This window comes from Homalodisca vitripennis, chromosome 2 (assembly GCF_021130785.1).
Source record: "Homalodisca vitripennis isolate AUS2020 chromosome 2, UT_GWSS_2.1, whole genome shotgun sequence".
NCBI lineage: Eukaryota > Metazoa > Arthropoda > Insecta > Hemiptera > Cicadellidae > Homalodisca > Homalodisca vitripennis.
The window spans coordinates 122,301,406-122,373,494 of record NC_060208.1 but is presented as its reverse complement, the minus strand read 5'-3'; positions in this window follow the sequence as shown (position 1 = coordinate 122,373,494).

Genomic DNA, 72,089 nt, shown 5'->3' with positions numbered 1-72,089 from the left:
TGGAAGTAGTAGCAGCATATGATTCAGATTGGTATTTAATAATGTTTAATGTAAGTGAGATGTATGTAATATTTTACATTAAAATCTTTATGCTTAATGTATGATGCATCAAAAATTGTAGTTTGTTGTAGAATTAAATATTTTAGATAAAACTATGCAAAAAAACTTTGTGGTAGAAATATGCAGTTTGGTAACAGCGTCGTTAACGTTTTTTATACATTATAGGCTTTAAAAGTGTTATACTAGCATATTATATAATAATTAATAATACAAGATTATTAATTATATAAATAATTACTCCAGACCGCCTAAAATATAATATAAATTTAACATTTCATAGTATAAACATTTCAATAAAGTACACATTAATATAAATTGTCTTAATAAATTTACGTGTATTTTAAAGATTGACATATATGTCATATTGTCATTATCATTTTCATTGTCAAACATCATTGTCATTATCGTTGACATATCCTCACCATCCAACAGTGAGGATAGTCGTTCTGAGTACCAGCTGTGACAATGTTCTTGGTATTTTTTTTATTTCCAATTTGGTGCAAGGTAAATTCTGTTGTCTAAATTCTATCTTAGTGGGATATCGAGAAGACTTATAAAACAAAAATATGGCACTAATAAGTCTTGCGATTCCATATTTATCTCTATGGATGTCTAAACTTTATGAAACTGCTTTAGTTTGTTCTATGTATGTCATAATGCAAATATGTACTAAATTTAAGTTCTGTAAGTTATCGGTAAGTTTGAGAACTGGTGATGAGTGAAAGAGTGAAAGATTTCCTTTTATGTGTAAATATTAAACATGTTATACCTGTAACGACAGATAAATATTGGACTTGTTTTTCAGGTAAGATGGAGGTTTCTTAGTTTAAACTGTTGGGAATGTAAGTATATATGTATCTTGTTTTCATTCATTGTTCATGTTGGTACATTGGTAGTTTGTTAATGTTTCATAGTTTTAGAGGGTTTAAATTAGGACAAAAAACTGCATGAATTTTAACCTCAATAAAATTACATCAATATTCGTTCTTACAAATCTATAACTGTCTATATCATCTTGTATAGTAATGTTTAAAAAACTGACTAAACTTAAATTTACATAAGATATGTTTTAAAGGATATTCTTTAGTAGAGTAATATTGAATGCAATATAGCTCCAAGTAAAGTTAAGGTTATGTAAAATGTGTCTATTTATTTTGAACAGTTTTAGAACTGACTCTTTTTTAATGATTCACAAACAATATGGCAATAAAATAATAACAAGATATGTGGTATATTCTACCGTTACATGATAAAAATAAACTTACGGCACTACTTTACGAAAGGATTGGATTTCATCCTCTTCCTTTTATATAAATCTATCTTGAAAAAAACTAAAATTTTTTATGCAATTGACATATAAATTATGTTGATTATCTGAAATCCGTAAGAGAGGAAAATTACCAAACTTTGAATCTCGATTTTTATTACATAAATTAAATAAATAAAATCAATAGCTATAATTTAAAACATGCGGCAACGCAAAACTATAATTGCCAAAATTGGGTTTTTAAGCAGAACTATCCATTACAACTTACATTGCCCAATAACTGCTGTAGTTTTATTTGCTATAAGCATATGTTTAAAAAGTATTAATTCACCGGGCGTTAGCAAACCTATGACTCAGAGGAGAGAAAAACGCCACCTTTTTATGTCTATCCGCCCAAGAGGCATCTGAAAAACAAACTAACCTACAGATGTGACATTTCTCAATACGCTTTATCTCTATATACACACCACAGAGTTCGATGACTGTGCATGTTACTCTGCTGGATTTAGTTTGAGCAATAGTGAAAATAATTACATTGGTGTTACAGGTAACAATTATGCCAGCATTAACCGAAGAAAAAACTCATTTCTAAACAAACTCCAGTTTAATAAATCACTACGTGACATTTTAACAGTAACTAATAATTCTGAAACGTCCAGTCGTATTAGTTTCTTTGTGTAGAAATAAGACAGATTTTCATATACTTGCATGTCTATGGGTTCTGCCTGCACTTCGCACACTTGTAACGTATGACGAAAATTTACTATTATAATTGAGCTATGAATAATAAATTATCTATATTTTTAGCATAATCACGTTCTGGAAAATATATCAATTACCTCTTGGACTGTATACATGTGTGTGTTTTTTTCAGCTGGAAACTTCAAGAAAGAATTTAGTTATGGGCTTTGCGCATGTCATTTGAGTGAATCCTGTTACGTCATATATGTATTTATTAAAATTATGTTATTTAAATCACTTAAGGAACCGCTGTCCAAAGTCATTTATTGGTAAAATAGGTTAGTTAAGGAGGGATTTAAATTCTCGCGAAGATAAGATAAAAATGGTATGACAAGTCCTAACTTAAAGTCTGATACAAGAACGGGCTGAGCAGGGAATCACTCAGCAGAACGTGAACTGCAGGTCAACTGACTGTCAATGGCTCTCTAGGACTCGCCCTGAATATCTGATCACTGCCGTCAATACTCGTCAATTTGAATGTTATTTCCAGAGATAATCATTCTAGAATTCTAAATACAAGTTTCAAAAATCGTTTGAATTTACATATATAAAGTTAAATACTGTTCTAATAATACTCAAATACATATTTGTATTGTTATGTAAATATCCTTGACACGAAATATAAATTTGGGGGATTGATCTAAATAAGTATCTCACGATACCCTGTCCGCATCATAGGCCAACTACAGACACAGATTCTCTGTCGATTCTCCCGTTTTCGATGTTGCAGATTCTTTAGACTGTTGACGATAAATAAAACTTTTATTATTGAGTGACGCTGTTATCAACATGGAAGGGGATTACTGTTTAAGTAATTAGTTTCTGACTATTTTCAAATCAGATAAAGACACAAGAACCCAAAAGTGTATAGTTACTAGTAGTTTGAATAAACATAACCTTACAATTAATTTTCAATAATACTCTTTGAAATTAAAAGAGCTATGCATAAAGAAGATGAATATTTATAAAACTTGATGCTATAGTAATGCTATAGTTAGCGTGAGTTTGAGAGAGTCAAAATTAGGTTTGTAGATTACCAAAAAAATTATGTTATTTAAAAAAAAAAATTTTTGGATTCATGTAGTTTGTATTGTTTTCCACACATTCTTAAAGCTAATCCTTTGATATAATGGTAAGTAATTTTTACAAGATTTATGGTAATTTAAAACTCAATATCAGTTTATTTACTTACATAAAACGTGTATTCTTTTCTTATCCCATCCTAAATAATTCGTACATAACAATTTTATATAGTCAGCATGTTTATATAATAAGTTATATAACCTTAATTACTGTAAAAGTGTGTATTACGAGTATGTCCAACTTTCATTTTTAATCATTGTCAATCGTATTGAGTTTTACACATATGACAAACTAAAAATATGTATTTGTTAAACTAATAATTTAACTTGTAAAAATAATACGGAGTAAAATATTACTAAAAGATGTAGATAAAAGAAACGGATTTATTATTTTAGTAAAAATAAAACAAGTTGTTACAATTAATTGAATATACTGGGGTGTAAAACTTAGTAACAATCTAATTTATATCTTAAATTTTATTATTGTGATCTACAAATAAAAGGTTTGGTCAAGGAAAACTATTATTAACCCGTTCTAAATAATCACGTGGTACTTTCCTTTTTTGCAAGGTTATATTGGTTTTTAGGATTTATATTTTAGATTAAATGCCAAACTAAAAATGTTGCGTCATACTACGTTACCAATGATTTAATTTAATAATCCTTGTGGATCGGTAACTAATATAATGAAAACGGAATGGTTCCATAAAAATACATACAAGTAAAGTATTTAAGTTTTTCTTCTTTATCTGCAGTTGCATACGCCCTCACATGGTTATTGGTTGTAATATCCACATTATTATTAACACTATTCAACTATTATAGTTATGTTGGAAGTACATTAATTTCATTTATATAACATTTGTAACATTTATATATGATCGTGCCGCAATATTAATACTTTATTATATTTTGAATTACTTAAACAACGGATCTTAAAAATGTCAAAGCGTATCATTTGAAAAACTTTATCACAGGGAAGCTTCTAAACAGTTAGATTAAACAGAACATTTCCAGAAATCAAACATTTTGAAACTTTGTTTTATATCTAGTACTCTAAGAAATATAATGTGTTCTATTAACGTAAGTCAACGTATTGAGTAATTAATTCTATATTATTATTTTCAATAATCACTATTATAATGGCCCCCATTTAGACCTTTCCGAAGATTTTGTCGTTTAGGGATTGCAATGTGGTACAGTTAAATTGTTACATGTGAGAGGAAGTGTTTTAGGTTAAGATCTGGCTGTACTGACAGCCTTTTATTTTAGTTCTCAAACTATATTGTTGAACTACAAACACTGTTATGAAGTCTTACAATTATGTGAGGGTTGTCATTTTAAAGTTATGATTAATGATATGCAATCAATATATTTCTCCATATTTTTATAATTAATTTTTTTATTTGATAATTTTTTGTGATCTTTTACATCTTTGCAACATATGCAATTTTTAAGAAAAGTGAAAAATAATAGTGATTAGTATTAATCATACCTAAAAGTGCATTTATCTTTCATAATCCTAAGATCAAAACTGATAGGGAACAAGTGTTTAAATATTAACCTACTTCCTTTAGGATAAAACCTAAGGTAGTTTTTTTCACAACTGAAATTTAAGTTACACATGCAGCATGTAAAAACCAGCCAGTTAATTCACTACAACCAAAGATGAAAAATAAGGTTGTAAGTTAAAATCATAAACATATAACCCAAGTCAGGAGAACCAAATATAACAATAAAAACATTTCCCAAATGTACTGCTAAAACATATGTAGTAAATACTACGTGGAAAGATGACTATTTGACTTTGCCTCTTTTAAAACTGATTTTATCTTCTAATGTTATCATTTTTGATTTAACACTTGGGAAAGAGAGCAGTCAAAAGTTCCCAAAATGATTTATTACTGTTATTGTTGCACGTACAGTTGGGCAATGTCTGTAGTCGATATAAAATGTTTGAATTAAATCTATTATCTTTTAATTCGTTATTATTTCCCATAAGTGTTCCAACATAATAAAATATTTGTTTAATATTAAAATGATTTAAAGTTCATTATATATATATCAGTTATTGTCAACGTTTGATAGTATTTTTGAAAAGACTGAAGTTACAGCAATTTGTTTTTTAACTTGTCAGTGATAAATATAGCGATAATGCATTCCAGTAACTAACAAGTTTGTAGAAGATCCTTTCAGGACTCTACCCAATTTGTAATTAAGAAACTCGGTGATGATATATTATTTCTTACTCGACACGCAAACTTGGCGTGATATGAGGCTATTTACAACGGATGAGAATCTTCGTTTAACGTCTTGTATCACAACATGTTATAGAATTGAATAAATACTTTTGGGACAAGTGCAAGAAGTTTACTGCATTTCCAAATTAAATAGTACGTAAATATTTAAAATATTTTACATGTATATTAAAATATATTTTCTTAAAGTGTTGGTAAAAATTAACGTCACATACATTAATTTTTATCGACACAACTAGAACCGACAAACTAGAACATAAAATTCATCTAAATACCGTAGATACAGTATACGTTTCATATCATCAACCCATATATTTACTAACTTTAATCAAAATGCATTAAATATGTGATAAAGTCTATTCTGACAATAAAAATATACAAAATACAACTATAATGTTAAGAAAGGTAAAAAAAAACACTTTTTCAGCTGTGTTACAAAATAAATTACATTATAAAACAAACAATCATTTTATACTTTACTCTAGACAGAAAATACTGTCTCTGAATCCAAGGAAGAATACAACTTCATGCAAGAGAAAAAGCTTTTTGGCTTGGCCTTTTTACACCAGCCATAGTCCAATAGCATACAATTGTAAAACCGAACTGATTTTGTAATTGTTTGCTGGATTATAATCAAAATAATATCTAAAGAACTGTTACAGCTATTGACCAGAATTATTTCATCAAAACTAGTTTTTCTTTGTAGATAAAATCATAGTCAACAATGGTGGATGTTTGCACGGGTACACGTTAGCGAATCAAACCACTCACAGGGCTGACAAAGTTTGTTTTGCGTGTGATTTGTCTTACAGACTTTTCACAGGATATCTCAAAATTAGGTTCAGCTATATAGACTATAATATAGTCTATATTATAGGAACAGAATATATTATATTCTGTGGAATTTAATTTTTTGACGTTCAAGATAGAATCCGATAATATGAGTGATTCTATCTTTAGCAAAGCCTGATATTCGATACATGATTCTGCAAGAAAGGACCTAATAGTCCTACCTTTAACGGTAAAAATAAAAAGGTTATCATTCACACATGGTCCGGTGGTATGCATATAGCATATAGCATAAAAGCATATAGCAGTATTTATAATTATAAAAATTCTTAAAAATACATAATACACTAATAGTTTCATTAATGAAACTAATGTCTTAGCTCTAAAATACATTATTTGCATATAGTGCAAAAATAAAATTTACTAATAAAACGATTACATAATCAAATTAAATTTTCAAGCTTAGAATGATAAGATGGTTAATGCCCAATCAGCTAACAGACTTACACAAACGTATTACTTTGATGTAACTATTTTCCTGTTTATTTATTTAATATTTTTACATTCTTACTGCTCACATTCTCATCAGAATTAATAAAATTTCTTTAATTACTGTAATTTTTATCATTCTGTAAAGCATGTATATGAATGATATAAGGCGTGTTCCATATTATTAACAAATCTACGAAAAGATATTTTCATTACAGTTTTCTATAACTAAGTAAAATGGTACCACCCATTCAATAAAATAGGATTCTGATACAAATGGCACCATCCTCACGCCAAATCCTATATAACTATGTTTATCTGAAGCAAGAGAAAACACTTTAACTGTAATATAATACGTGAGTATATTTCCCTCTAGAACGGAAACTTGTTATCCTCTATTGTGAGAAATATCGGGTTTCTCTGGCAGGAAGCGTCTGAGGGAGTGTTCACCCACCTGGATATGCCTTACCTTACGTATCCCTTATATCGGTAACTATTGGAAATATCATTTAACATCATGTTACTTACAAAGAAGCAGCAGGTTCTGCAATTTTATTGACACAAATATTTAAAATTCTTATGAATCCATAAGGCAAAAAATACGAAAATGTAAGTCAGAACAAAACCTGCTGATATGCTAATGATGTTAAAGATCTCAATTTCTGGTACATTACCTACCTTTATTGCAAAATAACACGCAATGTAAGGCTAATAAAAAAGACATTCTGGTTATTTTGTTTTTTTTCGTTACAATTATACAATAGTTTAATAACATAACTTTGCATAACCTTGCACAATAATATTATATTGTGCAAGGTTGCAATTAATTAAAATCAAGGTTTAAACATTATTTGTAAACTAAAATGTTAAAATCAATTCCTGGCGTGGTATAATGTTTTAATTAGCATTATATCACTATAATCGTAAGATTACGGATTTTATTTTGGAAATATGCAAAATTTAAGACAAAATGGACATTATGCAAAATTTAATTTTAAACAGACTTTGAAAAGGGTTATTGTACGTTTTATTAATATAATATTGAAGCATAAAGTACAGAAAACAAGTGGTAGAAAATTCTAATCAGTTGCAATTTTCTGCAACAATTCCTTCACCGAGTGAGACAGTCTGGCTTTCGTTTTCCCTTAAGACTTGCGTTTCTTGCTTATCAGAGTAACGCCTACTACTGTCACCTACAGATTTCTCTTAATTGGACGCTTATATTTCTTGAAAGGGTAATGGATGTTAATGTAGTACTTTTAATTCAAATTCAAACTCATTTCTTTATTTTATACCGAATAAAATAAGATACTATGTTATTTATTCAAATAATACATTAGTAAGAACAAGTGGACATAACCAATTAGTCACATGCTATTAAAAATAAGGATGTTTATAGCCATCAATTTGTTGATTGTCCTCGCACTTTTAAGAAATTCAACACGGATTTGATCCTTGAAAAACTCTTAACTACTGTTTTAAAACCTCTTAAATCTTCAAAGCAATAACAAACTTTAAAATTTTGCGATATTTACGGAGTACATTTACACGCCTAACGTATTCGCAACTGTACCGTGCAGGTTGTATCTATAATGATTGTGGTTGCTTACCCACTTAACTCACTCAAAAATTCGTATTAAAAAAAATACCATCCAAATCATTATTCAAGAAATAGTTCAACATGCCCTATCCGTTGGCTCTCCATACTTTGACACATATAGTATAGGTGCTAGTATAATTAATACAAAACTATATCATACTAAAAGTTAGCGTGTTACTCAATATGACACATGAGGCCTTGATGTAATCTTATTCAGCCATGCCTTTCTTCTGACAGTTTTACCTTTCCATAAATCTTAGTTACACTGAAGAAATCATGTCGTAGCTTTGAGTACATATAAAAAAATTCTTAAAGCAGTGAATTGTGTTTTGATACATTGTGCAAATGTGTAATCTCAATATTTGTTCTCTCATACTTAAGCTTATAATTACCATAGAACCGTGCACTTGATTAAATTTAATCTTCTGAAACAAATAAGAAATATCTTTTAAGAAATATGTTACGATATTTCTTAGTTTGCAAATGTTTTATTCTCTTTCAAAATTAAAATTATTTTTTTATTAGCCATTTAGTGTTGTAATATTAGCGTATTTAACATTTAAGATATTCATTTGTTAGTTTTAATTATTGTTATTACATAGAAGTCGATGAATGTTATCAAACTATAGAATTGTAAACAATAATTTTTAATGGGACATAAAAAGAATTGTGACAAAACGACAGTGTTTAGTTGTTGATAGCACTTTTTAGGAGTATATTTAACAGATCTTGTGTAATAAACTCAGTGTGGTATAGAACAAACACATTTCAGTGTATCTCAATATATTAGTATAAAACACACACACACACACATCGCCCATAATGTAATGCATAATTGATTTAAACTGTTTTTGAGGATAATGTATAGAAACTTTAACAATGGTAATATGTGTTCTTATGTTTGATTAGGAACATTATTGTATTATTTGCATATCACGATATTAATCCGTCTTCAAGCAGTGTAAGAACTTTTCCTGGAATTATTTGTCATATTAAGTGAAAACATTTTGTAATGAAAAACAGAATTAGGGAGAGGTATCCAATTGTCGCCTGTTTATTGTATCTTCCCTGTTGCCACGCCGCACCACGCTGCTTAATCATTTAATCTATTCGTAAATACACGCAATTGCAATAGTATTTAATCTTGGCTACACTATTGTCTTCATTTCCGACCCCAATAACTCCTTCAATTTTTATTCTGTTGTGATATGGTATTTAATTTTTGTAACAATTTATTGTGGTAAACATAAACAATATGCTAATTTTAGTTGTCATTTGTATATTTGAAATATTATAGACGTTTCCAAATATTGTTACGTTTGAACATTTACAACATTTTAATAAATACAACACTCCCTTTGGAACAAAAAGAAGTGGTTCTTAATTTAGGTAAAAAGTTTTTTATTCATGTTAGCAACCTATGAAATGTTGAAAAATGTGTATGTATTCCAACGGTTATTCTACAGAAAAAATGTTAATAATAGGACTATCGGAGATTATTTTTGCCAACTTTATTGTATGATCTGTTTTGATCCGTTGCGTCACTTTACTAATCTGTGCGTAGTAGTTATTGGCTAAATAAAGGAAAACTCCATTTTTTAAGAAACATTTTGAGTTCGTTTGTCAAAGTGACCATATAAAAATTAAACACTGAGCAACTATAAAATAATTTTATTTTCCTAAAGAAAATACGATTATATAATAGTAACAATAATGAAAAGGTAAATATAGTTGTCCAAATAGACTATAAGCCAGAACTCCTTTGATATTTTCAAGAAGAACTTGTATTCTGAGGACACACATTTTACCTTTACTCATATTCTTTCAATTGAAATCCATCTATTTTTACCCATTATTGAATTTTTTCAGTATTATGACAAACTCAATCTAAAACCACCAATACACACAAATTTTGATGAATACCAATATATGACTCTAGGCAAGTTAACATCAGATTGTGCAAAAAATTTTAAAAAATACAGGTCAACATGAGATACTAACACAAACGAACATATACATAATATTATACAGCATGTTAATTAAATACCGAAAAATAAAATCAAAAATGTTTAGATTTTGTTAGTTTGCAAGAAATATGTTTTAACACATATACAGTGTACCGCATCGCTACAGGAAGGAGGCACAGGGAAAGTTTTAATAGGATCATAGGTCGAGTAACACATCAAATTAAATAGCGTTATTAATAAAATAAATTTTTATACACAAAATTAAAGGTTTTTATCAGAAAACTACAATTTATATTTATTTAATAATTCTTAAGACGTAGTAAGTTAGATCATGTTCGCATAAGTGATTATTTTAACCATGGTAGAAAGGTTTGATTCAATTTTAATGTTAATTTTAGCTCCAGTTCACCTTCCTTTTATTTGTAGCATCTGGTGTCTGATACTATCTCATATATTTAGAAGCTCAAAACGAACCATTACATTTTTTCAACATCAGAGACACTTATAAATAGGTTAAGTGGAATTCTCATTGTACAATCAAGTGCACAATTGAGTGCACTACGATGTTTCTGACACGATCACTAAGCACGGTGGAGCACCCGAGTTTTATTCACATAACGTAGCTATTGTAGGAAGCGTCGATTCAATTTGAATATTGAGTTTAGTCACCTTCTTTTTATCTGAGACAGCGTCAAATACCCGACGCTATAAAAGGAAAGTGAACTAAAGCTAACATGAACATTAAAAAAAGTGATTAATTTTGCACATCTGATCTCAAAAATTTTATGAATAACAATAACGAGATAAATTAAAAATGTTGACTTCTTAATACTTCATGTCTCACTAACACTATCTACAGCAGAAATTAAGAATATTAATGTAACTCTCTTTTTAGAAATATACGAAAGGATCGATATGTACACGCAGGAAAATGGAATCTTTTATAGAAAAACAATGATTTTTAAATCGGAAGTACTGGAATCTAGTTTCCCAGTTCGCATATAAATTTGTATTCACTGTTAAATGTTTTAGCTTTATTTCCAATATTTAAAATTATATTAACCGCCCTCGGACAAAATTTACACCCTTTATACTATTTAAAATCTTCCGTAATTACGATTCTAAACTAAAAATTGTTATAGGTTTTGACCACGAATGTGAATCAAATGGAATTATGAAAATAATGAAACTTAATTTCACAATCCAACGCAGATAAAATTACTTTTTAAAGTATTAAGAAACAACGAATTGGGAAGAAAGAAGAAACGAGACTAATTGCGTAAAACTTAGTGTACATATACTGTAATTGGAAAAAATCCCTGATTTATGTTCTTATTACGTGGGAATATGCGTTGGTCGACAGAAGTGACATATTTAACGTTGTTTAAAACGTAGCAAGAGAGAAGTGTCAGTTGTGGCAAAGCCGAGACTCCTCTGGGACAAACAAGCCGGTTAACGAGCTGACAGGCGGGCTTTGGTTTTTCCTGCTGGAAACAGCACTTTCTTGCTCACTTAAAGAGTTTGTAATGTCGACTTAGTAAAGCCTTGGAATGATTGTCCCTTTCAAGATAATGACGAATTTCGAACATAAATTTCATTTTGTTTTAGAACCCTGTATAGTTATGTTTCTTCTTTTAGGACTGTGTTTGCTTCTTTATTATTTCTTACGAAGCATTTTCCGTTCTAATAATTACATATAGAAGATATTAGCAGTAAAGCAGTAAAGAAAGTATTAGCAGTATATTTACATTTTATAACCTTATACTCGTAGGCTATTATTCATTTTGAAATTTTCAATACTAGATTGACACAATTCAAACGCTTATGCTACCGATTTGTAAGTTTTAATGTGCCCTTGTCATGGAAAAGGGCGAGTTGTAAACCAATTGCACACTTGCTCCTCAACTCCTTCATTGGACCAGTCAGGGCTATAATATCAAGGGCTATTGCATCCTTTGTCTAAGCCGCGATTTGAGGCCTTGCCATGGAACGGAATGACATCTCTGACGGGCACGTCCCGTTTTTTGTATCAATACTTGGCTTTCTCTGAACGTAATACTGACAGGAGAAAGTCATATTCACTTTAAGTTAAATATGTCAAATATCGACCAATAACATTCCTATGGAGACCAAAACCGTTCCAAAGACTTATTCAGTAGGGATACAAGTTTTGGGTTTTCACCTTCATCATTTATGCGCCACTCCTTACTTACCATTATTGTCTCAGGAGTGTAGTGATGTACCAACGTCTCATCACATTTAACGATGTGCTTAAAAAATAAACCCCTTTCGTGCTACAATAAAATTCAGCCAACAGAGTTATAGTGATCTGCAAACTGACCTGTTTTTGGTCTTCAGTCAACAACCTTGGAACCCATCAAGTTCTATTTTTTCTGAAAGCTAGTTAATCAGTAATTATGGATTGAACACTAATGAAGCTGATAACTACTTACGGTGAAACTAATAGGTATCTTACACGGTTAACCGGCGATCACGTTCAACAAGATCTCGAAACGCACTATTATTGTCATATATAGAACAATATATTTTCTTAGACGTCAATCATAGTTGTTACTTTCAACAAGTTCTCGTCCAACTTTGAATTCTCTCGCCCACATAATACACGATTCTGAGAAAGTGTATTGTCCTTAAAACGTGCCCGAAAACAAATAGAAATTTCCTGTGGCTTAACGCCTTCGATGGTTAAAAACCTTATGATAATCCGTTTAGAAACAGACGAGATGACTTCTTTCTCTGTCTGGGCTATACTGACGACTATACCGACTTTGGACACTAACCAGAGCGGTTCCCCTACTTCTCATAAACTAAACATCTACTCTACTTAACATTATATAAGTATGAACTGCAGTCTAGAAGAATAGCAAAATTACTCGTATACGACAGTGTCGTGTTTGCTATCTAATGCTACCATAATTTTTTTCTTACAGATTGGATGGTGAACTATTCATTTATATTTTAGCTCTAAAAGAAAATAACAGTTTAATAACGTCAGAATGTAAGGTTTGATTCAAGAATTGTAAATTATAGAAGCGCAATTGAGTTCGAAATTAAATTTCTTACCGTAAACAATAAAATCATCGAATCAATAAATAATATGCTCTAGGACATTATGATATTATTAATACAGCATGTATATTTTCATACTAAAATTATAGCTATTATGGTTTTAACTCTTTTATATCAACTTTGAACAGTGAATGGATATCTTGTTGCGCAATAGAAACTGTTGTTTTCATACTACTAAAGCTCTATGGTTTATTTTTTTTTACAATATTTTCAAACAAGGTCCAATATTTATCTAGAATAATCTTCTCTATTTGCAATCCAAAGAATATTAAAAATTAAGTGAATTTAATTCTTTTTCCGAAAATCGTTGTGTAATAAAAAATTATGTCAACCTAAATTTATCTTATAATTTCATATTTTCAAGGCCTTTAAAGAACTTTTTTCAAATTTTCGGTGGCAAGGTTCAAATTTCAGTAGTATTGATACTAAACAGTCTTTAACAGTACAAGTTAGAGTTGCAATACTTGTGAATTCAAATATAACAATATTTTAAGTAGTGATACTCTTAATAATTGTCGATTAAATTATCTATTAATCTAGAGGATGGATTCGTTTGATATGGAAAGAAAAGTCCCAATTGCAGAACATCTTAAAGGAAAAAAGTGTTTGCTACTGGCTAAAAGTAAACAATTCAACTTCGCTTCCATACATTTTTACGCTATTGAAGTACTTTTATATGTATGGTACACTTATTATATTAGTATAGTCCGTATTGAAGACATATTCCAATTGATAGTAAACATTATTCTAAAATAATTACCTATATAACCTTGTAACATTTGCATTGAGAAAAACATTGTGTGGTCTACAATAAATAATTGTCCAATAATAAGGCAACTAATTATTTATTATGCTTACTATTATTTCATTATAATAAAATAGACATTGCAATATAAATATTAAAAAAACCTTAGCTTATCAAATAAACAATTAATTCAGACAGGACATCAGAAAAGTCGTAAATTAAAGTTAATTTAAATCTTCAAATAAGCTTTAGTAATTTTCCCCTTAAAAAATTATAAAAACCTTATAAATAAAGTTTTAAGTTATTTAAACGATTATTAATATTCTTTAAAAAAACTGCATAATTGTGTCTTAATTGGATATGACAATCTTACTACCCTGCTTGACTCGTCTCAACACGGCTTAGGACGTGCAGTAAAATTATGGTTTTATTTAGTTGTAAATGAGCAGTTACGGTTCGTATGTGTAGATTAAGTTCTTAAAACGGTTTTAGTGAGAACAAATTCTACTTTTCCTAAACACTGTGTCCAATTTTCCATTATGGCATTATTAGGAATTCGTGATAGTTTCATATCCACCAATTATGTTCATTGATAATCTATAACACGTGCCTAAACCTGCATCCCTAGGCATATTTGAATTGTATTAATTATATTGCTATTACGGCTATTATTTATAAAATGTAGATGGACAATTGCTCAGATATTTACAAATCTACTAAAATCGAAATCAAAAACAACAACTAATCACATTATCATATTTGTTACTTTTCACATGGGTTTCTTTTTTGTGCTTGGATAAATTTTTTTAATATAATGTTATATTTAAATTGTGTTGTGTTTAAAAAAAACTATATGCTTCAGTGTTGCAAATTTAGTCTTGACATTATTGTTTACATAAATAACCATGAAACGAATATTTTGTCAGCAAAACATTGTAATAAAAGTCTGCAATCTTTGTAATGTATATGTAACAATAATACAATTTTAAATCTATAAAGTAATTATCATATTTACGTGAACTGTATATAACGTAGAATCCCTTACACTTGAGCGTGCGCAGAGGAACGGTCCCTGTAATCAAAGTTACCTTGTTTGTGGAGATCGCAATATAGAAGCCCTTTGAAGGATTAAATTATTAAACCGTAATTACGTTTAGTCCCAAAGGGCCTGACCTTAATTTATATCTAACCAAATTTATACAACGCCATAAACCTGTAGTATACTTAATAAGGTTTATGTGTTTATATTATCTAATAGCTATTAAAGTCATAAGATACGATAACCTTAGTCAACGATATTAAATGTTGCATTATTTATATTACAAAGACAAACATTATTTGCTTTACGTACGAACCAATTTTTCAACCAACATCAAAATCATACTGATCGTTATTTTGAAGAATCATATATCTATAAAACTTTAGAGCTTTCTTTTCGAATTTATAGGAATCACAGTTAACGTTTTAAACTATAATACAGGTTTAAAAAATGAACTAAAAAATAATTTGTTTGAATATCATATAAAACTTTCGAGTCACATTTAATCGAAACTTGACATCACTTATACAAGTCTAAAAGTTAAATATACAGCTCATAAACTATATAAGAATAACAAGAAGAAATAACAAGGCCCTTAGTCCGTAATGAATATTTTTCGGAGAGAACAATATATCTTCCCTAATTGTGTATATTTAGGATTAATAGTGAACAACTACCTTAGAAGCTACTTCTCACCTACTAACTAATAAAATATATAATTCCACCTTATAATTAACGTAACACATCTCATTAAAATTAAGAGTTATAAACCTAAAGCTTATATTATATTTTTTATTGGATACGACTCTATTAATACCAAATTTATGTACATAACATATTACCTATTCAATAGTATAAGTACATAATTTTGTTATCCTTCAATTGATCAAAAATCCAAAAATATCAATAGGTTCAATATACAGTGGTATATTTATATTATTAAAATACGTTATTTATTTATACTCCACAATTTTAGGCAATTGAAACTATATATATATATATATATATATATATATATATATATATATATATATATACAATATATATATATATATATATATATATACAATATATATATACAATATTTATATACAACATATATATATATATATATATATATATACGAATATTGTTTTGCAAATAAAAAATTACTAAAATGCTTTATTTGCTGCTCTGAAATTATTTAGTCTCAATCTACTAACCAAGTTATTGCCTGTCCATTGGTAGTGATAAACGAATAAATATTGTGATATTAACGAACTATATTTAGTATCATTTATTAAAACATATATTTAAATATCTTCTGTTCTTTATATTTCTTAAATTTCACTGTTTTTAAACTTAATGCGTTTATAAAGTAACAGTGATTCACCAGATTGTTGGAAAATGTAATTACTTTATACTAATATAATATCCAATAGAAAATGCATAATTATGGCTATTTAAATAAATTATGTCCATTTTTACGTTTCTTACAATTTAGAAGTTATTTCACAGTCGTAATAATCATTTGAATTAAGAATTCGAAATAAACCACTATTTAAATGTCACTATTTTGTATATCTCGTAGGCAAACGAGGTGAGAAGATTCGTGGCTGACGCAGAAAAACGGTAATGAGGTGTTGGAATTATTTCAAGATGATGAGGTGGGAAGGGATGACAGTCTACCCAGACAGATTGTTGTTTGGCTAGAATTACAAAAGTGATTCCGAGTTAGTAAATAAAACCTTTAGCGTGAGCTCATAAACACGAGTTTATCAGGACAACTGGTATTAAATTTCAATGTGAATAGTATGGTTTCATCGATGATCCTAGATTTATAAACACCTTTAAAAATTAATAACTAAAAGTAAGAACGTATTATCTTTTTTAATGTTAAACTAAACTATTGTTTGTATTCTTAGAAACAAGGAAATTAACATATGGAACAAAAATGAATAAAACCTCAGTAAATCAAACTAGCTATGAATTTTCACTTTTGACATCTTACATTGTTACATTACATAAGGCGAATTCAGAATTAGTGTCAGAGATATAGTTCATTCGAACCGGAAAAAACCCTTACATTTTAACGCCCGAACAGAGACCTCATATTTTGTCGCAACTGAAGGAAAAAACTTCCTTATTACTAAACGTAAGGACAGAGTAAAGAAAGTTTTAAATACTTACTGGTGCCCAAACCTCGTTAAACTTTACAAGAGTAAAGCGGCTCTGTTTGAAGATATAGCATCTAAGACTGTGTCTCGTCTATTTCTGCAATTAAGATGGGCATTTTTACTGTTATTTCGAATTATTTTATTTATCCACCGGCATCTAAAAAGACATGCAGAAACCGAGTGAATCTAATGTTTTGGCTGCAACCAAAATCCATCCACAATGCAGCAGCTGGAAATCTCGAAAGAGGCGGTAACAAAGCAAACGTATGCCATGCGTTATCCCGACTAATTTGCCTAACGACGAAATTCCTCAAATACTTGTTGATAGTAACCGAAGATGCAGTCAAACGTTAGAAAGTGAGATCTGACATAGGACGCAGGGTGCTTCGGAGAGTGTAAAACAATACATGTTTGCGATAGGAATGTTGATTAGACAAAAAGGAAACTGTTCGGAAACTCAAAAGCTGGAGAGGATTTGTTGGAACATATGCCTTGAGTACAAAGTTTTGTTCTACAGGGAGACTTTATAAATATTTCCCAATTATTTATTACAAATATTAGCCGAAGAGTTTGAGACCTTGCATAGTGAATTCAAAAGTTTTCACCTGCCTCCCAACGTGAGTCCAGGAGCATACCGCTAAGAGAGAAGTCACGAAAAACCTTTACAACAACTGTCCTTTATAATACTTCTTTAAATACAGTAATACCAAATCATGCGTTGTGAGGGAAGTCTGAGGAGATTCAGGATGGAATGCGTATTCCCACGCCATATGGAAAAGCACAAAGCAGACGTAGAAAGAAAACGTTCTAGAGATCAACAAACGGTAAACTCAACCCACATGGACACTTTTGCAGTGACTATGAAAAAACTAAAGGAATTAGGTGTAATAATTGTAATACGCCAGACGTCAAGAAACGGAATGTCCTTGCAGAAAGGGAATCTTGAGCGGTCCTTGGAGGGTCAACTCCAATCAAGCGGAACAACCCCGAGGAACTAACAACATTCGTGGTCCCATCCTTCCAAGGATAAGGAAATGAAGAATGCGGGTGACGTTGCCCAATGGCACCTAGAGGAGATTGAAAGTAAGGAAGCTTGGATTTCTTGTTTACAAACCCTTAAGCGATTTAATAATTTCACCGATCATAGTAGTTACATTTAAAGGGAGTGTTTTAAATATGTGAGTAAAATCTTATTTTTTAAACTTTGTATTTCACGTTAAATTTTAGAAGAGATCCATCATTCTACTGTGTAAGTTATTTATCTTCTTTTTTAGTTTTCTTTTCTTATAAAGTACGAGGATTGTGTTTAAATTTACAACTAGTTTTTTTTTCTATTTTCTACTCCCTTAAAAATTTAAAGTTAAGTTAGTAATATTAAGAAGAAAAGAGCGACGTAGGCGAGAGGAAATTATAATCGAGCCGGCTGGACGGACAAAAACAACAGATGACTATCATAACGCTTCTCCCGATTGCCACCGCCTCCAACCAGCATTAGTGTCTCCGAGAGATAAGAGAAGGTGGACCTGAATCCGGCTGCTGACCGAGCTGGCTGGCCAGTTATGGACACATCCATATATGGGTTTTATACGTTGTGCTAGTGCACATAGCCTCACCGAACTTAAACGGTAAAGAGAACTCATTGCGGAATAATATTTATTTAGGTATTAATTAGTATTTATTTATGACACTTTATTCTGTTAGTTAAATAGTTTAAAACAACGTTGCTAAAAGAATATTGTAAAGTAGTTCCTAATAAATTTTTTTGACATATCACAGGGCATTAATTCGAGACCTAACATGAAAATCATTCCAAATTATAACTTGAATAATAATACCCTAGATATGTTTAAAATATCGTTTTTCTGACCATTTAGTGCAGGCGAGACAGACCTTCAAGTTATTATTGGGATATGAAGTATGACGCGAATTTAATATTAACTGTAATATTTAAGGGTAATACCACAATGGCTCCTATAATCGGCTTACAATAATACAAATAGATAATAGATAATATTTATAACATTATTCTTCTATGTACCAAAAACTTAATGCCACTATGAAATTATCAGCGTAATTAGCAAATTCGACCTGTAAGCACACAGCACAATCCCTTAAAAACTCCACTAATGACAATAAGAAAGGTATCAGAGGACAATGTTTTCCTAATTGCTTTGTTGGTTAATTCTTTAATATTGTAGAGCAAAACAGCTCATGATATCAAACCATTTACTACGATTATTTATTTTTCATCATCAAATATTTTAAGATGGAGTTGATATGGAATCGGATACAAAGTTAGCTATGAGAATTAGATAGTTTAGTTCTACAGAATTGCACCTGAAGTCCGGTAGGTTCTTGAAACACCACTTTTAATGTAAATACAAATTCTGGATCATAGCTGTTATTCCATAGCCATCAATAAATACAAATGTGAAGTAATACATATCCCTGCAAGTCATAAGACAGCAGAATCATTCATTTCGTGCATATGATAAAGAAAGTTCAATGAGTAGGTAATCCTAAATATAAACTTATTTTTCAAAAGTTCTCTTACAAATGGTCTTCTATTTGGCAAAAAATTACCAAATAGGTCTTCTATTTTTTTTTATTCTTTAAAAAAAAAAAATCTTTCGTAATTTTTAAACTAATTGTATTACATATTCAAAATCTCTGTTTCATCCCCGGAGAGCAAACTAATTGTGCTCTAGTTTTACTTGATATTATCCACGAATGTGATATTTGAATATAATAAATTGAAATTCCTCTTTGAATTTTAGATAAAGAGGCTAAGAATTCAAGGAAAGACTGATATCCAACAAAGTATTATTACGTTTTAAACTGATGACAGAAACATAGAGCAAGGTAATTCAAGAAGGATGGGAGGGGGTGGGAATGTTTACGTAAGGAACGTAACATGCTTGCTGACTTTAACTTCACCGACCTGACTTTTCACAAGGCTTTAGGGGATGTTCAAATAATACTTCAGCTAATTCTCTTTGCTTTTTACTATTCTATATTTTTATACTTTTACGTTAATTTTCTTTAAATCACATAAGACAACTTAAACATTAAATTTAGTTAATTGAATGAGTAAAGACACATTTTAAAAGAAAAAATAAATTGATGTAATATATTATCACATGTTACCTGTAATGTTATTATTATCAGATTATAAAGACTGCAAATTGCTTATTAATATATAGGTACCAAACTAAATATATTATTACGTATATTTGCATTTCACAAATTAATATTAACTAGTCATATAACAATATTTTAAAATTTATTGTCTACTTGGTAATGTCTAGCTATGTTCTATAGTCTTTTCGCATGCATGAGGATCCAATAGACTAAAATTGTTTTTGTGAGTTTATTTATTAAATTTTGCGTATAAACCACAGCTAAAACTGTTCACTAGTAATTTGTATTTTATACGTTTCTCTGCCAATAAATCTTTACCAACGAGTTTTTTTCAATATTTAGAGAATCAATATAATTGTAATTTTTACTGTTTACTGTGTTAATTATTTTTTGCATAAACGCAGTAAAATTTTAGATTAAATCTAACTGTATATTTATCAATTTATCAATTCTGTTTAGTAATAGTAATAAGTAGCTTATAAGGTTTAAGTAAGCGTAGACAGCTTTGCCTTTAAAAAAGGTAGATCTTCTTGAAACATCCTAAACAGGGATTGACAGTCCCATGGTGATAGGATATAAAATGGTATGACAAGTTCTAATTTAAAGTCTGATACAAGCACGGGCTGAACAGGGAATCACTCAGCAGAAACGTGAACTGCAGGTCAACTGAATGTCAATGGCTCTCCAGGACTCGCCCTGAATATCTGATTACTGCCGTCAGTACTCGTCAATTGGAATTTCAACATTATTCTCCGAGATGAGAATTCATACATTCTACATAAATGTTTTGACGATCCTTTAAAATTGATTTATGTTATCTAAACATTCGGAAATTATCAAATCTATACTTCAATTTTTATTCTTTATAAATATTATTATGGCGGTAATGTTATATTATTATTTTGGATTAGTTAACACTAATTAAAATGTTTCTAAACGTTCGTTTCTTAAAATAGGTATTTTTAAGATAATATCGTAACATAATTTACGATATTATCTTAAAAATACCTATTTTAAGAAACGAACGTTTAGAAACATTTTAATTAGTGTTAACTAATCCAAAATAATAATATAACATTACCGCCATAATAATATTTATAAAGAATAATATTTATGGTAACATTACCACTTAGCCAGTCAGCTCCACTTACGATATATATTTTATAGTGTTCTTTTGCATTGAAAGGTCTGCAAAAACGTATTCAAAAAGTGTCGCTTTCATGATAGGCAATGGTTGATTTTGGTAGTTTGATTTTAGTTCTTCTTTATAACACTGAAACCGGTGGATGGATAGTTAACACTTGTTTAAAAATTTTTAACCCCGGATAAAGTCCATAAAAATATAGCTTCTACAAACAAAATACAAGATAAATATAATATTATAATTGTATGCATAAACATGATCTTTATAATAATTTAGCCTTCCCAATTAATTGGTTTATCGTATTTCCTCAGGCCAAAAATTGAACACAATATCCATGGTAACTTGTAATTTGAGGTTAACAAGGCATGTAATATACACGTCATATAGTGACGTTAAATATTTGAAACTAAAGGGCTGTGATCGAGTGACGGAATTCTGTATGTTATTTTTGGATTCAAATTTGTTTTAAACATAAAATGTAGAAGATAGTGTATATTTTATCTTGAATGTTTTGTTTAACTAGCGTTGAAAACTAGAAATGTGGGGGCTATATTTTAGTATATTATAACAAAATAAATGTACGTTTCACACAAAAATCTTATACCATATTAGTGAAACCAAAAGACGTATATATTTCCTGAGTATGTGCTTAAATTGAAGTCTGTTCTAGTATAAATATTATGATGAGATGATCATTTATATCCATATTATTTTATACCATGTACCGCTTATTCTTTGTAAGAGTTTTAAAACTAATGAGACATAATTTATCTGCGTTAAAAAACAATGCAAAATAACATATTCTTTGATACGAAATCACTATGATTATCTGTAACTGTAATTAAGTCATACGTTTAATGAGGCGTCCATTTCTAATGGTATCAACTAATAATTACCTATAGTGAATTCGTCTCTATGCTATAAAGAATTAAGTTAGAGAAATGCACTACATCTTATATAATTGATATCAGTTAAGATCTATATTGGTCCAAGCATCTTCAGCTTTACCATAATCTCGGTAAACGAAGAGTTGCACGTTTATAACACTCTGAAGCTGACACTCCGGTAATTGACTCATCATCAGACCTCACTATGAGTTACGCTACTCCCTCGTTATCGTGGATCATATCTTTAATGTTTACTAGTTTTATGTTATTAGAGGAGGGTCTTAAAAACTAAAGGTGGTAGATATTCAACCATTTTACTTATGAACTGAATGTAGGAATCCCTGAAATTAAATAACTAACTTTGAATGGATTGGATTATATTCTTCTGTTATTGGTAAATATATTCTTCTGTTATTGGTAAACTCTAAAAATTTAAATATCACAAATAGAATACACGCTTCGACTTATCAGTCAACAATTTAGAAAGCAAAGTGAGGAAAATAATTCTTTTTTAAAACCTAAATCTTAGTTCTGGTCTAATGGACCATTTTCATAGGAAATAAAACTATAGTTTTGGTTATCCAATCTCCTTTACGGATGTATTAAATAACATCCGTGTAACTGAAATACCTTCCTGGCCATCTGAAAGATTTCCAGGAACCGGTCAATAAACGAAATATTCAAACTATGTTTGAGATGACTCAAAAGGGATCATCATAAGAATTGATATATGTTGAATCGATTAGGAATTTACCCCATGAAATCTGTTGTAAAAGAATCTAAACAAACATTTTATTCATGGAACAGCCATCCAAAAGCTAAACACTGTACTTTATAAAGGTTCGCATGACTTCATCTTCTTAACATCATAAATCACTTTCACACGTCAACTGAAAGTATTCAGTGAGAGAAATACTCCTTTAGTGGTTACTTCGTCGCCGTAGCTAAAATCGTATTCCCGTAAGCATCTTAGAATCATTTGACAGTTACATTTGACTAATATGTATGTTGGATGATTTAAAACAACTACAATATTATAATTTGAAATGTTTGGGGGTCGGTATTTTATTTTAGTAATCTATATTTAATGGGATTTCTCCTTAGAATACTTATATAATAAGTTGCGGGTAAAAATTATGAAATAAACGAGTCAATTCAAATCATGGGTAAAATGGTTACGAGTAGTTTATGTATTTATAATATACAAACAAATCTGCTTTGTTACTAAACATAGACTTTGACATTAGATTTTATTTAGTAAGTCTAATCTTTCAAGGAACAGTCAAGTTGCTAGATTTAATATATGCATAGTGAAACAAAAAGAGCTGGCTATACATTTTCGGAATCTTTGTGATTCTAAACTAAAACTGAAGAATATTTTTTCCCAAATTTCCACTTCGTTTAGTAGAGATACGCCTTCCAGTTTTTAATACAGTAATTTCATTTTAGTTGTTGTATTCACAATTGTTACAAAACTTGGTAAACGGGTCTATGTCATGGGTTATTATATATCAAAGTAATTTTTTTTTCATTAGTTTTAATTTTTTTAATGGCAGCCATTTCATTTTTATTTTATGAAATTCCTAATAAACCACTGCTTTGATCAAACGTTTATAAGGCAAGCACAGTTTTAAAATTACTTTTCTTTTTAAAAAATACCCCATTTATAAAATTTGGTTAAGAAATAACTGTGTTATAAAAGGTTTTGAATTAAACATGCAAAATAAATGACCCATACTTTTACAGCATCTGAACACTTGTTATGTAAATCAGTTGTTACTGTAATTAAATTGCAACACTAAAACTCACTATTGAACATGTGCTATCTAATAAATTTTAGCATAACTAAATTAACACGTGACTAAGACCAGTTTTCAATCGGTAGTGTTATGGAAAATAACTATTTATGAGATGTTAAGGGTTTAATTGTAGTTTTCAGTTTTGCATTTTAAATAACAGATATTCAAATGGTGCTAAATTATGGGACATTTAGTTTGCATGTGTATTATGAAACCAACTAAATCTGCAATAAATAATTATTCTTCCAGTTTTTACGTGGAATTAACAGTTTTTGGGATATAACATTTTGAGAAATGATACATGCTGCTACATACACACACAAATTATATAAACATATCTAAAATATAATAATTTTATAGGTAAGGTACTTTAAACAGTTTTTTTTTAAATCTTTACTTGCTTTGGTTGGTGTACGGAGTAATATACAAATTTCAACTAAATAAAAGAAATGTATACAAACCTATAAATTTTAAGTTGCTTTAATATAATATATTGCTTTGTATTTTACGGAAAGGGACATCCAGGTGTATAAATAACATTCATAATTTAGGAAGAATATATATATAATTTCTCCGTTTGTTTATAATTATTATGATTCAAACACAAGAAGACTTTTGAAAATATCCCATATTTACTATGTACTTTGTACTTGGAGGAAGTTAAACAGGTTCACCATGCACAAGGATAAAATACGAGTTTATTTAGACGATCCAATTTTCTCCAGATACTGGGATTATTAAAGGTTTTCAGTGTTATTCAGAGATTCTCACCCTTATTTATTAATATGTCTAAGATTTTAAACATTGTTTTACGATGGTGATGGTGAGGACCAATAGTAATGCAGCAACTGAATCATAGGTCAATATTTTACACACAGAATAAAAGGTTAGAATTCCTTAGGGTATACTGGAAATTGATGTTTATTATTAATTAAGTCGGTTGAACAAACTTTTGAAGAAAACCTATTAAAACCTTTTTTGATGCCGTTAATTAAGTATTCCAACATACACAAAGTGGCACGCATTCAAAGGAAGGGGTTAATTTTTTAGAAACATTATACAACCATGAGTGTCTTTTCTTTTGTACTATAGTATAAAAGTTAAAAGAAAATATAAAACCTATTTTCTTTTAACTAGGTTTAAAAGAAAATAAAACTTAATTTTAAACTTTTAATTTTAGTGGTAGGGCCTAGTGATTAAAAGTCAGTTTATAAATATTAATATTAAACTCTGAAACTTTTGCATTGTGGTTGCATGCACATATTCCCAAATATTTTATTGACATTACTGTAACATTGGTATATAAAATAACGTAAGTGTTTTCCCTACAATTTAATTACGTTTTGTATTTATTTTTGATACCATTTTTCGGCCTTGAGATCTAGAAAACTTTCTAAGTGCGCCAACCTTGTACACTATTATTCACAGACCAGATCATTAAAGGTCAGTGGAGATGATTTTTCCAGCATATTGAACTCTTTCTCCTGTAGACACTGTACATACCAGTAAACTGTTGTCTACTTCAAGATCTACCAGACGATTTTCATTTGCTGTAATAGAAAAAAACTTTAAGCAAACAATAGGTTAGGATCAAACCAACCCTTTATGTTTATATAACAGGACTATCTACTGCTTTTTTTAAATTTTATTAGCAAAAATATATTATTAATTAAATTATTACATGTCCCATCACCATGCTGATTTACCATGTTTGAAGACTATCGCTCATTAGGTAAATACAATTCCTTTTCGCTTTCCGTGGGGATGTAAGCATTTATTATTATGATTGTTTAGCTGTCTATCTGACCTCAGGGTATATCAAAAATAATATTATATATTTGAACTTTTGCATGGATCCCTATCGAAGCCTATTAAGCATATTGGGGCGTACCTCTACCTTGTATATTACTAAGTTATTTTTTTATATTATTATAGACTAAATTTGAAATAATTGAGAGAAATATGAAGAAACTAATTATTTAACCTGGTTAAACACGAAGTAGATTTAACATTTATATTATTTAACGGTTCATTTGTTCTAATTATTGATATAATAAAATATTTTTATATAAATATATTTGAATATCCTATTTGTAATTTAACATGGATTATTATTTAACACGCTTAGTATCTTGTTCATAAATAATGTAATTAATTGATTGATGTTAGTTAAGATACCAAACTAGTTTTGATAGTGTAAATAATTTTATACTATCGTTTAGTTTTAAGTCTATGATTGCAATGCTTCATGATTAGGATTATCAGTCGTTACAATGTTACATATGTTACAATGAACAGTCTTTTAATTACTGTGAAATTTTAGTTCTCTCATATATGTATGACAGTGAAATGTGAATGAAAACACATTAAATAACATTTTTGGAATATGTTTTTTTTTAAGTTTATCAATAAGAACAGTTAACAATAGTTCAAAGTAGTATAACGGAAGCCAGGATAATACAGTACTTTCTTATGTGCAAACATCCAAATACAGTTGGTTGTAGCACATTGAACATACAAATGGTTCTCTCTAAAAATTGATTTAGTATTTTCTGTATATAAAATAAGGGAATTTAGGTATTAAAACACACTGTTTTCATGGTACACTGTACTTAGTGTTCTTCACTTCATTATGCCTATGGTATAAATATAATCAGCGTTTAATAAAATGACAGATATTAAGTAATGTTATGAAATATATTCGGTAACTACATAAAGAAAGCTAGACCATGGTCACTTAATATAGCAATACAATTTCTATAAATTCTTGAAGAAGGTTACAAAAGTTTTGATTAAAAATGTCATGAAAAATTCCAGGATCGTTATACAGAGACCTGATAGCGATTACACAGATAAAATATTTGTTGTTTTAAACTTATGTTCAAAACTATACTTAATGCAACGAAGCCATGCTGGGAAGGGTTGATTTAATATGATTATTATCTTCTTGTATCTCTTTCATATTAATGCAAGCCTTCTGCTCATACCTACGTCTATGCAGAAAACACAGTTGCTCCACCGTGCTTAGAGATCGTGTCAGTAACATCGTAGTGTACACAATTGTTGTTCATTGACGAGACAAAGAGAATGAAAATTCACCTTGATACCGAATTGATGTAAAGTGTTTGTTTTAGCTTCTTCGTTGTCGATTTTCTTTCAATATCTTCAAACGAACATGGCTCTAGATTTCAAGAATCAAGTCTGAACAGCGTCATATTCTAGACGCTACATACAGATGAAGTTTAACTTGAGCTAAACTCAAATGTACTTGTCTAATTCAACCATTTAAAACAAGTATTAAGATGATATAGGGAGAGATAAGGAATGAAAATTCAATATTATGAATTATGTAGGCTTCCTACATAATATAGAAATATCGTTTTGGCTCTTTGATGTAAGATTAAACAAATACAAGATATATTTTAATGTGCTTGCTGTTATGTTTTGTTTTAAATTCAACGTTTTTTAAAAAGTTTCTTGCTGAGCTCAGATAGCTAGTGTTATACTAGCTTTTTAAGAATTAACCTTTTCAAAAACTTTTACCAAAACTGCTAACATAAATTAACAGAAATGTGTCCATTTTCCTAATGTGACCGCAACCATTAGTAGGAAGTTGTTGAAGATGACAGTGAAAAACACACAAACTAATATTGATACATTTTGAGAGGCCTTTTTATATGAGGGCTAATTTATTTGAAACATCGCAGAAGAAAAAAGATTGTAAATAACTTCATAGAAATTTGTTACTTTTACTGAACCATGTTATAATTAATACGTCAAAATTGATATAAGTATACACTTTTTATTTATACCAAGAAAATGTGCTTGTAATAAATACAGAAATAATCGAACCATTTTAGTTATGGAAGAGAAAATGGACTAATGAATCATAAATTATATACCAATACACCTTTTCCCTCAACTTGTTAAAAAATCTACATCTTATGTGCCCCACATATACATACGATAATGGGATGGTGGAAGAGTTAGTAATGCAAGGTGTACGCTGAGAATCTTTGTACCGCTATGAAAAGGCAATTTCCAAAACAATTCCTTTGGAACCCGTGAAACAATAGGTTTTCTGGTGAATGACTTGACGTTGCTTCAGCATATCCTACACAAATTTAGTTTTGTCTTGATTAGACAAATGTATGCACGCTTTCTTCAGTAACAATTGAACACCCTAGCAGACATCACTTTATGGTGACATCACTATTGAAGGTGACATCACTTTTCCTCGGCATAGCTCTAACAATGTGAACTCTACATCTAACTTTGAGTTCCGAGTTGGCAGCTTTACAATACGATCAGAGATAAATAGTCAAGAACAGTGGCTTATCCAATCAAGCAATGTACAATGGTAACGTTGTGTATCGTATATGTATTGTTTCTGTGTATCACAAATTGTGCAACAATTTCAAACTGTTTGTCACCGCCTAAAGGAGGCCGACCTGAGCGTGGGGCATCTTTGATGGAACCAAATTCTCGGAACTTATTTACTAAAGTTCTTAAGTAATTCCTTGTCACAGGTCTATCAGGATATGCCAAATTAAACCGCCTTTCTGCCTCATGATAATTTTCATTCGAAGCCCCGAAAGTTAATATAATTTCTACTTTATCTTCGTGACTACGTGCCATTTTTACTCGTAATCAGTATTAATTAGATAATATTATTTCAAACTACAATGCGAAAGTGCATCTAAATAAATTATTGTAATAACACTAAAACACATAAAACCTTCTCAAAATACTTCACGGAATAGTAACCACACAATATCACTGGATAATAATGATCTACTAAGATAATAACTACTCGCTACCTTGGCTTGACAAGGTTCCAACTGACATTTTTATGAAAATTGAGTTTATTTTGCAATTATTCTATTTAAAACGCCCTCTATTTAATGCACTAACTCTCATTGTCGTATGTTTAATAATAATACAGATACGAAAGTGACAAAGTTCCAACTGCATGATCAGCTGTTGGTGTCAGCTCTAATGTCTATTATAAAATAATGCATCAGCTGACTCATACTGCTTACCTGTTCTCACAAGATTGAAGCAAGGAATGGACTAGTTTGTACTATCTGTACTTCGAACCGGGAAAGCCCAGTCACTCATTGACAATAAACTCCTTATCAGTTTACTTTCTAATATTGGATTCTTCATCCATTGCATGCCTCACTCATTGAGAACACAAACAACCAACAAACCTGTTTCCACGCAGACGGCAACTGTACCCAAACAAAATAAATTTAGGTGTAAAGACAATTACAATTTTTATTGGCTATGTTGTTGGAAAAGAGATAGCGATCTCTGGTTTTCACCACTATTTAAGTTTTTCATGCTCTTTAAAATAAGGGCTCACTTGATAGGGGTTTACATTTGAAATTTTTGGGTTGCCCCCAAAATGTCGCATTTTTGGGGGACAAAAAAAATTTTCAATATCATAAAATGAAACTTCCTTTCCATATTGCACCACTACTCAAAGGATATCTCCTTATATTACCTATAGAAAAAAATAGAGAGGTGGGGGTCCTGACTTTATATTCACCCTGTATATATATATATATATATATATATATATATATATATTATATATATATATATTTTGATTTGTGGAAATGGTTGGTTTTAAATTTACGTACTGATTGAATGGTAATATTGTACTAAATAAATTAATGTCCCCATAGAACGTATTACTATGTTTAAAGGAGTCTTTACTATATTAAGTAAATTCATCCCTTAATAAAAACCCACTTTTTATTTAATACAATACACTCGAGTCCCGAAATATATAAGCATATATTGCTAAAATTACAAACATGAATACATATCATTATTGATACGATGAAAAAGAATATTCTAAAAAATGTGTAAAATTACTCGATAGACATAATTAATAAAGTAGGTCAAAACAAGAGATGGATTTGGAATTGTGCTTGTATGGGTTTATACCAAACATACAGCCGTTGCACATTAGCGTATGTTTACAGATAAACAAAGGTTTTTGTTGACATATTTAGCAATACTTGAACGCAATTTGGCCCAGCCACATATCTATTAGAAGAATTCATACTAGCTGTTAACAGACTAAGGGTATAAGTAAATAAAAAATATTTCATTATAAATAGTAGTATAATAATTAGTGGCAACTCCGGTAGGTGCAACAGCAAAACTAAATACGTTATATAAAAAGTAATAAAACATTGTCTTACTGTATTTATCACATAGTAATGACTTCCTATAATAGTAGGATCTTTAAAGGATAACATTATTTTGGACATTTGCTACAATTATATGTTACAAAAAAGAACTATCTTCGGGCCAGTTCTTAGGTAGATTATGTTCTCGGTATGCCCCAACATACAAGTTAAAACAAAGATAAAACAATAACAATTATATAAAAAGCAAACAGTAACGTAGCTGTTTTGGGCAGGGTTCATTTAATGCAATTGTTGAGATCAGCTCATTTCACCATCCGCTTACAGCAATGTCTAAAATATGACGCCTAGAATTTGGAGTCCACATCCGTGTGAAGGGTAACACAAGTTGCGATGACGAAGATCAAAACGGACTATTTGCAACGTTTCAACATCAGATACACATAAATTTGAAATAAAGAAAAAATATAAAGAAATATATTTCCAAATGTCTCACCAGGTGCACAATTGAATTCTTTTTAGACAGGATTCCAAAACACGGTGGGCTACCGAAGTTTGTAACAAATAATGTAACAATAGTAGCAAGGGTTGATTCAATGAATGTTCCATTTCACCTTCGAGTGCAGCATCTGAATTGTGACGCTATCTCAATGTCAAGCAACTCTCTCACCACTAAACGGAAGATGAGAGAAACTAAACTCACCATTCGAAAATAAACTATATGGAATATTTCCTCCATAGGAATATAATTCTTAATAGAGTTATATTCATGATATAGCAAAACTATAAACTAAGAAATACAAATCAAACTAGTACTTGTAAATACTGTTATAAATTTAAACCTACTTCTCTTCCGAGTCTTTATTGATATAAATTTTTTTTTCTGTATGTTCAGTTACTCAATCAGTTACTGTGGTAGAATAAAAATTACGAATAATTTGGTCTTTCGTTTTGTTGATTACTCAGGTAAAAACCAGAATAATATTAAAAACTAAATACATTCAATAATAAATTATACAACTTTATCGTCCTTTTTCAAATTAAATATTTTTGCAAAAATTACAATATTTTCAGTAACTTTTTAAAAAGTCATTTGTTATAACTCATGACGTATGGTTGTAAAGAGATGCAGACTGTTGCATATTCTTAAGAATTAAACTAAATTTGCTAGCTCAAAACTAGTCCTTTTGTTTTACCTCAACCGATGTATTCATGTATATTTATAAACAGACATTTTTGGAGTAATCCTGTAGACCATAATTTTCAACGAATACTCTTAAATATTACAATAAAATAATATCCTTTTGTAACAAAATTATTTTGTACATTATCTTAGACACTCTACACTGTAAAAGCTGATAAAAAGTAAACATTATTTACAACTGTATAAAAATACCAAAGCACAGGTAGATACAGCATCTGGATACTGCAATGGGTTTTCTCTATTTGTGTCTTTAGAGTCAACTTATACGTAACTTCCTGGCTCGTACTCTTTCCCTTCGCAAACTGTGCGGAAATTGGCGAGTTTCCGTCGCCATCGACCCGTTAAACCCACAGCTGCTTCACAACTGCACGTAAATCACATTTTTACTTCGACTTTCTGTTGAAACTCACAATTTATTCTTTTATTTTTTATTTCCATAATATAAAATCTTTAATATTATTTGTAAATTATTGAAGTTTCGGATTTTTGAAGTGAAAACTTCTTTAGGCGCGTTGAGCGTTTTGGTAGAGGGTAAAATCCTCGGTTCGCGTCACCGACATGCTAATGATACTAACCTGCATGAAAAAGTTAGTCTCGCTGTGTTTTTTAACCGTAGACTTGGCCGCGGACTACTAACCTGCATGAAAAAGTCAGTCTCGCTGTTTTAAAACTGTCCCGGCGGAGTATGAAAACAGACTGCGAAAATCAGTGACCTTTACGGCTTCCTCTCGCGATTTAAAAGTGAAGCCAATGTCGTACAATTCTGTAAGATGCGTCAAATTAAAGCTCTTAATATTGGCAATCTATTGGTTACATTTTTAAATATTAAAAAATTTCGAAATAATTTTGATTATTGTTTACATTTTACATAGCGTTTACAATGACAAGAAAAAAGTAGTAAGCGAGGATTTTTTTTATTTTTTGGTCAGACAAAATTTGTCAGCGAGAAAGTTGTGTGAAAATAGATGAATATTTTTTTTGTAATCTATCATTTTTTTTATTGGAAGTTTAGTTTAGCCTGTAGTAGCGTATGAAGTGATGAGTGAACGTTTCTGCCGGAACTATAGTTGGCGCATTGGCTCACTGATACCGTATTAACTCAATAAATTAGTTTATTGTGCAATAAAAATACCTTTACGAAAGAACCAAGTTAATTTAACTAATTTATTAGTTTTAAAAATATTGTGGGTTTAATTGTTATTGCAATTATATACTTTATCCGTAGCAATAACTGTATTATTTACAACGGTGTTCAACTCACTGTTGTTCACTCGGTGTTTACTCACTTGTATTCTATGTTTAACTAACTATTAATATTGAGCAATTACAACAAGTATAATGATTGCATTGAACTTTTTTTCATTAAAATAATATTCTTTAATACTTACAGTACTTTTTTATTAAGATATTGTTAAGATAATTGTATATTAATTATTTTTTCAACCACTTTGTATTTATATTTTTTTCATGATTTGTTTAACCCATCATTATGTAACTAATAAATAAAACATAAAAAATTTCATATAATTTTTGCATATAGTTTTAATTACTCTCAACTTAATAGTTCCGTTTTCACTTCTATCGGCAGTCCCACGACTGCTACTGTTTTTTTTTATTTGTGTATTCTTATTTTCTAATCTAACTTTCACGTTTGTAAATGCGTTTAGTATTGATTACAAAGCGAAAAATTATTCTATAGACTTGTGAAAATTATGTTTTAGATCTTTTATTACAAGAAAACTAATTAATAATGCAGATATTAAATAAAAAGAAAGATTATCATATATTTTTATGAGATTATTTGGGGTATTTCTGTATCTTTACAAAACAATGCTCTAAGGCAATACACTAAAACATTAAAATACTTTATTGTACTGCGTTAAAGCAGAACACATCCATTTGAAAAAGGTATATGCAGGAAACACTTAAATACAATAAACGTAGTTTAAATCTAGAAGACTATACCAAAGTAATTTATAATGATTCAAAATAATTTAAAAAATTTTTTGAGAATGAATTTAATTCAAAACCAAACAAGAAAATGTCAATACTCGAAATTTTATTATATAATAGATTATAATAATCCAAATAAAGTTATAAAAACAGTAAAGCTATCAGAAACTGACTGAGTTTTACAGAAATAATATATTTTAAAACGATCTTGCTAAAATTTTATTTCAAATCAAGAATACAAGATGTTGAAAGAAAGAGGGTTCTTTTATTTGGTGGTTAAGTATAACCAGTGAACGCTGTACTTGAGAGCATGCAGCCAAGCGCCTCGCTCCCGCTCTCGTATTCAAACAATATCACTCTGTTAAGTAATCCGTTTTGCCAACCATTTAACAACCGTACCTTTTTTCATTCGTGTTATTCAGTTCATAAATGCTGTTGGAATTAGCAATGTGGCTGTTGAATAAATCATGCATTTAGCGGTACAATATGGTTTCAATTATAATGAAGTTTTGGATTTATATTCAACGAAATTAGGTTAAAACTTGTAGTTATTAAACCGAATACGAATTCAATGTTCATTAAAGGCATCGTGTTAGAATTCAGCTGACTATTATGTAATAACAACAAAGCTCTGAATCCAAACTTTTTTTGTTATAACTGAAAAGTAAAAAGTTGTTTTATCGTGTTTGTAAACGAATTTACTTGTAAACGTAACGTATATCTAAGTACGACTTAATCTTGCTATATTATTGCATTCTTTTCAAAACTTGTACAGTCTAAAATAATTTAGTACAATATACTACAATGCTAAGGTACCTAAGGATGAAATATAATCGTTGTTTTTAAAATGTAGGTCTAACGTAATTTTGTTACTATTAATGGAATAAAAACATCTACAGATAAAGAAATTATCTTAATTTGCTTGTTATTGAGTAAAGACTAATGTTTCGTCCACACTGTAATGTATTAAAGATACTAGAACAAATATGGGAAATAATATAAATATCGACTCCTTCTTCAGTTTTGTATTGTTGTAATTTTTTCAATAGGCAAATTTATATGAAAACTATCTTAAACTAATCGTTATTTAGGCTCACTAAACTATCGGATATGTAAGTAATCGGTGGAAAAACTTATTATTTGTGTACAAATTATAATATGCAGAATTAAAATGAAACAAAACAGTACATTCTGTGAAACTATACTGTTACTGATATTCAACACTAGTTCTATAATATTTTTTTTATAATGAGCAGCGTTATAACCTAAAATATTCTCGAAACGAACCATACAATAACGTACATGGCTAGGTGTGTACAAGTATTCTGTTTTGCTGCTAATGCTGGCTTTCTGTGTATTTAACAAAATTGGCTTTCCAGCAAATTGTGTGGAAACTGTATTCACTACTTGTTCCGACATTCCATTATCGATTCAATATTTATATAAATTAGTTCTAACATTTTGAAGATTATCACTACTTGTATATCAATAAATAATCCAAGTGTTGTTTTATATAATTCATTTTGAACAGTTTTGCTTATTAGTGGCTGTATATTTTTTATTTTATCTTTTACTATACTTTTTATTTGATTTCTCTATATATTTCGTACTCTGTTTCGAATGCCTAATTTAATTTATAAGTAATACCATCAGTTTCCCACAACGTCGCGGGCAAATTCGAAGGCTTTAAACGTGTATGAGGACTTCTGGTTATAGTAAATTATATTTGCGACATCAATTTTGAGTTTGCTTTGTTGTGACGATCAATAAATCTGTCTAAATGTGTATTTTTATAACCATTGTAATTTACTCTGGTCCTATTTTTTTGTTCCATGGTTAATTTGTCCTTATTTCCCCGTTCAATAAATAACATACACAGGCCTGCGAATGCCCACATATTAAAAACACAACTAAGAAGGGTTTATAACAGTCTTTGAAGTTAAATTAAGGTTAGATAGTATCTTTGTCTTTTAGGCTATATTTGCATTACAGTATGCACTGCATACGTATTAATTGCTGAAATGAACAGTTAAACAAATTTACTGAAACTTTTAATTTTTTTATCTTGATAGTTCTGATTTTGAGGTCAATTACAGTTATAGAATACATTGGAATAAAAAGTGCTTTTTATGATCTAGCTTACTATATCCTTTCAAACTGTCAATGTAAGCAAGTTGAAATAGTACTTAAATTAATTAAACGTATGGTTGTCACATAAAACAATGTTTACATAAAACAGTTTCTTTACATTTAATAGGCTCTTGCAATTAAAATTTCGGATATTTAGAGAACAAGATGGTGTTTTCCGTTAATCTATAGAGAGCAATGGGGTATAGCCCGAAAAATAATAATAGGCCTACATCCATACCAGTTACCCTAAGTATGTTCTTGTACAATTTACAATCGATTGAATATTTTAAGCGTGAAATATAAACAATCAAACAAAGGCACTTTCCATTCATAATATAATTAAGACTCATACGAATTTATGCTAAAATACAGGTTATAAATGTAGGATGCTATTATTTTACCTTTATTTAAATCTAAATATCAGAATTAATTAATTTAGACAACATATTAACAATTTGCTTTGTTCAAACTAAAGAATAATAAATATTTTAATATAGAATTTTTTTAGTATATTAGGCTACCGAAATAATTATTTCAGAAATTATTTTGAGCGAAATGGATTTAAGATGTATACAAAGTTTTAATTTGATTTGTTTAATACCAAAATTGATACTCAATGTCTTTTTCTTTTTATTTCCATGAAAATAACTGTTTTAATGGAAAAGACATTTTTTAGATACTTCCACATTACATTTAATAGAAATAGCACTTTCGCCGGTTAAGGCATCATCAGTTTGACATTGTTTACAGAAAAAAAACATATGTGTAAAATAGAAGAAACATATGATAAAATAGAATAAAATTTAAAACTAACTGTAAAGACCAAAAACTAATAAATTATAAAAGAATTATGTAGAAAAATATGGTTTGCAATTCATAATTTTGGAATGGATACATAATTTCCACCAAGGATACAAAGCAGAAAATGAAAATAACTGTGTTATAGTTTAATTTAGAAATTTAGATTTAATAAAAGAATATAGGTCTGATTCACTTTATCGCACGAAACATCGCTAAAGTGAGACGATTCGCTCGACATTAATTGCTTTGAAAACAGTATGTTATAATTTAAAATTAAGTATAATAAATTTACATGAGAACAGTGCAGTGTTGAGTGATATTTCATATAACATATTTTCCCACTATAATACATCAAAATACGTGCTAATTCAGTTAAAATACGTGCATTCATTGAATAAAATTAACATAAAGATTTTCCAAAAACTAAGCGAAAAATATTATTAAATTTAACTTGAATGTCAATCCAAGGAAAATTCAATCGTTAACCGACGTGACGGGCACGATCGCATGATCCACTGACAGTATTGTCGAAATAAATTGTACTACTACATAAATATAATCTACACTTGTGGAGCTGGCAATAATTTTATCACCACAGATAATAAATCTGTCAGTTAAATAGAAACATGGAAATAATTTATAAAAACTAATTTAATCTTAAAACAGCAATAACGAATATATTATAATATCGTTTCTTATTAATAAAAAAATATTACAATGATGAAAACCAATAATGAGCGGAGCCAGCTCTCTTACTAGATAGTATGGTCTTGTTCATACAGTAATAGAGATTTTTCTTAGCGTCTTTACGTTGAACAGTTATGGCAAAAATTTTTATACCATACTAGGTCCATATTTTGAATTCAGTTAATTAATTGTAAAATAGATACAGACTTATATTTATTTAAAATTATATAAAATTATAGAATTCTGAGAAAAACGTGTATATTAATGTACATAATACAAAATGAAACAGAATGTGCAAAATATGTTAATGTAAAGATGGAACTAAAATCTGGGATTATTATGGAAACGAGAGCGCTTACCTTAGGATCCTTGGATACGAACAAACAATGAAAAAAAATTGTAAAATGTTTAAATTTGGCATTGTTTAAAAATATTTGAAATAGATAATGATTTCCATAAAGTTAATTATTCAAAACTTTCATTACCACTTCAACTTCTAAACAGTGTCCTCGGCTTGGATTTTATAAACCATACTTAAAGATTTCTCGAAGAGAATAGACTTACGCATTAATTTTGTCGAGATTCAATATAACTTTGAGGTAACTCGTATGCATAATTTAAGATGACTTGTACTATAATGTTTTAGGTGCGACCATAGATGCACATATGTAAGTGAAAATATATAAGAGTACATTTTATTTTATGTAACTATCTAGATATTATTATATCGTCAAATTTCATTATAAGTTAGGTACTTTTTTTATAAGTTATTTATTGATTAATGGCAACACTAATAATATGATTAAATATTAGAGATAATTTTGAGCTGCTGGTTTATAGAACATTTCAAAATTAAAACTACTAAGGTATGAACGAATTGATTATTGCTATTAAATACTAAATTTTGGATGCCGAAGATGTTATTCTTACTGCACCAAGACACCAAACCCAGTCTTGCGTGACTGCGGCTCATTGCTACAGGATAATTACAAGGGTATAATAGAGGGCATAAAACATCTTGTAATATACACTGTACCTTGCAGAGTTTAACCATGTTCGCGTGTCCTGCTTAAGGAAACCCTCTTCTGTACTAAGAAATATTTAGTTGTTTCCATATTGTTTTATGACAAAGAAATGAGTGAATATTGTATATAAGTTAAAAGGACAAAATTGTTTACGTCATTACATATAGTACATGACTATCATAAATAATACACAAGTTCTTAAGATGTTCTATATTCGTGTTTACTTCGTAGGTTACAACTAAGACCTTTAGGTCAAAGCTCTATCTAAAATGCCATATGAATTTGCATTGGAAGCTACTAGTGTACAACTGTACAAAAATGTCACTAAACATGTAAAGAAACGTTTACTATATTTTTTCATTATATTTATATGGAATTCATTTTAGAACAAGTTTATTGGCCCTCAAATTATACGATTTATTTAAATCATTATATTTAAATTATATTGTTATCTTTGCCGACTTAGTGTCTGTAGCTTAAAAGAACATAACAAAATTCTTTAAGTTAAAATACATTATAATTACAACGTACGGATTTAGGAATGAAAATTAAAAACAATACGGTTTCAAACATTAAGAGACAATAATTAATTACATAAAAATTACAAAGATTTGCTTTGACTTTGTGATGTTATTTACGAAATGTAATAGGGTTCTAGGGATTTTATATTATGATATGTCCTATATTGAATACATCCAAACTAAAAAGACAAAGTATATATTTCGTAGAAGGTTAGACGATTTTAAAGCTAGTAAAATGGAGTCACGGTGCAAACTTTAGATAAACGTGTTATGATATTAGACCGTTATATTCCAATCTCATAAGTTGATACACAGTCACTTATACCACTGCGCCAGTCAATTTTCATCTTTAGAGTAAAATGGAAGCTTACTTCCAGCGGTATTTCAAACGGCATTGAAAATCTTTCCGGAAACATTTTGAAGAAATTGATATAATACAAGGTAATGGAACAACACACTTTCTATATTGTAACAGATTTTACTGAAGTTCCATGCAAAAGTCCAGGTCATTTCATTCTGGAGACGTACTATTGATAGGAAAACAACACACAGAAAAGAAATTATTGCAGCCCTCAGACATAAAGAAAAGAAAATCTTCAACCCTACTGAATGGTACGCTTAAATGAAGCAGAGTCAGTTCATACGGATAGACATCATAGCACTAACACGTAGACGAATATACTGATTCAATGAAGTATCTAAGATCCCGTTAGAGTGTAACGAAAGCCTTAGTGTAATCTCATATGATTGTAATCTGAAGTCTTTATACATTTGTTTATCGTCCTTTGTTTGAAGGTTATTTTTGACGATGGATGGATTGTGAAGGTAACAGGATTTTTCCGGACATTTGCCATCATTCGGTGAAACAAGAAAACAGTAACACTACGTTTCGAGATCTGCAATATGATCTCTTCTTCAGGTAAAGAACTAACTTAATACATAATTACAAACTAGGTTAAAATAAACAAAATTACCAAAGCGTTGTGGTACGCCTAAGTCAAGAATCACAACCACCATGTTGTTTGTCAACTTCACTAACTCTATAAACATGCACTTAGTAAAAAAACTATACACAACACTAATCATTAAAACTGAACTACGGAATACAGGTCACAATACGTCTTCATTCGTCTACTAACCACCTACTACTGGATTTGTAGATTTGTTTATTTTAACCTATTTTGTAATTAATTATGTATTAGCTTAGTTCTTTACCTGAAGAAGAGATCAGATTGCAGATCTCGAAACGTAGTGTTACTGATTTCTCGTTTCACTGAACGATGGCAAATGTCCGGAAAAATCCTGTTTCCTTTGTTTATCGATTGGTTTCTTTGATGCCGTCATAGCATTTCCATAAACATTTAAGTGACTCTTGACAGTTAAAGAAAAATATTCCGAGAAAATATCACTGTTTTTATTTAATATATCAGTTTTTTACATTGAATTTAAGAATGTTACCACCCGTATAAAATTTAACAATGTTGTATAGTACCCTTTCTAACTCACCTGAACTAGTATTATTTAACTATTGCTTACCTCAAGGAAAAAACCTCTGAATTTAAATCATGTAGCGAGATTAAATCACGTCAAGCGCAAACAAATTTTGTATAATGTTTCAGCGTCTCTACAATATTATGAACTGGAACTATTTACTATAAGTTAATTTGGCACTTCAATTTATTAATATTATACGAGAATGTAGCCAGAGATTTACATTCATTTTTATATATTACATAACACATTACATAGCATATTTTACAGCTAAACTCTTATATCAAGTTATTAACTGAGAATAATACGAAACTTACTTAAAAATAACACTTATCACAATATGAAAACATAATGACCCATACAATTGTAACTTTTATTAGGCGTGTAATGAATGCTTATGAATTGTTATCTATGCAATATGGTTGTCTGCTGCTGATAAAGGACTCGCTAATGGGAAATGGCACGCACAATACAACAGCTAATTAGAGCCAGATTTGTCTCCAATTACGGTTTGTGCTTTCAACACATGATTGGTTCCAGCCACTTCACTTAACTTTTGCTTATTAATTGGTTTGAATGGAATCAATTGCCATAAGTCCTCAAGCATTTTGATTTCACTTAAAGCTTTCAATAAATACTACTATTTATGTTAGTATGAATCTATTATCACATCTGATGAACCTTTTTGAAATAATTCATATAAAAAGGGGGTTAACAATAAATACTAATTAATCAACGAGGTTAATTCCACCTAAACTAGATTTTTGCTTTACTTCTAAATAAAAATTATGGTGACAAGCATTTGTTTATTATAATTAATAAGAGAGCTTGAAAAATTAAGTAATTTAAATGAGAATGATCACTGATGAAAAAAGGGACTCAATTTTAGAAATTCGCAAAGTAAACATAAAATATTTTTTCCATACTCCTATCTTTCTTTATTTATGATATGTTGAAACCACAAAGATAAATCATATACTCTTGAGAACATTACATGTTATAATAACACCAAGTTTTCGTGTTTAGTACTAACATTGGTCTTGAGCTACTATTATTACGATATTTCTATTTTACACATCTTCAAAAAATTCATAATAATATCATATTCTTGTATAAATGCAAGTGTCATCGAATAGTGAACTAACTAAATGTTTGAGGATAACATTTAATTTATTATGATTGATATGTAATATGCTCAACTTAACGTTTTTGTTATTTTAGATACTTCTTTAGATATCTGTTAGCAGCGGTATTTCTCGATACTTTTACACCCTCTTTATGGGGTGGGAATGAAGGGGCACGTATTCAAGGTATAGAACACCTTTTCTTTACAATAGCTGAACTTTATGGACTGTACACCGAATGCAGTCGGCTCTTAATTATTACATGCTACCGATCAATACCTAAATTAGTGGATCGGCCCGAAAATAGTGGTAATCCCAAAAAATGACTAGTACTCCAGACATGGCGCGGGTGATATCGTCTCAGCGTTAAATCCACATACACTCTGCCCTCTCTCTCTCTCACCACGGTCTCTGGTCAGGCCTCTCCTTCCTCCATTCGCATGCAGCGGGAAAGGGCCCTACAACACAATGCGATGGATGATTTTAAGTGTTCAACATACTGGCGAGTGGGGATTAAGTATTGATTTTGAAATAACACGTGTGGTACCACTTTATAAACGTCTACGTAAATAGAAAGAATTCATCCATTGAATGTATTTTCTTTTGAAGAACATATACAACTCGTTTTACTCTTTGAACAAAAGACACTTTTTAGCTGAATCCCCTTCAATGAAAGGCACAGTTTACACATTAGTAGTAGCACAGCAGTCACTGAATTATTATAGAGGTATCAGAAAAAGTAGAGGAGTCATCTTAGAACAATATTGAAGTATATGATGTAATTTAATATAACAGCATAAAATTAAACTTTTCCGTAATTAAACTAAAATCAATGTAAAAGGTGTTTATAAACTGTTTATTTTCTTTTAACTGGTGGGATTATAAAAATATATAAATTCAAAACATCAGGTTAATATATAAATTTTAAAACAATATTTTCGTAATTCTCTTGACGTAAGTTACTTATTAAATTACAGCTTTAACACACCTGAAATCCAGTAAAATTGTGTAACACAATGATTCATCCAAAAAGTTTAAGTTTCAAAGCAGCCAATTAATATACAAGAAAAGTAACAGATAATGAAGCATTTCATAATATAACAGATAAAAGCTATAAATACATATATATATATATATATATATATATATATATATATATATATATATATACTAGCAGACCCGACAGACGTTGTCCTGTACACACGTCTTTAATTCGAAAATGGTAAACTTTGATTAATCTGTAACAATCTGGGCTGTTTTGATCAAAATGTCTATTGAAAAGTTATTACAATATCTAACTTCATCACATGTACATTTAATCACACTTCGACCAACCGATAGAGTGTGAGTATAACATGAGTGATGTGAAATGTAGAGGATGTTTTAAATGAAAACTTACTTAATCTGAAGGTAAAAAAGTTGAAACAAACTATTTTATAACAGGTATATTTTTTCAATTTACAACTTAATTTATCGTAATCCTATTGAATGTACAATATTTTTTGTTAATCCTTCAGGAGTATACAAACAAATTAGATGATTTTCCGATAGGGCTGAAGTATAATAAGTGACCTCCATCACAATCGAATTATTGATATTTCTGAATAGCCTATATAACTACTATCCGAATTAGATTATAGTTATAAAAGGCTGAAGTATAATAAGCGGCCACCATCACAATCGAATTATTGATATTTCTGAATAGTCTATCTACATTACCGAATTTCATTATAGTTATTTAAAATTACAGTATAGTATCGGAACTGGCCAACAGAATTTATTTTATCTAAAATACTAAATAAGTATTCCGTATAGGGCTGAAGTATAATAAGTAGTCACCATCACAATCGAATTATAGATATTTCTAATTAGCCTATCTAAACTACCGAATTTCATTATCTTTATATTTATATTTCTTGTGTGCGTGTCGGGAAAACCTGGAATTAAAATAGAGAAACATTTGAAACTGCGATCGTAGCGCATTCTTCCAAGATCAACACTTAATATTTACTAAGAATTTCAGTTAAAAGCTAAAAATTCCAATTTTATATCTGGATAATCTCTATCCTCCAAAATGAGTACAGAATATATTGAAATAAGAAATGGTGTTATTTTTATATGTTTATGCTTATTCTATGCTTTCAAGACTATAATTGATTAAACGTATGGCTGTGTTGTAATATTATAATGTTTACATAGAACAATTGGTGAAAATTTAACTTTGAAATCTGCATTGGACTACTGATCAAGCACTTTATAATAACGTAATCTAAATGTAAACAAATTTTTCTGCCTCTTTGGTGAACTTCAGCTGAAAATATTCACAGCTGTTAAGTATCAGTTCACTTTGTATTATGTGTCGTAGCGCAGTGTGTCGGATCCAATATAAAACACTCCAACGTCAACAACAATGTATAATTAAAAATTTAATTAAATTTGACCGAATAAATAACTATAATGAATGAAATTCATTAGTTTGGATAGGCTATTCAGAAATATCAATAATTCGATTGTGATGGTGGCTGCTTATTATACTTCAGCCTTTAAATAACTATAATTCAATTCGGATAGTAGTTTGGATAGGCTATTCATAAATATCAATAATTCGGTTGTGATGGTGGCCACTTAATATACTTCAGCCCTATCGGAAAACCATCTAATTTGTTTATGTACACTCCTGAAGGATTAACAAAAAATATTGTACATTCAATAGCATTACGATAAATTAAGTTGTAAATTAAAAAAATATACTTGTTATAAAATTAGTAATTTAAAATTACAGTATAATGTCGGAACTGGCCAACAGAATTTAATTTTAAACCGATTCCTACACTATTAACAATAAGTAGTTATTCACACATGTGATTTGTATGCTACTTAATTTGAACTTACGTGACCAATTCTGACTGCAGATTAAAAAATGTAAATTGCAACAAAATTATTTTAAATCCAATTAGTTTAAAACTTGATTATCTAAACTGTTAACAATATTCACACATAGAAACACAACCTTTTGATTTTTATGCTACTTAGGTTATTTGAGGTATGCGACCAATATACTCACTTCAATAAATTTGCAAAATGAGTTCAATAACTTTAATAAATAACTATAGTTTTTTTATGCACTTCAAACATCTTCAATCTCTATTAATGTATTATAACAATTAGCACTCACACAATAATTACAGAATGTTACAAAACAACACACAAATTTGATAGCAGCACAAACTGTCGGGAAAACCTGGAATTAAAATAGAAAAACATTATAACTGTGTTGTAATATTATAATGTTTACGTAGAACAATTATTGGTAAAATTTCATCTTTGCAATCTGCATTACACTACTGATCAAGCACTTTACAAATTGATAATATGAACTTTCTAAATTTTAAATGTGAACAAATGTTTCTGCCTCTTTGATGAACTTCAGCTGAAAATATTCACACCTATTAAGTATAAGTTCACTTAGAATTACGTGCGTTCGTAGCGCAGTCTGGCGGATCCAATGTAAAACACTCCAACATCAACAACAATTTATTTTTAAAAAATTAATTAAATAAACTATTTAAATTGGACCGAATTGTGAATCTAAACCATTCTCGGATCCACCTGAAGACACACAAAAAGTTTCATTAAAATCGGTCCACCCGTTTAGGAGGAGTTCAGTAACATACATACGCACACAAGAAATATATATATATATATAAAGATATATATATATACAATACATAAAAGTACATTTTATAACATTAAATAATCCCATACTCTCTGGAATAAGCTTTATTATTTTGGAAGATATTTTATACAATACCAGCCTATTGCAATTTTACTCATGGTAGCACTTACCTAAACCCTATGCATAACTTAGTTAAACATAAGTTCCATCATATCCCAAAACTAAACCCTTTATCTTGTTTTATATGTGTATGTACTATATCTCAGGGCTTGTGGAACGTCACCTGTCCAAAACAAATTCTAAACAAGTTCAAACTTTGTACAAAAATTTTTCTTTTATCATCTTGCCTCCAGCTTAGTACGCTATAACGTCCCATTACGGCGGCCGTTTAAATTTAAAAAAATTCACCACTCTTTCATTTACGGTCCTAACTAAAATGAAAAAAGCGTGCAGGCTACTTATAACACTTAATAAGTGTTGTTTTACAAACAATGGTTTTATATCTTGAACTTTTTATATACAGTTGATGTAAATCTCATGAAAATCCATAATAGTTTTAATGTTTTTTTTTATTTTCACAAAATCCACCTACTTCTCTTCACTGAGCCAGATAGGATATTTTTAACATTTTCAGTGATTAAAAATTGAAAACTAAGTAAAAGAAATTACGTAATTTAACTTAACTTAAATTCAACACGAAAACTAAACAAAAAATTCGTGTAGACGATTAAAACCTACATAAGGCTTCTTAAAAGACTACGTCTTCCAAAAATCAACACATTGTATTGTGGCATAAACCGATGTCAAGAACTTTAATCGGTGAGGTTGGAGAAGTTGGGAGGGGGGATTGTGAATGTTTGCATAAGGGACGTAACATGCTTGTTGACGTTACCGAACTGTTTTTTTACAAGGTTTCGTGTATATTCAAATAATATTCTAGCTAGTTCTGTTTGGTTTGTTTTTTGCTTGTATATATAAAAATCCTTATTTTAGTTAAAAACTAAGTTGTTAATTTGAAAATTATACGTAGTCAATGCGTTTAAGAATTTTGAATTTTTAATGTTTGTTTTTACTCGTATCAAGATATGTTTTGTGTACATCGCAAATAGAAGTTATCTTTGAGTAATGACATTTATTATATCCTACAGCACAGGAAACATTTGAAAACAGTTCCTTTAATAGATAAATCCAAAAGAGCAACTAATATTTTCATTATATTTAATTTATATATAACACAACTTCAAACACAATTTTGTTGAATATAAATGTACCACAAACGTTGAGACGTTGAACATTAACGTGCTAGTCACAAACAGCTGGGACCCATCACAATGTCCGATAGCGCTGTTATCAGCAGACTGTGACGTAAACAGCGACAAGTACGAGTTATGGTTGTGCCATACAGACATTCGTGCGTTTATCTCTATATGTACGCAACCATTTTAACAAAACGCTGTTTCCATCTCTTTACTTACAGTCACATAAAATGTATTGATAACAACATTACAAACTATATAATGCTTTGTTATGTTTCATAACGATATACTAAATTATTTATTGGTATGGGATTCTAATCAATAGCTTATTTCGTTTTATTGTGTTCGTAAGATGCATAAAAACGCATTAATGATGACTGATCTCCGAAATAATCCCATCATCTTTTATTTAATAAAACTAAGTTCAAAAAGTAAATTTTTAGTTATTAGTAATATCTGATTCTGTTTGGTACTTTATAACTGTTAATCGAAGTAAAATGTCTATAATATTTTACATGCTCATTTTCATACGCAATTTATTATGCCATACTAGACTGCAGTTAGTTGTGGAATTTAATCATTTATATAAAAGTACGCAGAACACGTAGTGGTAGAAATAAAAAGATTTATAAGAGTATCGGTACCCTATTTGATAAGTTTTATAGCTTATGAAAGTGTTATACTGGCAAAGTATACAATAATTGATAATAAAACTTATTATTTATTAATCTAACTTCCGACAGTCTGACATGGACTAAAAACCGAAATTTATTAAACATTGTCTATATTCTTTTGGAATAAAATACCAAATATTCACATCAACAAACTTTATTTAACTTTTTCATTGGCATATTTTCTGACTACCAGCTGGGATTATATTTTTGACTGTTTTCCGATCTCCAGTTTGGAGCAAGCCAACTCCTGCCCCCTTTTTCTCGTGCTCTCATATTATTCCATTATTACTGAACTTTTTCATTCGTTACATCAGTTGAACATATGGCGTCAGATGGAATATAGTCTAAATACTTATAAATAAAACTTAAATGGTTATTCCCAGTATATTTCGTTATTAAAATGAGTCCACAACTTTTATAGATATATCTAAAATGTTAGGGTTTCTCTTTATTTGAATTACACATATGAGACTTCCATTCATTCTATGCCAGACGCAGTTGCTCACGACTTTGTAGAATATTCCTTAGTTATTGTCATGGACATATTCTTTTTAAATGGCATAATAACGTAATAAGTAGTGATCCTGTAAATAAATTATGACCACTGAAAACATATTCAAATCATCTGATGCATTTAGTATTAATTAGAACTAAAGTTAAAAGGCTAAAGTTAGAGATTAAAACCGTTTTTAAGAGTACCAATGAAATACAGTATATTTGTTTACCAGCAACGTCCCAAAATCTCTGAATGAATAGTTGTAAAAGTTTCAATAACAATTGAACTATTTCAGGGCTAAGTGAAGGAACACCAAATCCCTCAATCCCCCATATATTATTTTATTTCAGTGTTAATTTTAATGGGTTCAAAAGTTAAACAAATTTTCCCAGAGTAATATTTATGTTTAGCGCATTTATGCCTTCAAAGAATTATATTATGCACGCAATAGTTGAGTTTGCTTTGTTGCACAATCATATATAGGTATACATACATGGTCTAGGAAGAACGTTGGTCAAAATTATACACTATTGGCAATTTAATATTCTTCTGTTCTAAGTTATTTGACCTAGCTGTCTTTTCCCCGATAGAGATGAGTTCGTTTATTGTGTTTATTTCAAAATTTGTACATTAGGTCTGAAAAGTGTTCTTCAATCAACAAGATCTAAATTTTAGGCATTGCAATATATTTTTATTATGAATGATTTTAAAACCCTGCTTGGTCCTCAAAGTACCTTTATATCCTCCTATAATTGTCCAAAAGCAGTTGCCTTGTTCCGATAAAATATTTTATACAGACGTTGGTCTAAATAGTATTTCCAGCCATTTTAAATGTACTCCGATATATGATATTATTCTGTTAAGAGCGTATTATTTCACTAATTTCACTTTTGACAGCGGAAAGTTTAAACTGCTTGGCTTAAATCTTGCACAACAATGCATGGTAGAACTGTCAAAAATGGTTTTCATTTTCTAGTTAAGATTGAGACATGTTGTGAAATTTTATCTTTCTAAGATATTGGGAAGTTTGAAAGACAAAATCATAGTTCTTGTTACATCCCCATATTACCTCTTATGGATATAGCTTTAAGACAATAATTTAGTTTATATATATATATATATATATATATATACATTAATTAAATTTGTATAAATGGCAATAGCCGAATTTAATTTATTTCAATAAACATTGAATCGCAAAAAGTACTTGCTCCGCCGGGAACTCGAACCCGGATCTCTCACTTGCCGGGTGAATGTGCTACCATTACACCACAGAGCCCTCACTTTTTACGATTCAATTATTTTGTATTTGGCCGTTTCTTTCACATATGTGTTTAAATAACCAAACTAACATATGATCGGAAGACCAAATTACCTGTCAAATGACTTTTATTTACATTAATTAAATTTGTATAAATGGCAATAGCCGAATTTAATTTATTTCAATAAACATTGAATCGCAAAAAGTACTTGCTCCGCCGGGACTCGAACCCGGATCTCTCACTTGCCGGGTGAATGTGCTACCATTACACCACAGAGCCCTCACTTTTTACGATTCAATTATTTTGTATTTGGCCGTTTCTTTCACATATGTGTTTAAATAACCAAACTAACATATGATCGGAAGACCAAATACCTGTCAAATGACTTTTATTTACATTAATTAAATTTGTATAAATGGCAATAGCCGAATTTAATTTATTTCAATAAACATTGAATCGCAAAAAGTACTTGCTCCGCCGGGACTCGAACCCGGATCTCTCACTTGCCGGGTGAATGTGCTACCATTACACCACAGAGCCCTCACTTTTTACGATTCAATTATTTTGTATTTGGCCGTTTCTTTCACATATGTGTTTAAATAACCAAACTAACATATGATCGGAAGACCAAATACCTGTCAAATGACTTTTATTTACATTAATTAAATTTGTATAAATGGCAATAGCCGAATTTAATTTATTTCAATAAACATTGAATCGCAAAAAGTACTTGCTCCGCCGGGACTCGAACCCGGATCTCTCACTTGCCGGGTGAATGTGCTACCATTACACCACAGAGCCCTCACTTTTTACGATTCAATTATTTTGTATTTGGCCGTTTCTTTCACATATGTGTTTAAATAACCAAACTAACATATGATCGGAAGACCAAATACCTGTCAAATGACTTTTATTTACATTAATTAAATTTGTATAAATGGCAATAGCCGAATTTAATTTATTTCAATAAACATTGAATCGCAAAAAGTACTTGCTCCGCCGGGACTCGAACCCGGATCTCTCACTTGCCGGGTGAATGTGCTACCATTACACCACAGAGCCCTCACTTTTTACGATTCAATTATTTTGTATTTGGCCGTTTCTTTCACATATGTGTTTAAATAACCAAACTAACATATGATCGGAAGACCAAATACCTGTCAAATGACTTTTATTTACATTAATTAAATTTGTATAAATGGCAATAGCCGAATTTAATTTATTTCAATAAACATTGAATCGCAAAAAGTACTTGCTCCGCCGGGACTCGAACCCGGATCTCTCACTTGCCGGGTGAATGTGCTACCATTACACCACAGAGCCCTCACTTTTTACGATTCAATTATTTTGTATTTGGCCGTTTCTTTCACATATGTGTTTAAATAACCAAACTAACATATGATCGGAAGACCAAATACCTGTCAAATGACTTTTATTTACATTAATTAAATTTGTATAAATGGCAATAGCCGAATTTAATTTATTTCAATAAACATTGAATCGCAAAAAGTACTTGCTCCGCCGGGACTCGAACCCGGATCTCTCACTTGCCGGGTGAATGTGCTACCATTACACCACAGAGCCCTCACTTTTTACGATTCAATTATTTTGTATTTGGCCGTTTCTTTCACATATGTGTTTAAATAACCAAACTAACATATGATCGGAAGACCAAATACCTGTCAAATGACTTTTATTTACATTAATTAAATTTGTATAAATGGCAATAGCCGAATTTAATTTATTTCAATAAACATTGAATCGCAAAAAGTACTTGCTCCGCCGGGACTCGAACCCGGATCTCTCACTTGCCGGGTGAATGTGCTACCATTACACCACAGAGCCCTCACTTTTTACGATTCAATTATTTTGTATTTGGCCGTTTCTTTCACATATGTGTTTAAATAACCAAACTAACATATGATCGGAAGACCAAATACCTGTCAAATGACTTTTATTTACATTAATTAAATTTGTATAAATGGCAATAGCCGAATTTAATTTATTTCAATAAACATTGAATCGCAAAAAGTACTTGCTCCGCCGGGACTCGAACCCGGATCTCTCACTTGCCGGGTGAATGTGCTACCATTACACCACAGAGCCCTCACTTTTTACGATTCAATTATTTTGTATTTGGCCGTTTCTTTCACATATGTGTTTAAATAACCAAACTAACATATGATCGGAAGACCAAATACCTGTCAAATGACTTTTATTTACATTAATTAAATTTGTATAAATGGCAATAGCCGAATTTAATTTATTTCAATAAACATTGAATCGCAAAAAGTACTTGCTCCGCCGGGACTCGAACCCGGATCTCTCACTTGCCGGGTGAATGTGCACATTCACCCGGCAAGTGAGAGATCCGGGTTCGAGTCCCGGCGGAGCAAGTACTTTTTGCGATTCAATGTTTATTGAAATAAATTAAATTCGGCTATTGCCATTTATACAAATTTAATTAATGTAAATAAAAGTCATTTGACAGGTATTTGGTCTTCCGATCATATGTTAGTTTGGTTATTTAAACACATATGTGAAAGAAACGGCCAAATACAAAATAATTGAATCGTAAAAAGTGAGGGCTCTGTGGTGTAATGGTAGCACATTCACCCGGCAAGTGAGAGATCCGGGTTCGAGTCCCGGCGGAGCAAGTACTTTTTGCGATTCAATGTTTATTGAAATAAATTAAATTCGGCTATTGCCATTTATACAAATTTAATTAATGTAAATAAAAGTCATTTGACAGGTATTTGGTCTTCCGATCATATGTTAGTTTGGTTATTTAAACACATATGTGAAAGAAACGGCCAAATACAAAATAATTGAATCGTAAAAAGTGAGGGCTCTGTGGTGTAATGGTAGCACATTCACCCGGCAAGTGAGAGATCCGGGTTCGAGTCCCGGCGGAGCAAGTACTTTTTGCGATTCAATGTTTATTGAAATAAATTAAAATTCGGCTATTGCCATTTATACAAATTTAATTAATGTAAATAAAAGTCATTTGACAGGTATTTGGTCTTCCGATCATATGTTAGTTTGGTTATTTAAACACATATGTGAAAGAAACGGCCAAATACAAAATAATTGAATCGTAAAAAGTGAGGGCTCTGTGGTGTAATGGTAGCACATTCACCCGGCAAGTGAGAGATCCGGGTTCGAGTCCCGGCGGAGCAAGTACTTTTTGCGATTCAATGTTTATTGAAATAAATTAAATTCGGCTATTGCCATTTATACAAATTTAATTAATGTAAATAAAAGTCATTTGACAGGTATTTGGTCTTCCGATCATATGTTAGTTTGGTTATTTAAACACATATGTGAAAGAAACGGCCAAATACAAAATAATTGAATCGTAAAAAGTGAGGGCTCTGTGGTGTAATGGTAGCACATTCACCCGGCAAGTGAGAGATCCGGGTTCGAGTCCCGGCGGAGCAAGTACTTTTTGCGATTCAATGTTTATTGAAATAAATTAAATTCGGCTATTGCCATTTATACAAATTTAATTAATGTAAATAAAAGTCATTTGACAGGTATTTGGTCTTCCGATCATATGTTAGTTTGGTTATTTAAACACATATGTGAAAGAAACGGCCAAATACAAAATAATTGAATCGTAAAAAGTGAGGGCTCTGTGGTGTAATGGTAGCACATTCACCCGGCAAGTGAGAGATCCGGGTTCGAGTCCCGGCGGAGCAAGTACTTTTTGCGATTCAATGTTTATTGAAATAAATTAAATTCGGCTATTGCCATTTATACAAATTTAATTAATGTAAATAAAAGTCATTTGACAGGTATTTGGTCTTCCGATCATATGTTAGTTTTGGTTATTTAAACACATATGTGAAAGAAACGGCCAAATACAAAATAATTGAATCGTAAAAAGTGAGGGCTCTGTGGTGTAATGGTAGCACATTCACCCGGCAAGTGAGAGATCCGGGTTCGAGTCCCGGCGGAGCAAGTACTTTTTGCGATTCAATGTTTATTGAAATAAATTAAATTCGGCTATTGCCATTTATACAAATTTAATTAATGTAAATAAAAGTCATTTGACAGGTATTTGGTCTTCCGATCATATGTTAGTTTGGTTATTTAAACACATATGTGAAAGAAACGGCCAAATACAAAATAATTGAATCGTAAAAAGTGAGGGCTCTGTGGTGTAATGGTAGCACATTCACCCGGCAAGTGAGAGATCCGGGTTCGAGTCCCGGCGGAGCAAGTACTTTTTGCGATTCAATGTTTATTGAAATAAATTAAATTCGGCTATTGCCATTTATACAAATTTAATTAATGTAAATAAAAGTCATTTGACAGGTATTTGGTCTTCCGATCATATGTTAGTTTGGTTATTTAAACACATATGTGAAAGAAACGGCCAAATACAAAATAATTGAATCGTAAAAAGTGAGGGCTCTGTGGTGTAATGGTAGCACATTCACCCGGCAAGTGAGAGATCCGGGTTCGAGTCCCGGCGGAGCAAGTACTTTTTGCGATTCAATGTTTATTGAAATAAATTTAAATTCGGCTATTGCCATTTATACAAATTTAATTAATGTAAATAAAAAGTCATTTGACAGGTATTTGGTCTTCCGATCATATGTTAGTTTGGTTATTTAAACACATATGTGAAAGAAACGGCCCAAAATACAAAATAATTGAATCGTAAAAAGTGAGGGCTCTGTGGTGTAATGGTAGCACATTCACCCGGCAAGTGAGAGATCCGGGTTCGAGTCCCGGCGGAGCAAGCAAGTACTTTTTGCGATTCAATGTTTATTGAAATAAATTAAATTCGGCTATTGCCATTTATACAAATTTAAATTTAATGTAAATAAAAGTCATTTGACAGGTATTTGGTCCTTCCGATCATATGTTAGTTTGGTTATTTAAACACATATGTGAAAAGAAACGGCCAAATACAAAATAATTGAATCGTAAAAAGTGAGGGCTCTGTGGTGTAATGGTAGCACATTCACCCGGCAAGTGAGAGATCCGGGTTCGAGTCCCGGCGGAGCAAGTACTTTTTGCGATTCATGTGTTTATTGAAATAAATTAAATTCGGCTATTGCCATTTATACAAATTTAATTAATGTAAATAAAAGTCATTTGACAGGTATTTGGTCTTCCGATCATATGTTAGTTTGGTTATTTAAACACATATGGTGAAAGAAACGGCCAAATACAAAATAATTGAATCGTAAATAAAGTGAGGGCTCTGTGGTGTTAATGGTAGCACATTCACCCGGGCAAGTGAGAGATCCGGGTTCGAGTCCCGGCGGAGCAAGTACTTTTTGCGATTCAATGTTTATATATATATATATTATATATATATATATATATATATATATATATATAAATATCATAAGTCATGCATGTGCTAAATTAAATTACCTGGGTTATTAGGAAGTTAGCGATGCGTGAGGAAGAGATTAAGCATATTATACGTGTAATTAAAGATTAATATTGGATTTTTTTTCAGGTAAAGGACATGTTTCTTGATTTAAATTGCTTCAAAGTGTAAGTACATCACTTGTATTGGTTATTAGTTCATGTTGATAAATTGGTATTTGGTTCGTATTTTAAAGCATTCGAGGATATTTAAGTAGGACAGCAAAACTTCACAACATTTTACTTCAATAAACCTAAAATTAATTTATTTTTCTTACAACAATATATGTGTTACTATTAACATGTAAAGTAATGTTTACATAACATTTTAAACTCATATTTAAATAAGATATTTCTGAAAAATATAGTATTTAGTTGAGTAATATTCAATTCTGTATTGGTAAAAGTAATGTTAATAATATGTATTATCTGTGTCTATATATTTGTAGTTCTATTAAGTTTTAGAACTGAATCTGTTCCAATGAATAAATAACAACATGAAATTAAAATAATAACATGATTTCAGATATATTCCACCGTTAGATGTTAAAGAAACGGTGTTAGGTGTTAGATTATATAGCACTACATTTCGGGAGGATTAGAATTCGTCCTCTTTCACCAATGTAAATAAATCTTCAGAAATAATAGAAACAATGTAAAATTATTTTATGGATTTCATAAATTAGTCTTACTTCTGTTGGTTTGTTGATATCTCAAGAGAAACATTCTCCAACCTTTGATGTTGAACTCAGAAAGGAAATAAATAAAATCAATAGCAAAAAATTTAATACTCGTGATAAACGCTCTAGTGAGGCCTATGACTGAGAGAAGGGAGAAATGTAATCTCTGTATGCCTGTCTGTCCGTACGATATATCGAATTCAAAGCTAAGTTACAAACTTGAAATTCTTCATTACGCTGTATTTTAAATAGAAAGCATATAATTTGATTTATTCTTCTGAAATTTTTTAGAAAAAATGTTAACACTAGTGTTATCGTAACGATGATGACAAACGTGATTTGTAAAGAGCAACATATTTTAAACAAACAGAGTTCAGCCATTTGACATTTTAAAATGTGACATAGTCTACATGTTGAAAACACCATTTATTGGTTTATTTTTATACAGCGAAGACATGATGTTGCATGTCGCTCCATGAGTTTTGGCTGCACATCAACAGACTTGCCGTGACTCAGGGGGATAGCTTGAAAATTAATTGAGCTATCAACTTGAAATGTTGTATGCTTTTATCATTGTCACTAAGAATTCTGGAACAGTTCTGTACTGTCTGTCTATGTATCTGAACTTGTTTGTGTATGCGCGCGCGCGTGTGTGTCGTTATATACCTCAAAACGAATCAACAAAGAACATGTAATTTGATCGGAACCTGTTCCTCCATATATTTTTTATGTGAATGTATCTTTATGTATCTGGCACGGTTCAACATAGGGAGGCACAGAACGTGTCGTGCCGATAGGATATAAATAGTGTGACAAGGACTGACCTAAAGTATGATACAAGAAAGGGCTGAGCAGAGAATCACTCAGCAGAACGTGAACTGCAGGTCAAATGACTGTCAATGGCTCTCTAGGACTCACCCTGAATATCTGATCACTACCGTCAATACACATTAATTTGAATGTTACCGTTATTTCCAGAGATAAGTTTCAAGAATTCTATACACATGTTCCAAAATACATTCACATTTCTCTCTATAAAACAAATACTTGTAATAAATACTCTGTATCCAATAGACCATTAATTTATACTCTGGTATATTTATAACACTAATACACGTAAATATATTGTTGCTTTATAAGTTTGCTTTGAATCTGAACTAACTCCCTAAGATACACCGTTCGCTTCATCGTCCAGCTACAGCCACATGAGCTGTTTTTGATTTACACGTCTTTAATGTTGCTGATTTTTACAATCTTTAAGTCAGATGAACTTCTTCGTTATAAAGTGTCGCTATTATCAACAGACAAGGAGATTAATGTTTAAGTTATTTGTTTCTAACTAACAACCAAAGCAGAACCTAAAAGTTTATTGTTAAGAATAATTCAATAAGCATAAAGTAACAATTAAAGTTATACATTTTCAAATTAAGAGAGCCATTTAAAACATAAATATATAGTTGGCTTCATAATACTAATTATTAATCAGCTATATTATTAAAGGAAAATAGTGGTTTATTTTTAATTTGGTAATGTTATCCATGCATTCTTGTAGTTGCCTCTTTTATAATATTCGTAATTAAGCACAAAATATATTAATGAAAAAACTTTGACAGGAGTAATTATAAATTGAAAAATTCTAAGTCTGTTTCTTTACAAAGTAAATGGTCTCTTTCATGTACTTCAAATGTTCTTTTTAACTTTTAAAAAAAACTGCTATACCACCCTTTTAAAATATTTAACAACCTGTATTATATATTTAGGTACTTTATACAATAATTTGTAGCCAATATTACTGTAAAAGTGAATATTATATTATATTACAAAACTTTCCAACTTTAATTTTAAACCACTCAATCAATCTTATTTGCTTTTTTCCTACCTCCAATTTACCACAAATATGTCTGTTTAAGAAATTGTAAATACATATTTATGCAGTAAATAATTAGAGCATAATGTTATTGAGAGTTGTAGATGAAAGAAACGATTTTGGGGTTATAAATTAAAGCGAAACAATCTGTTGTAATTCCGTGCATAACTGCGTGTTTTCATATCAGTAAACAACTCTTTCATATCTCTAATATTATTATATTGATCTATCATTTATTTATTTCTTTGAAGAAAACTAATATGCATTCTCAACAACCACGGAGTAGCGTGTTTACTCAAGTACATATTTAGTTTGATATTGAGGCTTTATATTATAAAGTAAATGCCTCTCTAAATACTTTGTTTCGTAGTACTTGACCTAATCTCTCGTTTAATCCTCCTAGTGCACCGTTCCCCAATATGATATAAATATGATATTTACATAAAAGTAAAAATTGTTTTAGTATGCCTAACAGGTATACTGCTTTACATGCAGAGGTTAAAATATAAATTCCCCATGTGTTTGGTGGCTATAGTAAGTACATTTTTAAAATACTATTAAATTTTTATGCTTATGTTGGCAATACATTAATTACAAAAACTTTTAGATCTGATCCTGGCAACAATGATAATAGGTCATTAACAATAACATAATTATTTTTTTAACATAATTTATATTACTGACAGAATGGACAATATGTACATGACAAAAGTGTGATTTAAAAAAAATTATTAGAGTGTAATTTCTATATAATTAGTTAAATAAGAATATTTTTCAAAATTAAATTCAGTTTAAATTTTTTTATCGTGATTTCTCGGAAAGATAGAGTCTTCCATTAAACAAGTAATTTTCCCACCATATTAGGCCAATAAATCTAAAATTATTGTATTTATTAATCAGTAATTTAAAAAAAATAATACAGTCCTTTAAGTATGCTAATGTGGCACAGTTAAATTTGGGGGGGGGGGGGGGTGGGGGGGGGGGGGGGTGGGGGGGGGGGGGGGTGGGGGGGGGGGGGGGTGGGGGGGGGGGGGGGTGGGGGGGGGGGGGGGTGGGTTGCTCATTTAAAACGTGTACCAAAATCTTCAAAAAAAGTTTATTTTCTCATTGAAATGTGTATCAAAATCTTCCAGAATTTTGTTAATTACTTCACCAACTAATACATTAACACTATTTTTTATATGTATTAAAGTTTTCTTCTAGTTTATTTTACTTTATCAAGTAATTCACCAACATCGTCTACTGATCTTCTATTTCTGGCTTCTAACTTGTCATAGACTTCTGTTGTAAAATCTTTAACATGCTGTTTATGATTCTCATAATTTTGTTTTAGTTCATTAAACATTTTAATAGGATCTTCTAATTGAATCATTACAACAACATCAAATGGATTAATTCCTTTACTAACACCGCTAATTCTTTTTCCTTTAAAATCTAAAGGCATTTTTAACAACATTCGGATCATGTAAAATCAACACAATATCGATGTTTTCTGATAATTTTAGAGGTTTTAAAAATTTGTTCTTTAACAAACAACATCATACCAGGTCGAAACACCGACAATTCTTTTCTTATTAGCCAAACTAACATAATTCTTTTCATACTTTGATCGCTTCAGTAATTTCATCAGCTTTTTCGATATGAGACATTAAATTGGTAAATAATTTTTTACACCATCATCAACTTCTTTTTTCCAATGTTTTTATTTTATCAGCAACTTCATTTGAACTCATGAAATTTGCAAGTTTGTTATCATATTCTACTTTAAAATCTTCAATCTCGACAGCAAACATATCTGAATCTGGAAGGGTTTGTAATAAAATTTTCTAACTTGTTATCAAACTCATTTCTCAAAACTATCAAAATTGAAACTATTATTTAACATTTTGAATAATTTGTGTACCAAATACGTCAAAAATATTTTGTGAATCCATATTTATTAAGCAATAATTTGTTAACAACTTCTTTAAAATCTTTACCAGTACTCAGTTCATTCAAAACAAAAACACATAAATGACCACCAAATTGGGGGATCTTTATAAGTCTTGAATCTGAGAATCATTGTAGTAAAACGCTTGATTTTTTCAAATATTTAATCAATTCTATAGGTGGTTTGTCCTCAATTCTTCCATACGAAATCAAAATAAAACGCAATCTTATCATTTTTATAATAGCAAATCCAATGCGTTCCACTTCCCATAATCGAGTCTAAATTCACAATTCCACATTCAAATTTCTTAACTTTTTCAGGTAATGTATCTCTCATGAAGATTCCTCTAAAATGTTTAATATTTTTGCAGATTTCTTCCAATTCCCCGAATGTTAAAGGTTTAAATTTTTTTTTCAATGTTTGATTTCACGTAATTCAAAGTTTTTTCATCTAATCCAGATCCTGTAACATCTTCCAACTCTTTATCTAACCAATTTAAAATGTTTCGAACAATAGGAATCACATCCTTTTTAACGATTGGAGCAGCTTTACGAACATAAGGAACAACATTTTTAACAACTGGAATATTTTCTCCAAAATCTAATAAATCTTTCAAAAGTCCACCATTTTTAAGTTCTTTCAACTGATTATAAGAAAATTCTATTCTGGTTCCTTTATTGTTTTTCTTATGTTTTTCGAGTTTATTGTATTGTCTATTTGTTAAAAATATCTTATCTTCGCCATTTTTTAGTTGATCTATTTTAAATTGAATACTAACGGGTATTTTCTTCTTAAAAGCGGATTTTATTTTTTCTTTCTGATTTTTGCTGAAATTTACGTTCACCTCCATTTATATAGTTAAAATTTCAAGTTCTCTTCGATTCCCATTCCTAGTTTTCTCTTCAAAAACATTGCTCCAGCTGTTGGAAGCGCAACAAATCTTTCACCTAAACTAGCATCTTTTGATAAAAATCTATCCATTGCCTTATCTTGCAAAACTTTATCTGCGATATGTCTGGAATTTGTGTCTCTATGTTTTGCATAAAAAATATCGTGTTCCATAGCAGCTTGGTCTAATTTATTTATACCAGGATCTCCTCTTTGTAGTCTTTTTTTCGAGTTTTGTGCCAGGCCCCAGATACTGATAAGTTGGTACGTGTAATTCAAAAGGTAAATTGTTGATAAAATCATTCAAAAGTCCACTACCCTCAATCATAGATGAACTTATTGCCGGCAAAACTCGTTTTAAATATTTAATTCCATCAGGTTTTTCAATCATTTCGTCAAGTTTGTTCGAAATAAAATCTTTAATCGCTTTCTTTTCGTTCAAAAAATTGTTGTTTCCAGCCTTTTCTTGAGCATAAATATAATTTATAATTCCATCGAGTTTTGTCAAATCGTCGATATATCTGTATTCAATCTTATTATCACTGTATTTTCTCACACCTGATCCTTCGATTCTTTTTTCCCAAATTGGTTTAATCAAATTGAGATATTTTTTACCTTTACTTGACTTTGGTTTCTTAGTTGATGGATCATTATTTTTGTAAATTGAATCAGATTTCCATAAAATTTCAGTATACTTTTTCAAGTCTTCTTCAGAATATAAACCGTCTTTTGGAACATCAGTGCCTGTTAATAATCTCCATAAACCTTGAGTTCCTTCATAAGTTTTTTCATTAATAATGATATCATTATGCTCAAAATTCACGGGCAAATTTCCAATCATAAAACTTTTCTTTTTTCTGTCCCAATACAAACCAAATTTATCATCCTTTGCTCTAGGAAGAAATTTTTTACCAATTTCACCAATTATTATATCCGTTGTTCCAGGACTTATTGGTTCAACTATGGTAGAGTCTTCAATGATTCGAGGTCTAAATGGTGTTGAAGATGGTAATTTTGGCAATTCAAACTCAGATTCTGGTAATTTTGGCAATTCAAACTCAGATTCTGGTATCGAAATATCAGCAAATTGTCGTACAACTGGAACCAAATTCATCAAATTTTGATTATCGCTTAAAACATTTTCAATTTTGCCCTCAACATTTTTTATTGCAGATGTTACAGGTTGATTAATTTTTTGAATAAATTCTTGTTCTTTTTCATCAATTCGAATCTGTTCTTTAAATTCTTTGATTAATTTCTTTTCTATTTGATCAAGTTTTTTTGCTTCTTCTGAAGTTACGTTCGCCATTTATTTAGGAAAATTTTAAACGTGGAACGTAAAAACGTGAACACGAAACGTGAACACGGAACGTAAAACGTGAACGTGGAAACGTGAAACACGAACGTGGAACGTGAAACACGAACGTGAAACACGAACGTGAAACACGAACGTAAAACATGAACGTGAAACGTAAACACGAACGTGAAACATGAACGTGAAACATGAACGTGAAACATGAACGTGAACGTGGAACGTGAACGTGGAACGTAAAAACGAGAACACGAAACGTAAACGTGAACGTAAAAACATGAAAACAACTAGATTATCACACGTTTATATTGGAAAATTTATTCAAATATTTACCATTTTTAGGCTTCAAAGTTAGATTAATAGTTAAAAATCCGTAGTCTTCTTTCCAAATTTTATCACACAATTCATTAAAGTGGTTAAAACTCATATCAGATCCCACATAATTGTTGTAAATCTTTCTCGAATAGTGATCGTCTTGCTTAAAAACACACAACATATTCAAATTATTTCTTATAACTTGTTTATCAACCTTTGAAAAGCATTGGGAAAGATAGATACAAAGAGATATTTTTGTGACGAGACATTACGAAATATTCCTTAATAACGTCTTGATTTTCCAAAATACAATCATCAAAAACGATTAACGAATTGGGTTTACATTCGCTTAACGGAACTATGTCCTCAGAAGCATTATAAAAATGTGATATTTTTTTGTTTAAGTTTTTCTCAATATTTTCAAATCTTTCTTGTAATTTTTTATAGGCGTCTTGTTCTAAAGATTTACTAAAGACGTACAAATTGGAATAAGGAATCAACCTATTGTAGATGAAATTCAATAATATAGTTGTTTTTCCACATCCACTTGAACCAACAATTAACAATCTGATTGGTTGATCTTTCTTATTTTCTTCAAACGTTTGAAGTTTTATCTGATCTTTTTGCTTTAAAAATTTCTCCATTTAAATAGAAGATTTTCATCTTGAAGCAACGCTTGCGAAAATGAAGCTGTTCAAGTTGACTTCAGAAAGCTCTCAATTATTTTTAAACTTGGAACATCCTATACACTTAGAGGAAGAATCAAATTATTTTATCGGTTTAAGCGGTTTTTATTCTGACAATTTTGTAATAAATATTAGTGAAAGTTCTCCTTATTGTATAGGATTTAGTGAGAAGAACATAACAAAATATTATGGTTTAAACAAAGGATATTATACTTTCGATCAAATAAAAAATTCCCTTAAAAATTATCTGAAAACATTCAAACAATCAGATAAATCTTTAAACTTTGACGAAAACAAGTTTGAAATGCAAAAAAAATTATCTCTCTAATAAAATTCAAATAAAATCACCAGTAAGAATAATGTTTTCAGCAATTATTGTAGATTTGTTAGGGTTTTGTTCAAGAAACTATTGAGCCAAATCAGGTATATTTAGGAAATAAAACGCCAAAATTTAGAACCGTTCGATGTAATTGAAGTACATTGTAATCTCGTTGAACCTAGTTTTGAAAATCATACCGAACATCTTCACAAAGAATCTGAAATTTTGTACACTTTTTTCCCAAATGTTGCTTATGGATCAAAAATCAGTGAAAAACCAAATGAAATCGATTATATTCCAATTAGAAAAAATATTAAAAGAATTCAAAAAATCGTTCTGACTATTCAAGACTCTGAAGGAAATCTATTAAATAATGAGAGTAAAACAACAATATATTTAAGATTGTCGAAAGAATGATGAATCAAGGGGGGAACGAATCGTTCTTACCTTCAAATTTTTCAAGAAAACAACTTTTGAATGTATAAATTACAGGAGTCTATCCCATAGACCCCTTAACAATCTTCATCCTGACCCTGTTTTTATCAATGAATCTGGACTTTATACTGAAATAAAAATTACTAGTTAAATTTTATTTCTATCTAAATGGAGTCAGTTGTAGACCTACTCAATAATCAACTAAAATTCAATAACAAACATATCTTTACGATTGTTGACGAAAACAATGTGATCTGGTTTAAGGCTAAAGACGTAGCAAAAATTCTAGAATATGAAAATACTATGCAAACGATCAGAATAAACGTTGACGAAGATGATAAAAACTTCTATTTTAATCTAAAATATAAGGGGGGCTATAAATAGCTTACCTTCAAACTTCCAAAATAACACTGTTTTCGTTAATGAATCTGGACTTTATTCTTTAATTTTGAGATCGCATAAACCAGAAGCGAAATTGTTTAAAAATTGGGTTACGAAAGAAGTATTACCTTCCATTAGAAAATATGGTGAGTACAAACTCAAAAAACGAAAATAAGCAGTTAAAAGATGAAATAAAACAGTTACAAATTTCAGGTCAAATGAAATCCTTGAAAATAGAGAATCAAGAATTGCGAATGGAATTAATGAAGAGAGATATGGTATGTAAAGATTTTGATAAGAAAAAACACCATGTTTTTGTGTTAATTAAGAAGAATCACATGTGGGAATATCCTTATTACGTTATCAGAGCTCAGAAACGAGAAATACCAAACCGATTAAAACATCTAAAAATAAAATATCCTGAATTAGAGATTTTGTTCATTGATGACGAACCAAATTCTATCAATCTGTATAACCAAATGAAAGAATCTTTGAATATTTAGTCAACGGAAATCATTTTACTACAAATATGGCAGAATCTCGACTGATTTATAGAATATCTAAATTACACGATGAAAATGTTTCTAAATTTTACTAAAAACTCTCGATTTATTATATTTTGTTTGTAAATGTTTAGCATAACTAGGTAACCATTGTAGAATTCTTTTTTCATATTCACAAGGCATTTCGTTTTTATAACTTTCGCTGAAAATTTTTTTAGCACAATCTTTGCAAAAAGCATCTTTTCTATCTTTACTATACTGCCAGTTATTAAATTCAGAAATATTTTTAATTTCTTTACAAAAGTAACAATTTTTTTCTTCTAAAGTTAATTTGTCCATTTTATCATATAATTCCTTACAATAACAGTCTTTTCTATTCTCTTCTTGACACTTTGTACATTTCTTTTGAGACTCCATTTAAATAGAAAAAATTATTACACGATGAAAATGTTAAACTCTTGAATTATGATATTTTGTTTGTAAATGTTTTTGATAATTATTTAACCATTTTATAGTTCTTCCACATTCACATTGAGTATCTTCATAATATAATCTATGGTGATTCTTCTTTACACAATCTTTACAATATGAGTCTTTCTTATCTCTACTATAGTGAGCACTATTAAACTCTGAAATTTTTTTAGTTTCTTTACATTTAAGACATTCTTTCTCTTCCAAAGTTAATTTTTCTATTTTATCATACAGCTCTTTATGATACTTCCTATAACAATCTTTACAATTATAAATAATTCCATCTTTTCTACTCTTATCTTTATAAAATTCTTCAAAACCTTTTAATTCTTTGCACATTGAACATTTCTTTTGGGCCTCCATTTATATAGAAAAAATCTTTGACTTTCTCAATTCATATTCATAAAACTTTCCGGTTATTTCTTCATTATTTAAATCTTTTATACTATAAGTTACAGGATCTGTGTTATTAATTTGATAAATCACAAAGATTTCTCTTGACCAATTGTTCTTATATTTGTTCGAAAATGTTTGTTTTTTACTAACAATTCTTACATGATCATTGACTTTAAATTTAGTTTTCGTGTGAATTTCTGGTGGAACATACTTAAAAACCGACTCTAATAACTCTTTTTCTGCATCTTTATCTACGTCTTTAGGCTTCATTTTGATTGTGCTATGAACAGTATCGTTATATTTCTTTACGATTTCTTGAAGAATATCGATCCATTTAAAGTTTTTATTAATCTCAAAAAGAACCTTCATTCTTTCATTTTGAGTTCTGTTATATCTCTCTACAATACTTGATTTCCTCTTTCGTTTTCAGTATGATAAATCTTAATGTTGTATTTCCTCAAAACATCGTTAAATTCTTTATTTTTAAACTCTAAACCCTTATCTGTATGAAGTAGGTTAGGAGGTTTGTGATTGATCCTTATGGCATCTTTTACTATATCTTCGAAAGCTTTTGAAATATCCTTGCCGTTTTTTCTTTTGATAGCTCTGATAGCTTTTGATAGCTTTTTTCTCTTTTAATTTGTTCCAAACATTTAAGTAGTGTTGAAAATCTTTCTCAGATATGCTCTCGTCTGTCAAAAGTGAATAGAAATCTTGAATTCTCAATTCTTCTGTTGTAACCAAGCATATTTTGAGAAAGTATCAATAACATTTAACATATACTTAAATCCATCATTTTGATCTGAATAGTTAGACATTATAACTAAATCTGCTGCCATAAATCGTCAATTCCTAATGTTATAATTTTTCTCTTTTTAAACTTTTTTCGTACCGGTGCATGAATTTCTCTAGCTTCAATCTCGATTTCTTCCTTATTCTTAGATTCTTTCTTTACTTGTTTTTCATAAGGATTCTTTATAAATTTACTCTTATTTGTCTTACATTTTGAACATTTTGCTGCAATTCTATACAATCCGTTTTGAGTTTGAACAATTTTAGAATCTATATTTTTCGTTTTTCTTTTTACACTTGTGACAGTGAATTAAATCATCTTCCATTTACATATCAAAGTTTCCAAGTTTATTTAATTCGTCTAATATATCTGTTTTATAGCCATACGGTACTGTATCGATCTTATTTTCTAGGACAATTCTCTTATCATCTTTAGCGTTCAGTGCCAGCTTGTTTATGGTAACAGTGTACAACTCATGTTTATAACTTTTGATGACTGTCATCTCCCTAAATTCTTCTTTATCTTCGAACAAACATCTCTTCAAGTTTTCGATATTTATTGTTTTATTTACAACGCTTCTCTTAATTCCTTTTACACCTAACTGGGTTTTTATCTAGATATTTGTACGAGTACATCTTAGACCTTAAACCACAAAATTCTTCTAAAACTTCGCTATTTAACTCATCTTTGAATTTCCCTATTACCTTCTTATTTTTAGTAGTGAAAACATTCATGATCTTTTGGATAATCACTTGTATCAAAGTCATCTATATTTTCTTTAATAATTTTAAAAGGATCTCGTTTCAATTCTAGAAAATAACTGTCTGTATCCATGTAACACAGATTCAAATCTGGATCAAACTTCTTTAATTTGTTGTAATAAAAACTCGTACATTAGCAATTTTGAGAGGTCGAGAACTGAAAATCCTATGTAAATCGGTTTGTTAAATTTAACCTTTTGTTTGTACATGTGACTCGCTATACAGTTGTCGTCAAAGATGTTAAAGCATTTGAAAATTTGTTTTCTTAGCTTGTTTCATTGAAAATTCTTCATTTCCAAGCTTAATATCACATCTGTTTCTCACATTTTCCATAGATTTTCCAAAAACTGAGTTGTTCATTAGCTTATAAAAGTCCTTTTCAAAGTCGCTTGTAGCTTTGGTTCTCATGTTTGTGTTTAAAATCAATGTATTCTTTCATAAAAGGCTTCTGATCGAATGCAATAACTCTATTCACATGTTTCAAAATCATACCTTGTTCCAAATAGAACTTCAAATTTCTCGAATGAACAACGTATTCAGTTTTATCCAGTAGAGTTGTGCAAAGTTTGTTTTTAAAATGTTCTGGAGCAAGAGGTAAATCCTTGTGATGTTCGTGTAAATTTGTTGGATATCCAAGATCGACTTCGAGAATATAGCCATAGTCTTCGTCGCCAGTGAGTTCTAAAATTGTTTCTTGCCACTCTTCTTTTGTATACGTTTTAGGATCCATCCACTTGATATCACTATACGGCAGTTTTTGCATGAGGCCATACCCATAAAGGTTATTAGCACCAACGTAGAGTAAATAATTTTCGGGCTTTGTCTTATCAAAATCTTTTAAATATTTGTTATTTGCTTTCACATATCGTTTAATACACTGAGAAATGCCTCCGCGAATACCTTTTTCAATCATCAAATACATATTATAATCGTTAATTAGCTGAAGCTCAATTTTCGTTAATTTTAACATTGCGTCCCATGCGAGACTGGGAGCTGTTAGATAGTGTGCTGGATCAAGTTTGTAACAATTTAGACAAATATTTCTGAAATTTTCGAATATATCAGCAAGCAATAAAACATCTTGAATGTTGTACAAATCAGAGTAATTTCCTAGATTTTTCTCTTTTAATTTGTTCCAAACATTTAAGTAGTGTTGAAAATCTTTCTCAGATATGCTCTCGTCTGTCAAAAGTGAATAGAAATCTTGAATTCTCAATTCTTCTGTTGTAATCAAGTTTTTCAATACTGTCGATAAATTCATAGGGAAATATTCCTTTTCCAGATAGAATTTTAAAGATTTCTTCTTCGTCATTTGGCTGTCTTTCTATTATCTCATTCAGTCCATCTTGTATAAAATGATTTGTATGTTTGAAGTCTTCTCTCTTTAGATTTTTAGCTAACTTTTCTATAGACGAGGCCATGAATCTGAACGTGTCTACAAACGAAAACTTGATGAATTTTCTTGGCTTATCACCTTCGAATTCATAGCCATATCCAGAATTTACAGAATAATTTTATATATTTTTCATCGGTGTTTGCAATCAAATCAACATTACCGTATTGTTTTGCCAATTCTTTTATGTACAAATGCGTATCGTAATTAGACATATTGTGACAGAAAACGGGAATATTCTGAGGAAATTTCAAATTCAGATTACAAATTCTATGAGCTGCACCTCGAAATTTTCCAGTCAAATGACAGTGATCTCTGCATTTTTTGAATGCATCATAAGCAGAACTCCAATTATCTGGTAAAAACCCTAAAGTTTTTTCAGTGTCTTGATACGATATTTCTTCACAAATGTGGCAAAGATTTGAATTTTGATACGAAATTTCTTCTTCGTCAGTCAATTTCATGGGCTTCATGTTCTTTGAATTATATTTTTTAGCTATGTACTTCGATAATTTATTGAGTTCTTCAAACAATTTTGCAGGAACGTTCGGCAACTCTTCTTCATTTTTTGCTCGATAACATATCGGCTTGTACATACGATTGGTCACATTAGACACTAAATATAGAGTAAAACCATAAGGAATATGCTTCTGAATCTTGGTTGTAGTCGATTTTTGCGGATTGTTTTTGCATGTGGGAATCTTCTCTAATATGCTTTCAAAATCCATATAAATAACGTACGGATGGCTAAATTTCTTTTGGTAATTGGTAAATTTAGTTGTTTGACCCGAAAACGGCATAATTGGCTTGCAAACTTCATGTTGCTTACAAAATTTCTAAATGATCTGATAAAGCACTATATTTGTAGAAATGGCTTAAACATCTTCGACACAAGAACGTCTTGTGAGCATTTTTTGATATCTGTGAACTCGCTAATCTACTTAAATCTGTTATCAAAACATAATGGGATTTATCATCTTGTTTAACATACAATAAATCAACTTCTAACTTGGCGTCATAAACTTCTGAAATTTGCAACGGTACTATGTGTAGTTTTTCATCAAAAGTATAGACATTTACAGACATTTTCGGATACTTGTACTTTGCTTTGCTGCTTCGTTTTTCAAATAATTGTATATCTTTTAAAGACATAGGATAGTCGAATCCAGAAAATATCTCATCGTTCACGAATTTTTCGTATTGTTTTGCTCTGTCAACATGAGTCTCGGGTTTTTCAATAGCGCATCGGATAGAGTAAATAAAGCAATAATCATCTTTATTTTTGATATTTACACAAGCTTTTTTATCTTTGATTTCCTTTGGTAAATCGATATATGATCCTGCGTTCATAAATTCATGTTTATTAAGGCTCAAAATCAGTTGTTTACAACGTTTTAATGTCCAACCAGAGCCCTTATTTGGATGATTTGTCTGTTCTCGATGTGTTAATTTATTAAATTGCTTAGTAATAAAGTCGTTTACGTCGAAGATTTCGTCTGCTTTTATAGTAAAGTACATTGGACAAGTTTGTGTTTCACCGTTCACTAAAGTTCGTTCGTATTCGCATTCTAAAGATAAATAACCTTTCATATTTTTAACGGTTTCTTGAAATTTTTCTATTAAACTTTTAATCTCTGGCCTCATAATTGATAGATATTTGTAAATTGACATGAAATTTTCGTTTAAAATTCGTTAAAATGTATTGCTTAAATAGACCGTGTATAGAGGATAAAACTTCTACATCAATGATATTTTTAGGTTTTTCGTTAAGAGTTTTGTCAATTTCTTCGATCATTTCAGACTTAGTTTTATCGTTTGTTTCTAAGGACAATTTTTCAGCGATTGATTGAATTTTTTCATCATTAAATAGATTGAGATCTTTTTTATCTTCCTTAAAGCTTTTCTTTAATTCACGCAATTTTTCTATATTGTACATCTTTTCGTGACCATCGATTTGATTCTCTTTAGCCCAAGTCCTCAAAATAATTTAGTTCTTTATTATAAATTTCTTTGTTCTTCAAATGATTTTTCGAATTGTAATGACGAGTATAGTGATGTTCAAAAATGTCTTTTTTGCAGTATGGGCACTCTATCTTTTTCCGCTCCATATTTAAAGAGCAAAAATTTGTAAACTAAAATTTTGAGAAGTGGTGATTTTTGTGACAACTTGACACAAATCAGCACAATTTCTGGTCAAATGTTTTCAGATTGTTCTATTTGTTATAGAAAAATCTTTTAACTAAATTTAGTTAAAAGATTTTTCTATAATAAATGGCAGCGCTGTTACAAGAGTTGAATAAGGTTGGTGAACTAAGATTCAAAGAATATAAGAAATTAGTGGAATTGGAAGAAAGGAAGAAACATAGAATCTTGAATTTGGAGAAAATGAAAGATAAATTCGGGTTTACAATAATTGCCGAGTTGGAAGATTGTAAAGTACACTTGCCGAACAGATTTTTGACTGTTTTGGATGAGAAAAAGATTAAAGAATTAAACAAAAATGAAAAATTACACTTGATTGTTACTGGAAAGAAGACTATTAAAGATAAAGACTGTGTTACAATTAACTTTGTAGAATAAAGATTTTTTATTAAGATTTTTGATTTTTTCATTAAAACAGCTTATAAATGTAGAAGCAAACATTGAACAGTAAAACAGCTAAAGATTCGGTTATTTAACATTCGTGCTTTCCTGTTAGAGTTTATTATATTTGTTTATGGTTCAATGGACAGTATTTTACATTGATTTTCTGTCTGTCCCAAAAGTGGTCTAGGAACCCCTTACTGTTTGATTTTACAGATTCGTTTATTGTCCTTTAAACAGTATTTTCCCTTGATTTTCTGTGTGTCCCAAAAGTGGTCTAGGAACCCCTTACTTTTTGATTTTACAGATTCGTTTATTGTCCTTTAAACAGTATTTTCCCTTGATTTTCTGTGTGTCCCAAAAGTGGTCTAGAACCGGCATATTCATATCTACTTACATATATATACATAAATCCACACACATACACATACACACAGACAGATACATATACATTTATACACATTCACACATACATACAAATACACACACATAAACATAAATTTACAAACACATACATTACTGAAACATATAACACACATACAAACACACTAAAAAGATACTTAGACACAATAGATAAAGATGTAACCATTACACACTCATACAATAAAACAAGTCTTCAACAAAATATCTAATTTATGAGTCGCTCTACATCAACAATTGTAAAAAGCCAGCATTTCAAACTTCGTATGAATGTACCCAATGTTTTCGATGAGGACACATCGAAAGGTAATTTGTTATAGAGCTTCGGAGCTATGAATGTATAAAAACGCTTGTAAACTTCTAATTTAGGAAAAGGAATAGTTACTCGGTTTAAAATTTGTAACCTAATCGAGTGAATATTTACATTTCCCAGTGTGTGGCCGCCTCTTGAGAAAAATATCCTGAGTACCCTATAAATGTACAAATATCTAAGCGGAAGTATTCCAAGCTGAATATAAAGAGGAAAAGACATATATATATATATATATATATATATATATATATATATATATATACATCTAGGCATATTTTTCAGCATTAGCTTTCATAACATATAAGTATTATTCATTGCATTTTTAAACTGTTAACTTTTACAATATTTTGTAAGGGTCCTCTGTATTTTATATTTTTTCCAATTAAACTATGCATTCTACATTAAACAATATTAAAAGTTATTCCATTTCTACCACAATTATCATTAAAATTCTTATTCATTTAGATTAGGAACTAAGTAAAACATTATGAAATTCGAGTACAGTATCTTTTCTATTTACCCGGTGCAGTGGTAGTTTAAAAACGAATTGTGTTGATTTTCTACAGTTTAATGCGAAACCTAAACCCATGATACATTAAACCATTAATTTTAAATAAATTTTAGTTAGGAATTTCTTTAATTAATGTGTTATAGTGAAACGCTATTGTTAAAAATTGAAATAAAATGTAAATATTCTAAATAATATAATACAGCATAATAAATCATCGAGAATATAGGAAGATCTAATATCAAAGGTTTGAAAGAGACGGTTTCAAAGACCCTGAATACTCGCCGTGAAGTAACACGACACTAAAAGCCAAGACGCCATCCATCAGTTCAACTGACATTTGTGACATTCCGCTCTCTCCGAGTATTTTTCATTTCTTGAGCGATTTCCTGATTTACAGATTAAATGTTTGACAGGGATTTGTATATATATTTTATTGAAAGTAACTGAAAATAAGTGTCTTTAAGATAAAAATATGAAAGCTTTGTATAAAAAATGGAAAGATTTATGCGCAACAAATATTTGTAAATTATTAAGCAGTCTGTATAATGAAGTTTAAACACGTTTTGTAACTGTGAATCTATTACTTGAGAAAAGTTAGAATACCCATTAATATAAAAGTTAATATATCTATACTACATTATTTTATTACATACGATTTCCAGATTTAAGTTTTCATCGGCTAATTTATTTTCAGCTAATTGTTGAAAAGGTGTGATATAAATATTAACTGAACCAAAATTGTACCGTACATTGTACATTCACGTATATTATTACAAAATATTATTAATATTTTTGGATATCATTGTACCAAACAGATTTATATGTTGCTAATGTACATTACTTCCTCGCTCATACAGCCCAGACAAGAAATCAAATAACATTACATCATTTTAACATCGGTGACACCAGCCCAAGTAACATCCAAAAGCATTATAATTTAGGCTTCGATGTTTCTCTCAAATCAGATAGGTAGCCTTATTCTTTCTATTTGTATATACGCAAATCTCACGGTTTCATTATTCTATG